This window comes from Zea mays, chromosome 5 (assembly GCF_902167145.1).
Source record: "Zea mays cultivar B73 chromosome 5, Zm-B73-REFERENCE-NAM-5.0, whole genome shotgun sequence".
Lineage (NCBI taxonomy): Eukaryota > Viridiplantae > Streptophyta > Magnoliopsida > Poales > Poaceae > Zea > Zea mays.
Genome location: NC_050100.1, coordinates 177,527,215 through 177,590,101, shown reverse-complemented (window position 1 = coordinate 177,590,101; position 62,887 = coordinate 177,527,215). Strand labels below are relative to the sequence as shown.

At 48.1% G+C, this 62,887-nt stretch overlaps 5 protein-coding genes across 12 annotated transcripts; 2 read left to right on the top strand and 3 right to left on the bottom strand.

The window, feature by feature from the left end:
* Positions 1-19,823: 19,823 nt before the first annotated feature.
* On the bottom strand, positions 19,824-24,397 carry LOC103627306 (TPX2 (targeting protein for Xklp2) protein family). Of its 3 annotated transcripts, none has more exons than XM_008647603.2 (10): positions 24,153-24,397; positions 23,319-23,467; positions 22,419-23,081; positions 21,269-21,760; positions 21,123-21,181; positions 20,971-21,048; positions 20,815-20,887; positions 20,509-20,607; positions 20,262-20,347; positions 19,824-20,105 (listed from the first exon to the last, which is right to left on the bottom strand). In XM_008647603.2, the coding sequence occupies exons 2-10, from the start codon at positions 23,391-23,393 to the stop codon at positions 20,081-20,083; spliced, it is 1,650 nt and encodes a 549-aa protein (XP_008645825.1). In that variant the 5' UTR covers positions 23,394-23,467; positions 24,153-24,397; the 3' UTR covers positions 19,824-20,080. The 3 variants fall into 3 exon arrangements, 2 of the variants coding, with proteins under 2 accessions (XP_008645825.1, XP_008645826.1); XM_008647604.3 differs by lacking the exon at positions 24,153-24,397 and adding an exon at positions 23,751-23,927 and having other exon boundaries at positions 19,826-20,105; XR_553535.4 differs by having other exon boundaries at positions 19,829-20,105; positions 20,205-20,347; positions 24,153-24,366.
* Positions 24,398-27,670: 3,273 nt separating this feature from the next.
* LOC103627305 (dehydration-responsive element-binding protein 1F) lies at positions 27,671-28,921 on the bottom strand. Its single transcript, XM_020538185.3, has one exon. It carries the CDS (start codon positions 28,377-28,379, stop codon positions 27,813-27,815), a length of 567 nt encoding a protein of 188 aa, XP_020393774.1. The 5' UTR covers positions 28,380-28,921; the 3' UTR covers positions 27,671-27,812.
* Positions 28,922-35,942: 7,021 nt separating this feature from the next.
* On the top strand, positions 35,943-39,594 carry LOC103627303 (probable serine/threonine-protein kinase At1g54610). Its single transcript, XM_008647602.2, has 6 exons — positions 35,943-37,492; positions 37,578-37,805; positions 37,910-38,010; positions 38,102-38,207; positions 38,316-38,735; positions 38,853-39,594. The coding sequence occupies exons 1-6, from the start codon at positions 36,389-36,391 to the stop codon at positions 39,009-39,011; spliced, it is 2,118 nt and encodes a 705-aa protein (XP_008645824.1). The 5' UTR covers positions 35,943-36,388; the 3' UTR covers positions 39,012-39,594.
* Positions 39,595-47,596: 8,002 nt separating this feature from the next.
* LOC100383795 (uncharacterized) lies at positions 47,597-48,851 on the bottom strand. Its single transcript, NM_001367252.1, has 3 exons — positions 48,360-48,851; positions 48,156-48,260; positions 47,597-48,051 (listed from the first exon to the last, which is right to left on the bottom strand). Exons 1-3 carry the CDS (start codon positions 48,402-48,404, stop codon positions 47,953-47,955), a joined length of 249 nt encoding a protein of 82 aa, NP_001354181.1. The 5' UTR covers positions 48,405-48,851; the 3' UTR covers positions 47,597-47,952.
* Positions 48,852-50,919: 2,068 nt separating this feature from the next.
* LOC103627302 (monooxygenase 1) lies at positions 50,920-53,053 on the top strand. Of its 6 annotated transcripts, none has more exons than XM_008647601.3 (5): positions 50,920-51,182; positions 51,287-51,433; positions 51,652-51,702; positions 51,808-51,978; positions 52,082-53,053. In XM_008647601.3, exons 2-5 carry the CDS (start codon positions 51,368-51,370, stop codon positions 52,865-52,867), a joined length of 1,074 nt encoding a protein of 357 aa, XP_008645823.1. In that variant the 5' UTR covers positions 50,920-51,182; positions 51,287-51,367; the 3' UTR covers positions 52,868-53,053. The 6 variants fall into 6 exon arrangements, with proteins under 6 accessions (XP_008645823.1, XP_008645820.1, XP_008645819.1 ...); XM_008647598.4 differs by having other exon boundaries at positions 51,804-51,978; positions 52,082-53,004; XM_008647597.4 differs by having other exon boundaries at positions 50,928-51,182; positions 51,633-51,702.
* The last annotated feature ends 9,834 nt before the right edge of the window (positions 53,054-62,887 follow it).

Here is a 62,887-nt window from a genome sequence, read left to right as displayed (position 1 = left end):
GGGTGTTCTTTTTGCAGGATAAGTCTGAAACCCAAGGGACCCTAAAGCGCTTCCTAAGCAGAGCACAAAATGAGTTTGAGCTCAAAGTGAAGAAGATAAGAAGCGACAACGGGTCCGAGTTCAAGAACCTTCAAGTAGAGGAGTTCCTTGAGGAGGAAGGGATCAAGCACGAGTTCTCCGCTCCCTACACACCACAACAAAATGGTGTGGTAGAGAGGAAGAACAGGACACTCATTGATATGGCGAGGACGATGCTAGGAGAATTCAAGACCCCCGAGTGCTTTTGGTCGGAAGCCGTGAACACGGCTTGCCACGCCATCAACAGGGTCTACCTTCATCGCCTCCTCAAGAAGACTTCGTATGAGCTACTAACCGGTAACAAACCCAATGTATCTTACTTTCGTGTATTTGGGAGCAGGTGCTACATTCTAGTGAAGAAGGGTAGAAATTCTAAATTTGCTCCCAAAGCTGTAGAAGGGTTTTTGTTAGGTTATGACTCAAATACAAAGGCGTATAGAGTCTTCAACAAATCATCGGGTTTGGTTGAAGTCTCTAGCGATGTTGTATTTGATGAGACTAATGGCTCTCCAAGAGAGCAAGTTGTTGATTGTGATGATGTAGATGAAGAAGATGTTCCAACGGCCGCTATACGAACCATGGCGATTGGAGAAGTGCGGCCACAGGAACAAGATGAACGAGATCAACCTTCCTCCTCAACAACGGTGCATCCCCCAACTCAAGACAATGAACAGGTTCATCAAAAGGAGGCGTGTGATCAAGGGGGAGCAGAAAACGATCACGTGATGGAGGAAGAAGCGCAACCGGCACCTCCAACCCAAGTTCGAGCGGTGATTCAAAGGGATCATCCCGTCGACCAAATTTTGGGTGACATTAGCAAGGGAGTAACTACTCGATCTCGATTAGTTAATTTTTGTGAGCATTACTCCTTTGTCTCTTCTATTGAGCCTTTCAGGGTAGAGGAGGCCTTGCTAGATCCGGATTGGGTGTTGGCCATGCAAGAGGAGCTCAACAACTTCAAGAGGAATGAAGTTTGGACGCTGGTGCCTCGTCCTAAGCAAAATGTTGTGGGAACCAAGTGGGTGTTCCGCAACAAACAAGACGAGCACGGAGTGGTGACAAGGAACAAGGCTCGACTTGTGGCAAAAGGTTATGCCCAAGTCGCAGGTTTGGACTTTGAGGAGACTTTTGCTCCTGTGGCTAGGCTAGAGTCCATTCGTATCTTGCTAGCATATGCCGCTCACCATTCTTTCAGGTTGTTCCAAATGGATGTGAAGAGCGCTTTCCTCAACGGGCCAATAAAGGAGGAGGTGTACGTGGAGCAACCCCCTGACTTCGAGGATGAACGGTACCCCGACCACGTGTGTAAGCTCTCTAAGGCGCTCTATGGACTTAAGCAAGCCCCAAGAGCATGGTATGAATGCCTTAGAGATTTCTTAATTGCTAATGCTTTCAAGGTTGGGAAAGCCGATCCAACTCTTTTCACTAAGACATGTGATGGTGATTTGTTTGTGTGCCAAATTTATGTCGATGACATAATATTTGGTTCTACTAATAAAAAGTCTTGTGAAGAGTTTAGCAGGGTGATGACGCAAAAATTCGAGATGTCAATGATGGGTGAGTTGAACTACTTCCTTGGGTTCCAAGTGAAGCAACTCAAGGACGGCACCTTCATCTCCCAAACGAAGTACACGCAAGACTTGCTAAAGCGGTTCGGGATGAAGGACGCCAAGCCCGCAAAGACTCCGATGGGAACCGACGGACACACCGACCTCAACAAAGGAGGTAAGTCTGTTGATCAAAAAGCATACCGGTCAATGATAGGGTCATTACTTTACTTATGTGCTAGTAGACCGGATATTATGCTTAGCGTATGCATGTGTGCTAGATTTCAATCCGATCCTAAGGAGTGTCACTTAGTGGCAGTGAAGCGAATCCTTAGATATTTAGTTGCTACGCCTTGCTTCGGGATCTGGTATCCAAAGGGGTCTACCTTTGACTTAATTGGATATTCAGACTCCGACTATGCTGGATGTAAGGTCGATAGGAAAAGTACATCGGGGACGTGCCAATTCTTAGGATGGTCCCTGGTGTCATGGAATTCTAAGAAACAAACCTCCGTTGCCCTATCCACCGCTGAGGCCGAGTATGTTGCCGCAGGACAGTGTTGCGCGCAACTACTTTGGATAAGGCAAACCCTCAGGGACTTTGGCTACAATCTGAGCAAAGTCCCACTCCTATGTGATAATGAGAGTGCTATCCGCATGGCGGAAAATCCTGTTGAACACAGCCGCACAAAGCACATAGACATCCGGCATCACTTTCTGTGAGACCACCAGCAAAAGGGAGACATCGAAGTGTTTCATGTTAGCACCGAGAACCAGCTAGCCGATATCTTTACCAAGCCTCTAGATGAGAAGACCTTTTGCAGGCTGCGTAGTGAGCTAAATGTTTTAGATTCGCGGAACTTGGATTGAATTGTAGCATACATGTGTTTATGCCTTTAATCATGTTCACTCTGCATTTTGTTGCTTTTTGTGGTGCTCAAGTTGTACAAACATTCCCTGGACCTCACAAGTCCTTGTGTAAGTGATGCACATATTTAGGGGGAGTTGTGTTACAACTTGACCCTTTGAGACTAACCATATGCTTGAGTTTGCTCTGATTTAGTCTTGAAGGAGAATTGAAAGGGAAAAGGTGGACTTGGACCATGAAAGACTTCCACTGCACTCCGATGAGAGGGTAACTTATTCCAAGTTCATCTCATTAACTCTTATTGCCATTTGCTCTTAATTGAAGATTTTGGTGAGGCAATGGGGTTATCGGGCCAAGATTGATCCCGTTTTGGGGCTTGATGCCAAAGGGGGAGAAAATAAAGGCAAAAGCAATAAATGGATCAGCTACCACTTGAGAAATATTGAAAATAGTATAATAGAGCTTTTTTTTGTTCTTGCATTGTCTCTTTTGTCAAAAGTTGGCCTCTTGTGGGGAGAAGTGTTGATTATGGGAAATAGGGGGAGTTTTTTTTGAAATCTTTGATCAATCTCTTTTGGAATGACTCTCTTTATGCTTCAACATGTGTGTTTGACTTAGAGATAGAGATTTGAGTTTGATTTGCAAAAACAAACCAAGTGGTGGCAAAGGATGATCCATATATGCCAAAATTGAATCAAAATAAATTTGAGTTTTATTTGAAGTGATATTGCACTTGTTCTAGTTGCTTTATGTTGTGTTGGCATAAATCACCAAAAAGGGGGAGATTGAAAGGAAAATGTGCCCTTGGGCCATTTCTAAGTATTTTGGTGATTGAGTGCCAACACAAGTGCTTAAATGCGAATTTATGCTCATGGATGGACAAAGTGCAAATCAAGAGTAAAGGTATGTTTCTAAGCCTTAGTACATTGGTTTTGTGTACTAATATACTTGTCTAAGTGTTAGAAACAGAAAGAAGAAGAAAAGAAAAGAGGTGAAAAAAGGCTTGGCTGTGTACAGCCAAGACTCAGCTCAGTCTGGCACACCGGACTGTCCGGTGGTGCACCGGACATTGTCCGGTGCGCCAGGCTGACTCGGCGTGAAGTGGCCGCTCTCGGGAATTCACCGACGGCGTACGGCTATAATTCACCGGACTGTCCGGTGTGCACCGGACTGTCCGGTGAGCCAACGGTTGGCTGAGCCAACGGTCGGCCGCGCGATCTGCGCGGGACACGTGGCCGAGCCAACGGCTAGAAGGGGGCACCGGACTGTCCGGTGTGCACCGGACATGTCCGGTGCGCCAACGGCTCTCTGGTGGCCAACGGTCGGCTGCGCCGCTTAAGGAAAGAAATCGGGCACCGGACAGTGTCCGGTGTGCACCGGACTGTCCGGTGCACCAGTCGACAGAAGGCAAGATCAGCCTTCCAGATTTGCTCTCAACGGCTCCTAGCTGCCTTGGGGTTATAAAAGGGACCCCTAGGCGCATGGAGGAGAACATCAAGCATTCCTACAACATTCCTACGCACCAAGACATCGATTCCGCGCATTTAGTTCATTGTGATAGCATCTAGAGCTCTTGTTGAGTTGTGAACTCATTGAGTTGTGTTGCGAGCTCTTGTTGCGACCTGTGTGCGTGCTGTTGCTCTGATTTTTGAGTCTTGTGTGCGTTGCTAGTTTCTCCCTTACTCCGTATTTCTTTGTGAATCTCAAGTGTAAGGGCGAGAGGCTCCAAGTTGTGGAGATTCCTCGCAAACGGGATTGAGAAAAAGCAAGCAAAACACCGTGGTATTCAAGTGGGTCTTTGGACCGCTTGAGAGGGGTTGATTGCAACCCTCGTCCGTTGGGACGCCACAACGTGGAGTAGGCAAGCGTTGGTCTTGGCCGAACCACGAGATAACCACTGTGCCATCTCTGTGATTGATTTCTTGTGGTTATTGTGTTTTGACTCCTCTCTAGCCACTTGGCAATTATTGTGCTAACGATTAACCAAGCTTTTGTGGCTTAAGTTTTCAAGTTTCACAGGATCACCTATTCACCCCCCCTCTAGGTGCTCTCATCTCGCCCTCGGGAAACACCTACGCTACGTGCTACGCCTCCATTTCCCGGCGTCCAACAATGTGGCTGAGTACGAGGCTCTGGTCAACGGGTTGCGGATCGCCATCGAGCTAGGGGTCAGACGCCTCGACGCCTGCGGTGACTCGCAACTCGTCATCGACCAAGTCATGAAGAACTCCCACTGCCGCGACCCGAAGATGGAGGCCTACTGCGATGAGGTTCGGCGCCTGGAAGACAAGTTCTACGGGCTCGAGCTTAACCACATCGCTCGGCGCTACAACGAGACTGCGGACGAGCTGGCAAAAATAGCCTCGGGGCGAACGACGGTTCCCCCGGACGTCTTCTCCCAGGATCTGCATCAACCCTCTGTCAAGATCAACGACACGCCCGAGCCCGAGGCACCCTCGGTCCAGCCCGAGGTACCCTCGGCTCAGCCCGAGGCGACCTCGGATCAGCCCGAGGCACCCTCGGCCCCCGAGGGCGAGGCACTGCACGTCGAGGAGGAGCAGAACGGGGCCACGCCTGATCGAAATTGGCAGACCCCGTACCTACAATATCTCCGCCAAGGAGAGCTACCCCTCGACCAAGCCGAGGCTCGGCGGGTAGCGCGACGCGCCAAGTCGTTCGTCTTGCTGGGCGATGAGGAGGAGCTCTACCACCGCAGCCCCTCGGGCATCCTCCAGCGATGCATCTCCATCGCCGAAGGTCAAGAACTCCTGCAAGAAATACACTCGGGGGCTTGCGGCCATCATGCGGTGCCTCGAGCCCTTGTCGGGAATGCTTTCCGGCAAGGCTTCTACTGGCCAACGGCGGTGGCTGACGCCACTAGAATTGTCCGCACCTGCGAAGGGTGCCAATTCTATGCGAAGCAGACCCGCCTGCCCGCTCAGGCTCTGCAGACGATACCCATCACCTGGCCCTTTGCTGTATGGGGTCTGGACCTCGTCGGTCCCTTGCAGAAGGCGCCCGGGGGCTACACGCACCTGCTGGTCGCCATCGACAAATTCTCCAAGTGGATCGAGGTCCGACCCCTGAACAGCATCAGGTCCGAGCAGGCGGTGGCGTTCTTCACCAACATCATCCATCGCTTCGGGGTCCCAAACTCCATCATCACCGACAACGGTACCCAGTTCACCGGCAGAAAATTCTTGGATTTTTGCGAGGATCACCACATCCGGGTGGACTGGGCCGCCGTGGCTCATCCCATGTCGAATGGGCAAGTAGAGCGTGCCAACGGCATGATTCTACAAGGGCTCAAGCCCCGGATTTACAACGACCTCAACAAGTTCGGCAAGCGATGGATGAAGGAACTCCCCTCGGTGGTCTGGAGCCTGAGGACAACGCCGAGCCGAGCCACGAGTTTCACGCCGTTCTTCCTGGTCTACGGGGCCGAGGCCATCTTGCCCATGGACCTGGAATACGGCTCCCCGAGGACGAGGGCCTACAACGATCAAAGCAACCAAGCTAGCCGAGAAGAATCGCTGGACCAACTGGAAGAGGCTCGGGACAAGGCCTTACTACACTCGGCGCGGTACCAGCAGTCCCTGCGACGCTACCACGCCCGAGGGGTCCGGCCCCGAGACCTCCAGGTGGGCGACCTGGTGCTTCGGCTGCGGCAAGACGCCCGAGGGAGGCACAAGCTCACGCCCCCCTGGGAGGGGCCATTCGTCATCGCCAAAGTTCTGAAGCCCGTAACGTACAAGCTGGCCAACAATCAAGGCGAGGTCTACGGCAACGCTTGGAACATCCAACAGCTACGTCGCTTCTACCCTTAAGATGTTTTCAAGTTATTCACATACCTCGCACCCACGCAAAGTTTAGTCATCAAGGAAGGGTCGGCCTCGCCTCGGCAAAGCCCGACCCTCCCTCGGGGGCTAAAAGGGGGGGGACCCCCTCTGCGTCGAAATTTTCCTCGAAAAAAGATCTCTTTTAGCAGAATATCTTTCGTGCTTTTTGACTACTTCGAAAAGCGGATCCTGAAAACGACGGAGTACACGTAAGCAGCCAAGGCTGACCGAGCCGAGGGACTCCTACGCCTCCGGGATACGGATACCTCACTCATCACCTTCTGCGATAAGTAACTCGCGTTCGGATAAAGTGATTCCGCGGACCGAACAAGTCTTTACGTTCGGAAGCTCTTCTGCCGAAGTGGTCCTTCAAGCCTTCTCGACTGAATCGGTGACAGGGCCTCATGGACGGGTGAAAGTACGCGTAAGCGGCAAGGCCGACCGAGCCGAGGGACTCCCACGCCTCCGGGATACGGATACCTCACTCATCACCTTCTGCGAGAAGCAACTCTCGCTCGCACAAACATCCCTGTTACCGACAAAAAGTCCAGATGCTCGAAATAAGAGGAAAGGAGACACAGCTTTACAACGCAGCGAGGGTGTGTTTTCTGGCCTCAGCGGCCGCAGAAGGCACACGCTACAAGACAATCTGATCCTGCAGGCTCGGGTCTTCACGCTGGAAGGGGGCTAGCACCCTCGGCATCGACGACACCTTCAGCGAGATCCGACCCAGCCTCGGACGGTGACGCGGTCCAGGGACTTCTCCGGGAATCCGGCCCGAGCAGGCGGCTCGGCCGGTTACCCCAGGGGCCTCGGCTAACCATCTTCCAAGGGCGCCAGCCCGGTCCGAGGCCTCGGCTGGTCAACTCCGGCGTCTGTCCCGCTGACGGACAACCCGACTAGGCTCCGGCCAACCAGGTTTTCATTTTCGAGCCAACTCCGCCTCTGTTCGTGCTGATATTGCTACCCCTGGCCTCGGCTCACCGAAGAGCGGCCAAGGGGTCTCTTTAACTAAGCTAGAGGAGCCTCAGACAACAAGGCCGATCGAGCCGAGTGACTCCTACGCCTCCGGGATACGGATACCTCACTCGTCACCTTGACACAGGGCGACTCATGCTTGGTGAAGCGATTCAGATAATCAACAGGCGAGTCTTAGTGCTCGAAAATGAGGAAAAAACACGGCTCCGTGCCAAAATTACATACATGTTCAGGCCTCGACAGCCACAATGAACAAAAACACTGGCATTCAAGGTGCCATTACAAACGGAACTTCGGTTCCCCCTCCGCAGGTACGAACAACCCCACTCCATGGGGGAAGGCCTGCGGAGCAACGGAAGACCGACGAACGGCGCGTCGCCACCTGCTCCAGCAGCGGCGACGACGACGACTTCTGCTCCGGGGGGCCGAACAGCGGCAGCACTGACCTCAGGGCGGATGCTGCTGCCAGGAGGCCCCCGCCCATGCCAAAACTCGTGAGGCAAGGACGGGCAGAAGGCCGTAGAGTTGGAGGTCGGTCCGTGGCCAGCCCTGGCTATCGCGCCGGCGGAAGAACCTCTTCCAGCTGCCATGGCAGACGCCGGCGCCGCGAGCGGCTCCGAAGCCACTCGCGCCCGAAAGCCGGGCACGCTGCAGCTGCCAGCGCCACGGACGACAACCGCTCCTCCCCCCCATCACTGAGTGAAGGAGCGGGCCACCGCCCACCGCACACTCCCCTCCCCAGCCTTGGTGATGAAAATCCTTGAGGCTGAAGGAGGGGAGGGGCCGCAGCCCGGCTCGCTTTCCCCCACCATCAAGCCGGAGGTCACCATCTTGGGTGACCGCCGGTGGAGGGGTGCAGCCGGGCTGCATGATGAAAATCCTTGAAGCCGAACGATGGCTGAAAGGTACCAACTCCCACGGAGTTGCGTTCCTCCAACGATGAGGCGGAAAGACGGCGGGTACCCCCCATCCGGGGGCTTGGAAGATGGAAAGACACGACGCATAAGGGAGGAAGAAGACATGGTCGCCTTCCGAAAGGGGTCACCCTCCTTTTAAAGGCAACTCTCCCTACGTGCGCCCCCAAACGTCACGGGCTGAGTCTTCTCCAACACGCTCCAAGGCCCTCCCCTGCGTCGCGGGGGCTGGGTCCCGCATGTCATGCAAACCGGCTCAGAGCAGAAGAAGCTAAACCGCCGCGTGTGGCGCACACAACCGCCCAGCAGTTACAAGCGACCCCCACTTTTGCCCAGACCAACGGGCGGAAGGAGCGGGCAGCCATGCAGGCGGCATGCAACCGCGCCAGGTGGACGCGCTTCTCCGACTCCCAACACGCCAGCATGAAGGCCGAGGCCCACGCGTCATGCAACCGGCGCGCCAGATGCTGCGTGCAAGCAACTGCACCGCCACTTGCGCCACCACCGCGCCTCTTCGGTTGCGGAACCAATACTGCGACTCGAGGCGGCCCAGCGCACGACCCAGCAGCGCCAGCCTGGCGCGACGGTCAATGCAGCCGAAAGTGGGCCAGCAGTAATGACGGTGGCAGGCGGGCGGGAGCGGCGGTCACGTCGTCGGCCAGACTCACGTCCCATCCAGGGGCAGCAAGAGAACCCCCTCTCACAGCGTGAAGATAGGGCGCCCGTGATCCGTTCCTCGAACGGCTCGCGCACGCGCAACGGCCGCCCCGCCAACCACTCGCCCCGTCGCATTAACTCCGCGGCGGGACAGGCGGCGCTTCTGGCAGGAGAAGCGGGCGACGCTTCGCCTTCGCCGTAATAACCGCGCCAAAAAAGGTACGCCACGTCGTTCGATTTCGCATCCTTTTCCTTTTTTCCTCTTTCTCTATTTCTTGCAACAGGGACCGGGAAAGGGGGATACCCCGAAAAGGATCCTTCCCTGTGAAGGAACCGGGCTCCGAGCCCCCCCTACTGATCAGAGGTTCGAAGGCTGGCCCTCCGAGGGGTTCAACAGTCGCCTCAGATCGCGTGGGCCCTACACCCACTACTGGTCAGAGGTTCGAAGGCCGGCCCCCCGAAGGGCTCCACGGCCGCCTCAGGCTACTCGGGCTCCGCGCCCATTACTGATCAGGGGTTCGAAGGCTGGCCCCCGAAGGGTTCACAGTCGCCTCAGACGCCGAGCGAGGGATGACTAGGGGTACGTTCGATACATAACCGAGGCTCGGGCTGCGCTCCCGAGGTACCCTAGGACATTTCCGAGACCAGCGGGAGCGATCTTGTAACGGAGTCCCATCAGAGGGAGGCATCGAGCCCTCGGACCCCGTCGCCAGGGGACCGGGTCCGGCAGATCACCCGCAGGTACTTTTGGGCGTGCCTCTGGGCCCCTAGCCGACCCCCAACAAACGGGGCACGGACGTCCACTCGGATTACCCGCTTGCAGCTCACCGGAGACACCATGTTCGGTGCCCATCGAGGGTAACATGGCGCTCTCCCCCCTCCTCCTTGCGGAAAGGCGACGTAGGGGCGTATGTAAAAAAGCCGAGTCTGTCCCTGATCGCCCTCTCGCCCTGTGCGGAGGCTCGGGGGCTGCTCTCGCAAACCCGGCTCCGGCCGAACCGTTGACAGCGTCAACATACCAGCCCGAGAGCTTGGGCCCCGACCGTGCACCCGGGCTACGGCCAGTTCGCATGAGGGAACAACCAGACCAGCCAAAGCATTACGCAAGGCATTAAGACCTCGGGGGAGTGAAACCACTCCTCCGAGGCCTCGGGGGCTACACCCGGCGGGTGCGCTCGCGCGCACCCACCGAAACAAAATGCAACCGAGAAAGGCTGGTCCCCTTGCAAAAAAGTGCGACGAAAGCCTCCAAGCGAGTGCTAACACTCCCTTCGAGGCTCGGGGGCTACTGTCGGGGACCATAATTAGGGGTACCCTCAAGACGCCTAATTCTCAGCTGGTAACCCCCATCAGCATAAAGCTGCAGAGGCCTGATGGGTGCGATTAAGTCAGGGATCAGTCCATACGAGCGACTCGATCACGCCTCGCCCGAGCCTAGCCTCGGACAAGGGCAGCCGACCCCGAGGGATTTCCGTCTCGCCCGAGGCCCCCCTTTAACGGCGGGCACATCTCCGGCTCGCCCGAGGCCTTGCCTTCGCTAAGAAGCAACCCTGACTAAATCGCCGCACCAACCGACCGAGTCGCAGGAGAATTTAACGCAAAGGTGGCCTGACACCTTTATCCTGACGCGCGCCCCCCGGCAGAGCCGAAGTGACTGTCGTCACTTCGCCGCTCCACTGACCGGTCTGACAGAAGGACAGCGCCGCCTGCGCCACTCCGACTGCAGTGCCACTTGACAGAGTGAGACTGACAGGCAGTCAGGCCTTGCCAAAGGCGCCATAGGAAACTCCGCTTCGCCCGACCCAGGGCTCGGACTCGGGCTAAGCCCCGGAAGACGGCGAACTCCGCTCCGCCCGACCCAGGGCTCGGACTCGGGCTAAGCCCCGGAAGACGGCGAACTCCGCTCCGCCCGACCTAGGGCTCGGACTCGGGCTAGGCCCCGGAAGACGGCGAACTCCGCTCCGCCCGACCCAGGGCTCGGACTCGGGCTAAGCCCCGAAAGACGGCGAACTCCGCTCCGCCCGACCCAGGGCTCGGACTCGAGCTAAGCCCCGGAAGACGGTGAACTCCGCTCCGCTCGACCCAGGGCTCGGACTCGGGCTAGGCCCCGGAAGACGGCGAACTCCGCTCCGCCCGACCCAGGGCTCGGACTCGGGCTAAGCCCCGGAAGACGGCGAACTCCGCTCCGCCCGACCCAGGGCTCGGACTCGGGCTAGGCCCCGGAAGACGGCGAACTCCGCTCCGCCCGACCCAGGGCTCGGACTCGGGCTAAGCCCCAGAAGACGACGAACTCCGCTTCGCCCGACCCCAGGGCTCGGACTCCGCCCTGGCCTCTGCCGAACAACCTCCGCCTCGCCCAACCCAGGGGCTCGGGCTCGGCCTCGGCCATGGAAGACAGACTCGACCTCGGCTTCGGAGGAACCTCCACGTCGCCCGACCTAGGGCACAGGCCCGCCACGTCAACAGGAAGCGCCATCATCACCCTACCCCGAGCCGACTCGGGCCGCAGAGAACAAGACCGGTGTCCCATCTGGCTAGCTCCGCCAGATAGGCAATGATGGCGCCCCGCTAGCCCTGTGACGACGACGGCTCTCAGCTCCCTTACGGAAGCAGGGGGACGTCAGCAAGGACTCAACCGCTCCGACAGCTGTCCCTCCTCCAGGCTCCGTTGCTCCTCCGACAGCCACGACATCACACCAGCAGGGTGCCAAGATCTCTCCGGCTGCCACATTGGCATGTACTTAGGGCGCTAGCTCTCCCCCCGCTAGCTCTCCCCCATTGTACACCTGGATCCTCTCCTTGCGCCTATAAAAGGAAGGACCAGGGCCTTCTTAGAGAAGGTTGGCCGCGCGGGGACGAGGACGGGACAGGCGCTCCCTTGGGGCCGCTCGCTTCCCTCACCCGCGTGGACGCTTGTAACCCCCTACTGCAAGCGCACCCGACCTGGGCGCGGGACAAACACGAAGGCCGCGGGATTTCCACCTCTCTCACGCCCGTCTCCGGCCACCTCGCTCTCCCCCCTTCGCGCTCGCCCACGCGCTCGACCCATCTGGGCTGGGGCACGCGGCACACTCACTCGTCGGCTTAGGGACCCCCCGGTCTCGAAACGCCGACAATTACACACCACAACAGCAGTATATTTTGCCTTCTACATATTTAAACCATAATGCACCATATAATCACAGACCGATCAACACTATCGATCGGTCGCGGCAAGAAGGTCGGTATACTAATACCCGACCAAATGAGCCCCACAGCCCAGGATCCGGTGGTCTACCACCGGGTGCAATGGAAAAAATTAGGGAAGAGATGACTGAACTATTTCGAGATAAGTTCGGAGTTAATGTAGCCAGAGTAGGGCAATCATACCAAAAGCCATATAATCACCGGTTTGACACTGTCCCATATCCACAAGGGGCAAGGATACCGGAATTTTCTAAGTTTTCTGGTGAGAATGGGAGAAGCACATATGAACACATAGGCCAGTTCCTAGCACACCTAGGCGAATTGGCTGATGGAGAAGCATTTCGTGTTCGGTTATTTTCTTTATCGCTTACTGGTACTGCTTTTGCATGGTACGCCGCCCTGCCTCCTAATTCCATTAATTCCTGGAATGAGTTAGAAAATAAATTTCATGAACATTTCTTTGCCGGGGAATATGAATTAGGATTAGCTGACTTAGCTTCGGTCCGACAAGGACGCGAAGAATCGGTTAATGATTATATCCGGAGGTTCCGGGACACTAGAAACCGATGCTTTCGGATCCATGTTGCAGACAAAGAGCTAGCAGGGCTAGCTTTTAATGGGTTGCTATCCTACTTAAGAGACAAATTAGATGGAATCCAGTTCTTTTCGATAGCCCAGCTACATCAGCGGGCTTTAGCCTGTGAAAGCCGATTTAAAGAGACATCAAAATCGGCCGCCCGTACTATACATCTAATAGAGCGTGATAGTTCAGATGATGAATCCGCAGATGTATATACCGCTGAGTTTATTTGGCCAACAAAGGCCTAATCTTCAGCATGTTCTTCCTTACAGCCGGTTCAAAAGAATCGGCAAGAAGAGATTAAGTTTACCTTTAATGTTGCCAAATGCGATAAGATATTTGATGAGCTACTTAAAAATGGCAACATTAAATTAACTCATAATATCCCTCCTATAGATGAATTAAAGAGGCGTGCTTATTGTAAGTGGCATAATTCTTTCTCTCATGCCACCAATGACTGTAATGTTTTTCGTCGACAGGTACAATCGGCCATAAATGAGGGTCGGTTGGCTTTTCAGGAAATGCAAGTGGACACACAACCATTTCCTGTTAATACAATAGATGTCGCATGCGAAAAGATCTTAGTTCGGCCCGAAATGGCCGATAAAAGCAAAAGCAAAGACATCATCATTGACGATCCTCGCACGTCAAATATATCGCAAAAGGAGATTGCTCGAAAGGCTCCGGACGATAAGGCTAAAAAGTCCGGAGGCACCGGGGGGCAGGCACAATTAATGAGCCAAGCACGACAACCTGGCCTGAGCATCACAGACGGTATGACACCTACATGCGGACGGTCCGATGCTCAGACAGACGGTTCGGCTAACTATGCCGGACAATCCGCCTATGGCCAAAGGCGTCAGCCTCCACACAAAGCCTTAAAAGGGAAAAAGACGCAACGGCAAAGCACATATGGTCGGTTGATCAAAACTGACTCTACTTTTGATCAGTTGCTCTCCAAGAATACTAGCAAGAAGACCGTTCTACGTGATCGGTCAACGAAGAAACCTCGGTCACCTGCTAAAAAAAACGGGTAAACAAAACGGCTCGAAAGGCGACACAACAAGCATCGCCTATTCATCCTATGAGACCAAGGTACTTTCCACCCGTTTACTCATCGTCGGTATATTATCTTGTTCACACATGGAATGGTACGATGATGAATCCATGGTATATGTATAGTCCCTTTGTCTATCCAGGCTGGGGGGGGCACCTCCATTCTATTCCTTTTGATCCATTGATCAAACAGTCATGGCCGAGAAAGATAAAATCCGAAACGGCCTTTATATTGGTGCTTTATTGAATGATCTCCATATTGAAAAGTCGATGACTTACATCAGGTTTAGTTCATATGCTTTTGGTTCGTCAACCTTCACCAAAAGGCAGGGGGCATATGTTGGAGACCAAAAAGAGCAGTGCGGACAGTCCGGCCCTGAGGCCGGACGGTCCGCGGTCCGGACTGTCCGCGGTCCGGACTGTCCGCGTGTGCGCAGAATCAATTAGGGTTCCTAGTTTCTCGCGGTATTTGTTACCTAAAACTGCAGGATTAACTTGGAAATCAGTTTGAAGCGGATCCAGACCTCCCCCTTTATATAGATGAAGGGCTACGGCCGATTGAACCCCCAACAATCGAACCAATACCACTTCTATCTCGCATTTATTTCCAGCACAATTAGGAGTAGTTCTAGTCTAGTTCTAGTTTAGCCCTAGTTTAGTATTCCAATCCCCAAATTCTCTGCCTCTCCTCGACTCTACGTCGATTAGAGGAGTCTAGGTCGGTCTGCCCGAGCCTAGACAACTCCTAGGATCTCTCCTCCCCGACGGGGTCCCTCCCCGGAGCGAGATCCAGGCGCCGCCGGCGATCTTCCGCCGCCCCTGTGCACGCGCGGACCGTCCGGCCCTAGGGCGCGGACCGTCCGGCCGTCAGGCAGGGGATTCTAGCTCCTGCACCAGGTCACGGACCGTCCGGCCCTGTGCCGTGGACCGTCCGCGTCTGACCAGGGAGCACCGCCGCCTCGCGCCAGGTCGCGGACCGTCCGGCTCTGTGCCGCGGACCGTCCGCGCCTGACCAGAGAGCACCGCCGCTGGTTCTTTTGAGTGATTGACGCCTCCAAAAAGGTGTCAACAACGTCGATTTGGCGCCAAACACTAGTATGAATCTCGAAGTGGTGCTCTCTACAGGAGCGCAGACGGTCCACAATCTCGTTGCAGGAGCTGCTCCTCTCTGCGTTATTCCAGAAGGTTCGCACAAACCTTAATCTCGCCTCTCAGAAGGGACCCCATCGGAAGGAGAAATCCTAGCGTTGCCTTAAGATCACCAGACCAACCAAGATGCATCTAGATGACGTAGAGCCGAAGAGAGGTGACGATTAAGGTTGGAGAAGGCTAAACTAAAGAGGTGTTTGGTTTCTAAGGACTAATTTTTAGTTCTTTTATTTTATTTCATTGTAGTCTCTAAATTGCTAAATACGAAAAATAAAACTCTATTTCAATTTCCATATCTGGCAATTTAGGTACTAAAATGGAATAAAATGGAGGGAGTAAAAATTAGTCCCTAGAAACCAAACACCCCCTTAAGGCTAAATTACTCCTACTCTTAATGCATGAAAAGAATAAGGCAAATAAGATAAATTGGTTTCATACATTTGATTGTGGTTGTGTTACGGTCGTACCCCTTCATTTATATAAGGGGAAGTCTAGACCCATTCATAGTTGGTTCTCAAACAAATCTCGTAGAGTTTGCTAACAAATTCCACAAGAAATTAGGATCCCTAACTGAATTTGTTCCCGCGCGGACCATACGCACCGCCACGCCGAACCGTCCAAGCTATAAGGCAAGACCGCCCGACCATATTTGGTGTTCAATATATGCCCCTGCCTTCTGATGGAGCTTGACGAACCAGCAACACATGTACTATCAGTACCTTTCGAGAAACAATAGAACTCACAAGTCATTTTGTTCCCAAAAATAAGAACTCAACTCGATGCAAGTCACTAGTCACCGGCTCCTTCACTCAATAGGATAATCATTCAATAAGATTTCAATGCATAAATGTCGTTTAAGATTGCATCTTTCTCGGCCATGACTACTTGATGAACGGTAGACACAAAATTGTGGTGCCCCTAGCCCGAATAGACAAAGGGATTATTTGTGCATATAAATATAGGTTTACCGCTTCACTATCCCATGTTTGAACAAGACAATATATATCGGTGATGAGTAAGCTGTTGAAAAGTACCATGTCATCACTAGAGATGGATGAACATGCAACACTTGTTACGTCGCCTTTTGGACCATTTTCATAGACCGTGATACTTTTGTGGGTGGTTGGGATTGCTTTGTTGGCCGATCATGTGAATCGACCTCCTTACTAGCATATTTAGAGAGTAATCGATCAAAAGTAGGAGCAACTTTAACTAGTCAACCAGATGATTTAAATGTATTTTGCTTCCACGTACCAACTTCTGGTTGTCGAGGCTCGAAGATGCGTAGATGTTGTGGTCTCTAGTTGGTGTCGGATCGTCCGGTTGAGTCAATTGGACCATCTGCGTGGACACCAAACCATTCGCATGCAGGTGTTGAACCGTCTGTGATATGCAGGACATGGAGCTTCAATCGGCTAGCCGATCGTTCTTGTCCCCTAGTACCTTTGATCCTAGTGGTGATCTTCAAGGTCTCCCCCATTGGGGTGTCTTTTGTGCAACAATATCCATAGAAGCGACCCGTCTGACCTCATCGAGGACGCGATGGTCACAGATGACGACACTTTTGCCTTTGCCTTTATCGGCCACATTTGGTCGAACTAACCTTCTTTGTCCTAGATCTATTATATTGACAGGAAATGACAGCTTGTTACTTTGTATCTCTTGGAAGCTTAACCGACCTTCATTTATAGTCGATTGTATTCGTCCACGGAAAATATTGCAATCATTAGTGGCATGGAAAAAGGAATTATGCCACTTGAGGAGGAATAGTATGAGTTACCATAATGTTGCCACTTTTTAATAGTTCATCAAATATTTTGTCACATTGGACGACACTAAAAGTAAATTTAACTTCGTCTTACTGGTTCTTTTGAATCAACTGTAAAGAAGAACATGACAAAGGTTCGACCTTCGTTGGCCAAATAAGTTCAACAGTATATACTTCCGCGGATTCATCATCTAAACTGCTTTGGTCGCGTTCCACTATATGCACATTATGCGAAGTTAATTTTGATATCTCTTTACTTTGGCTTTCACAAGACAAAGCTCGCTGGTGTAGTTGTGTTATTGAAAAGAACTTGGTGCCATCTAATTTTTCTTTTAAGTAAGATTGCAACCCATTAAAATCCAGCCTTGCTAGTTGTTTGTATGCAACATAGATTTGGAAGCATTAATTGTTAGTGTCTCAAAATCTTTGGATATAGTCATTAACCGATTCTTCGTGTCCTTGTCGGAGTCAAGCTAAATCAACTAAATTCAATTCATACTCCCCGAAAAATAAATGCTAATGGAGTTTACTCTCTAAATTGTTCTAGGAATTAATGGAATTATAATACAGTGGTATACCATGCAAAAGCAGTACCAGTAAGGGATAAGGAAAACAAACGAACACGGAAAGCCTCTATCAGCCAATTCGCCTATCTACGCTAAGAAGTAGCCTAGGTGTTCATGTATGCTTTTACCACACTCACCTGAAAATTTGGAGAAATCTGGTATCCTAGTCCCATGTGGGTACGAGATAGAGTCAAACCGGTGATCATATGGCTTTTGGTATTGATTGCACTAATCCGGTTACACTTACTCTGAGTTTTTCTTGGAACAATTCAACCATTTCCTCCCTAATGTTTTTTCTCTATAATGCCAGATGGTAACTCACCGGCCCTTCGGATACGGGGCTCAGTTGGCTGGGCATTGTTATACCAACCTTCTGCCCATGATCGATCGAAAACAATTAATATTCGGTCTATGATCATATGACGCTCTGCGAATTTGATATGTACGGGAGAATTGTGTTGTTGTTGCACTTACTTTGAGTTTCGAACTGTCTTTTAGGGAGTGTCGGATGGTCCGCATTATGACCGGACTATCCGAGATTAGGATCAGACAATTCGGTTATATCCAGCGTCGTCGATCTGTAAAGCAGAGACGACGACGATGGTGGTATTTGCCATGTATGTAAATTTATCGGCATACCATATAATGGCTAGGGCTGAGAATCCCTATTTGTTGTCGATGTATTAGGTACAATAATCTTGTTATTAGTTTCGTGCGACGGAAAACTAGGACCAATAGATTTCTCAAATGTGTGTGTTAATCCCTAAGTGATTTTTCCAACCTCAAATTTGCGGTTTCATTTGATCCTGTTGTTGATCTACAATTATTTAATGGATTGGATGTCGTCGGATTTACTTACATTGGAGGCTTGAAGTGAAGGTTGGAGAGATACGATCTCGATCTCTCCAAGCTTGATAATCTTCTGGTGGCGATCCACCGTGAAGTGTGCTAATAACTTCTCCTTCGCCTCCTCTAGGACCTTGGTGAGTTGGTGGCGTGAATCCTCTTCCACTTTTACTCATGAGATCCCTATATTGTTGTTGCTCATCGATCGATAGGTTCTCAACAGTCGGTATAAGAATTTTTGTCTTGGGAGATATGTGTGATTCTTAGAACGACCATTTGCTAGTCGATTATAATAGATTTAGAATGCACTTGTCCCAAGCAAAGTGGACAAAAAGTGTGTTGGCGCCGATTTCGGGCCAAACACTAGTATGAACCTCGAGGCGGTGCTCTCTGCGAGAGCGTGGACGGTCCGTTATCTTGCACCTGACAATCCGCAATCTCGCTACAAGAGCTACTGCTCTCTGCATGCTTCCATGATGTCTGTGATGGCGCAGAGTCTTCTTCTTCGCAGAAACCTGAATCTTGCCTCTCGGGAGAGATCCTGTCGGGAGAAGAGATCATAGAGTTGTCTTGGGATCTGAAGACCACCCAAGACATCTCTAGAAGGCGTAGAGCCGAAGAGAGGTGAAGATTGAGGGTGATGAAGGCTAAACTAAGACTATATTACTCCTACTCCTAATGCATAGAAGAACAAAACAAATAAGATAAATTGGTTTGATAGATTCGATTGTGGTTGTGTCAATCGGCTATACCCCTTCATTTATATACGGGGAGGTCTAGACCAGATCCTAGTTAGTTCCCAAACAAATACCACAAGAAATTAGGATCCTAACTAAATCTGTTCCCACATGGACCGTCTGTGCCACCACGCCGGACCGTTTGGGGTGCAGATCGTTCGTGCTATAAGGTTGAACCGTCTGGACATATTTGGTGCTCAATAGCTGGTTATCAAATCACTAACTAATTATTAGCTAATTTTAGCTGGTAGTCAATAACTAATAGTTAGCTAGACTATTAGCTAAAGCTGTTTTGGATGTATACTGCTAAAAACAGCTAATAGTTGAACTATTAGCCCTATTTGGATTTCTCGAACTAATTTTAGCAGCTAACTATCAACTCTAGTACATTTAAACATATTAACTCTAGTACATTCAAACATGATCTTAGACTATAATTAAATGAACTAAGCAAACGATTGTACGAGACAATATTTAGTTATTAATAGAGATAGGCGTAACGAGATGTCATCTCTCTCAACAGGTTGTCTCTAAAAAATATTTATAGAAACGACACCTAAGATATCTGTTTTTAAAAATCATCGATATCTGTCTTTTTAAAAATCAAATTATTTTTCCGTATAAACCTAGATGAATACAAAGTTTACATAAAGTTGTGTCACTCGACGGGGTGTACAACTTTATAGCTGAAAATTTTGTGAAAACAAACTATTTGGGACCCTAAAATATTATTAATATATTTTAAAATTTAAAAGTACCAAATAAACTCACATGTTCTCAATATGATCTATAACTTTTTAGTTAAAATGTTTTCTTATTTAAAGTCATTTAGTACTCCAAATATATGTTTTGAATTTATAATTAAATATCTCAAATGTTAAGATGGTTTAGTACCAAAGTTGAAGATATTGACCTGAGCTATATATTTGTTGTTGTTGTTGTTGTTAAAGTTATTTAGAACCTCAAATGGTTCCGGTGTATCCCCTTCGCAAAGCAGCAACAAACGCGACGGCCAGAAATGTCACGGGCCGTAACGACAGCACAGCAGCGGCACGATACTGCCTTGCACATCCAGATATTCTCTTGCGACTGTTGTTGGATTACAACAACAAGGGGAACAAACAGCCAGCCACTGTATGCTACAGCTACAAGACAAGGCAAGTCTTGGTGCTGTATGCTTTTGATGGCCGGCACTCAATTTCGTGTTGCAAAACTAACCAGAGGTACACGTTTGAGGCTCCAGGTGATCGATGCTTCTCAAGACTATTTAATAATCACCGTGGTGGATTCGTGGCTTCTCTCGCCTGGCAATCATCTCCACCGTGGCCTCTCTTGCCTGCAAAAGGTTGGCTGATCAGAACCATTTTTCAGGAACTACCAGTGTTGAGTGCTGACAAAAAACAAGCTAGCGCAGGCGTTCATGAAGATGTCTCACAGCTTAAAGCTAATGCTGGATGTGCTGAGCAATTAATTCGTCAGTGGCTTCACCTACCGTGGCTTGTTCTTAGTCAGTGATGGGCCACCTTTCAGATTGCTCCTCGTGCATTCAGCCATGTTTACCTTGCGCGACGGGATCGCCTGTAGAGAGACACACACGATGCATCCAACCAATTTTAGTTCATGTTGGCATCCAAAAGCAAGGAAAAGGAAACTTTTGGAGCACTGAAGATGGATCAAGGGTAAGCATGCCGGCATCTAGTAAACATTAGTGTTTGAGATCATTGACGGAAACATCCAACCTTTCTGTTTTCTTCATTGCAGTTTGCGGAGCGCTTTGTCGATAAATTTCTTCCTCCAACAAGATTGCTTGATGATTTTGACTTCTGCACAGCTTCAGCCTACAACAAAGTACAATTCGATCAGCTAGTAAATAGGACAAAGAAACAAAACAAAAACGCTATGAACTGGCAGCATCCCCCGACAAACAAAATATATGAACTCGATCTCAAGAAGGATTAAACCAATCTGCTAATCAGTTTCAGTGCCACTAATGTTTGCAAGAAGATGTTGTGGACCACCACCTGTGTTCTCTCAAGGGTTTTTACCTTGGACACCGCATTCATCACTTTTGATATCTTAGGCGCCTTTGCAGCACGAGGGAGATTCTCGGAGCTGCTTCTGCACAGGACCACAGTAGCTTAAGATGATTCAGTGAATACCTACTGCTAACAGATAATTCAGCAAATCGGGAACGGTTATACCTTGCACTTGGAGGTGCAGATCTGCGCACATACTCTCTCTTTGGGTATTTTTCACCCAATGCGACCGGTGTGTGCTTCCTGATCATCAGCTCTATCAGTAACAATTCTATAATGATTCCAGTCAATGTGTAGTAACAGAGAGAATTAAAGACCTTTTATTGTGTGACACATTGTTTACACTGGTAGGTCCTGCTGCTCTTTTCGGTGTAACCTGCAAAACGATATTGGCATCAAGCAACTGAAGCTCTATTTCTCAATGGGAAGTTGATGTAGTTTTGTTGGCGGGGCAAAAAATTACCTGAGCAGTCCTGGAAGTCTTTGCACCAACTTGAGACGAACTGGGTGCCACCAAAATCTTGGCAGACAACTTCCCAGTTGCACTACTGTTGCAAGAAGCAACAAGAGAAGCACTTGATCCTTTATTAACGAAAATACCACGGGGCATGGCATCTAAACGCTGCACACCTTTAAGAAATTTATGGGAAGCTTGAGCAGCTAATTTAGAAGGTGCCAAGGCTTTACTAGTGTTCTGAGACACACTGGATCTAGAAGATATTGCTAGTCTATCTTGATATGCAGATCTAGCTGAGGTCATAGCTCTCTCAGGAGGTTGGTAAGAGGATGATCTACTAGAGGCCGTAGTTCTGTCAGCATCCATCCGATCAGATAAAGCACGCAATTTCATCTCAACTCTCTTGTGGAATGGATCCTCCAAGTCTCGAGAGGGTCCGTTTTCTGAATTCCTTCTTAAATCTACCCTTGGGATGCTGATAACAGAAGTTGCCAGGTCCTGAGATAATGTAATAAACAGAGATGTATCAGATAAATAAACTCCAAAACTTGAGTTTCCATGACATCTTATATGAATCAACACGGAGGGGTAAGTCTACAGCATGAAACTTTTCTTTAGTATTATTCAGAAAGTTGTCAAGTTTGTTCACATTTACATATTGAACAGAGATATATTCTGGTAATTACACCCTCCCTGACTACATTAAGGATGGAACTTCAGAACTTGGTCAAAGCCACGATCTCTGCACAAATGATGTATTTGGAGTAAATAACATACATGCATGTGCTTTATCACTTTTATGATCCCTGCTACCAGGTTGTTATTTTATCCATGTAGCTATGTACTAAATCAATATACAAATCTTGCAGTCTAGGTGAGATAAGCACTATTAATGTATTTGAAGCAAATAAATGAGCACATAGGTGTATAATGTTCGATAACATTAGTTATTTGTCAGTGAATCTACGTTCTACAAAATAAATAATTATCTTAATCCTGAAGTATCTAGCCATGCAGCAACACCTTTATTATTGTGCAATTGTCATGAATTTTCTAAAACAGAATACTAATATCCTGAATTCCAGATTCGTCATGCCACTATAGTGGAAACCAAAACAAAAAAATATTTTCACAACATTTGATATCGAGACATTACCTTTGATACCTTTTTTGACCTATTAATAATAGGTACATTTTTGCTTGCCTCACTCTTCTCAGGATCAGCTTTGAGGTATTCTGATTGTAGACTGACTATTGGTAAGACAATCCTTGATCCAGCAATATTGCTTTGATCATTATCATTTGATGCCACACGTCTTGGTGCAAGAACTTTTCTCTCAATAGTTTCACAACTGAATCCATGCTTTTGACCAGAGCTAGAACTCTCCTCCTGAATGTTTGGCAAGCTTGCTGTCTGAGAAAATAAAGGATTAAATGTCAAGTACCCGTGCTCATGAGCATCCTGGCATTTGCTCTCAACATCAGTGGAAGGCTCAAAACTAGAACTTGGAGCAGTGGCTACTGGATCTTCAGACATAGCTGCTGGCAATTCATCTGCCTGGCTGCTATCGTTCTCCTCCACTGCGGCTCCAGCCTGGTGCAATACCCCCTGAGCCTTGAGATGTCTTGCCCTCTTGTAATATTCTTCAAAGAAAGCCTTCTTTTGTGCAACCAAACCAGGGGCTGTGAGCTTGCTTAGTTCCTCTTGGCGTCTGTTATGTTCAAACACTGACCTTCTTTCCCATGACAATGATTCTGCAGCAAATCTACCGAATGACACCGAGCCATGGTTGAGCACCATTTCCTGAACTGATGAATCCTGAAAACCAGACAAAAAGAAAAAGTGAGAATTCAGGATATTTCATCATTCAAAAGAGCCGACTGACAGAGAACAAAACACGGAGCCGTTATCTAGACTCTAAGAAAACACTAGGAACGTACAAAGTCTGAATCTAAGCAGCATCAGCCTGACATATCAACAACACAGGTCCAGGATTTCAGTTGATTTTTTTTAGAAATTACAGGGGAATGGTTGATAAGGAAAGCAGAACGTAACCTGTGCATTGTGGTCGTTGTAAGGCAAATCCGAGTATGACCAGCCGTTGAACCGAAGCCCAACATCAGCAGCCATGGTTGGTTCTTGCTGTTCTTACCAGTTACCACCCCTACCTAGCCAACCACAGCAGGGCAGGAATGCACAGATACCTGCAGCACCAAATTTACCATAACATAAGCGCCGCATCGGGGACTACGGTGTCAGGATGAGTGGAACAAACACCACAAGATCGAAACAAGAAATGGGATGTCGGAAACCCAAATCCGCAAAATTTGCTTCTGAACCATAAATCCCTTGAAGCCCAAAGCCCCCAAAACCATTCCAGAGCACACTGAGACAAAATTACACTTCGTGTCACGTGCAGGGCAGCTAGCGAGAGCATGAGACGGCAAATCAATACCCAGCAAACGCATGCAGCAACAGAACCCCGACCTAGAAAGATACGGCTGGCAAGAACTGGGGTGTACGCGGCAACCCTTCCTGTTTCCTCGAGGAACATCCAAGCCACCAAAGCGCCGCGCATGAACGGGCGCGCGCGCCAGCAAGGAAACCCGGCTGCGCGTGCCGGCGTGCGCCGCAGTAGCAGTACACTGGTACCCTACCCCCAGGGAAGCGGAAGCCGGGAGAACACTACCAAGTACCAACCAGGGCCACCACGGCGGCGCTCACCAACCAAAGGCCCGCGCGGGTCTCAGTCCCAACCGCAGCAACCAGCGGGAAGCAATCAAGAGTCTGGATCGTACCGGTACGGCGGTACCGAGAGCGCAATCGAAACCCACCGGCCGATCGGAAGGGACGCGGGCCGGACCAGGAGAGCGATGGTTGAGGGCTCACCTACTGCACGGTGCACGCCGGGGAAGGGGGACGGAGCGTAATGGAGGTGAGTCTCCCCCCTCGCCCTGGAATTAATCCGCGCTCTTTACTGCGGTGGCGCGTTGGCGAGGAGAAGGCGGAGGCAGGTCTACACTACTAACGGGCGGCTCGGAGCCTCGAGAGGAAGCAGTAGGACGGGAGGTGACGCACGCTAGTTAAATGCTGTCGCGGTGTGCCGGGAATGGACAGGGTGGACTACTGCTACTAGTCAGGACTCCTCCAACGTTCGAATTAAAGGCGGCGCGCGGTCGCCGAGTCGCCGGCGTCGCGTTTCGACGCTCTCGTGGGCCTTCTGGGCTTCGGGTTCCGGGATTAAAAATTAGCTGGGCTCTTGCCCTCTCGAGGATGTGGCCTCGGGCTGTGCGCACTGGTACCCCCAGGGCAGGCCTCGTTGGTCTAGGCTGGGAGGCATGGAGCTTGTCGCGTGTGTTTTGTTTCCTTGCGTGTTGCGTCGACTAAGCGTAGCGTAGGATTGCGTTTTCGAAATTATAAAGGACACGTGAAAACTTTATAGGCTGCACTGGGTAGGCCCGTGTCCAAACACCCTGCTCGGTGCTCGATCCAGCCACCTATCAGAACCAAAATTTGTCTCTCCGATCTCAAATTCTGTCGAATTTGAATTAACTACTTAAGTATAGTCAGAAACTAGTCTTTTAAAGATCCGACATGGTTTCTCCTTAATTGTTTCTTTAGAAGAACAGGAGCACTCAAATTACAGTTTCTCCTTTAAGATCGGTTTGGCTTAAATTTCTGAATCAGATTTACTGCAAAAAAAATCTACAATCTTAACCAAATGGGTACAATACCGAAATAGATTCATAAAAATATAAATTTCTTTAGTTCAATTTAAAATAAACTAGATTCTTCAGAATCCTACTATATTTTATCTTTCTCACAACTTTTACATCTCGTAGCTAGAGAATCCATGCAGCCACCAAGTGAAGTCCTTGGACCACAGGATTAATTGCCCCACGCATTTTTTTTATGCAACTTTGGGCCACTTGTCAGGGTTCCTCACTGACCATGTATGTGCCTCCCTTCGACTATAAAAGGGAAGGCACACACGCTACTTAGAGGGGCTATCTCAAGTCAAAATGGGCCCAAGACAAAGAGGCAACCTCTATGGGAGAACACCTGGAGGGGGACATCCTCACTCAAGCTCCTGGGGGAGACATCTTCATTCGGATCCAAGCTTTCTCAAGCCCTCAACAATACACTCACATTGCTTATTGTGAAGTAGAGCATTACCTCCGACAGTCTAAACCACTATAAATCCTTATATGTTCTTGTGTTTATCTATCACATTAGGCAAACCCTAGGTTGCACCTGTTCTTAGAGTTAGGCGGATGCATTCTGCCGCCCCCGTTGGAGTTTACTCTCCGACAGGAGTGTTTGAATACACTAGAGATAATAGTTTCCTGGCTAAACAATTGCTAGTGGAATTAGCTAGCTAACAAATAGCTAGCTAACTAGTAGCTAATTTGCTAAAAATAGATAATAGTTGAACTATTAGATAGACTGTTTAAATGTCTTCAACTAATTTTAGCAGTTAACTATTAGCTCTAGTGCATTCAAACACCCCATTAAGACATTTTTACTTTATTGCATGAATATATGCACTATTTTTGTGGCATGACTGATTTATCTTATAGCATAAGTCTACTGGACCCTAATAAATTGCAAAATTACAAATGCAAATTTTTAGGTCAAATCATTTGTGGACATGCTTAATATATGAACTAAAACTACCTCTAACAAAATTTTGGTGACACTTGACAAGGAGGACGGGATGGTTCTCACATTTGTTTCACCTAATAAAAAGTTTGGTGTTTCATTAATACTAGCTAGTACGGTGTCCATGCATTTCGACAGAACACAAATTATTCGTTAGGATGTTAGTGCACAATGATTGGAAGAAGACGAACAACACATAATTTATAATCAACCTCAATATCGTCTCACAAATTCTTTGTTGAGAAGAGATAAAAATCACATGTATCTTATGTTTGGATATCATATGTGTAGATGTTAAAAATGAATATGTATGGTGTTCGTACGAATGAGCTATTTCCGCAGTTGATCCTCGTCAGCAAGGCATGGTCATGGCCTGTTATCATCATGAGATACAAAGGGATCGGAAATCAATGTCTAGGGCTGGGCATTCGGTTTTTTTGAAACTTTGGTTCGGTTTTTCGGTATGAAAAAACTTCGGTTTTCTAGACATCAGAAACCGATCGGTTTTCTTGAAAATGAAAAACCGAGAAGTTCGGTTACAGTTTTTTACTTCAATTTTTCGGTAAAAACCGAATACCAAACTTATACTCAAGACAACACATAAGAAAAGTTTATATGATAGATTACACATAATTTTAAAAAGTCAAAATTATATATGTACAAATATTTAGAGATACATCATACATCACATATAAATAAGTGAATAACAATTTAATTGTTTGACACATTAGTTCACATAATCGATTAGCCAAATTTTAGAATTGATAAAGTTAGGTAATTCGGTTTTTTGGTATTTCAGTTTGATATACGGTGAAAACCGATTACGATACCGAAAACCGAACTTTTGAGATACAAAAACCGAAACCGAACCGAACTACCAAAAAAACCGAAATTTCGGTTCGGTTCGGTTCGGTACGGTTCGGTTCGGTTCGGTTTTCGGTTTCTGGTAAAAATGTGCCCACCCCTAACAATGTCATATATAAGTGGACCTTGAGGTATTAGACATGATTAATTATCGATCTTTATAAGTTGGCAGCACAAAGAGGAGTAATAAAATCTGAAATACATCAAAACAAATGGAAAATTTATGCTACATTGTACTGTACCACATATTTTATGTACGGAGGAACATGATTTGATGACTGATTGATCCTTAATTAATTAGCTTGTTTTGCCATGTCCGCCATCTCGCTCGTCTGAACCCTGAGAATTAATTTACTTATAACATTCTGATTCTGAAGCAGACAACATCCATAACAAATATTATTATATCGACCTCGACAGATCATAAAAAATAATAGCAGCAAAGGAAGCGCCACGTGGACACATCAGATCAATAAAAAAATAATGGTATAGCACTATAGGTCTATAGCACTATAGCAGAGTGAGAGCTGACTTTGGCTGGCCCGTATATAATTTCACATCTATATAGAATCTTATCCATATCCGTACCCACACGGATAATTTTATCCGTCGGCCGGGTAACATGTACCCGCAAAAAATGTCTCAAATTTTAATATTTCTATCACTTAAAATGTCAAATAAACACACAAATATAAGTTTAATTTAAAATATAGCAAACCATATGATTACAATAGTTAAATAACTAATAGTCGGAGAAAGATTTTTTTAGCTAAGATATGCTTTATTATTGATAATAATAGTATGATGCGGGTATATTTTATCCGTGGGTACACGGGTATCGATAGTACTCACACATACCTATACATATATCTGTACCCGCCTACCCAATCCAATGGGTAAAAATTCTTATCCACTAATATATCCATGGTCCATGGGTACGGAAACCATTATATACTCGTCTACATATCAGATAGAACCCATCGGATTTTGGGGTTGGGTATCCATTGTCATCTCGCATGCAGTCTATTTAGCATGCATCCCACAGTGACCCCTGGGGCCAATGCTGGGAGCCAGAGCACTCGGAACCGTCGCTGCCATCCGGCCCCACTTGGGTGGGTCCAGCAGCATGGCCTCGGCCATCTCGGTCCACAGCCTGGGCGACGCGAGGTCGTCGTCAAACTCGTCGCCCACGGCCAGGTCAAGGCGGCTGCTGGTGCCGGGGCCCCTGGCAGCGGCAGCAGCACCGACAAGCTCCGGTTCGCGGCGCACGCGCTCGGCCGCCTCAGCCGCGGCGGCGCGGATGTCGGCCGGGCCGGTGCTGGCCGGGCGGGGCAGCCACCCCGCGGAGCCCGGGAAGTTGAGCTGCGCGTCCCGCGGGCCGCGCAGGCACAGCGCGGCCACGTCGTGCGCCACGGCCGCGGCCTCGGCGGAGTCGAAGCTGCCGAGCCAGACGCGGACCTTGGTGCCCGGCTGCCGGATCTCCGACACCCACTTGCCCCACTTCCGCCGCCTCACGCCCCGGTACTGCGGGGAGCTCGCGGTAGCGGCCGGCTGCTGCTGCTGCTGCAGGTGGTGGTGGTGGTTCTCCATGTCCAGCTGGTCGTCGCTCGAGCACTCGATCTCAATGCGCGGTAATGAAGGTGCAAGTGCAGTGCGGATTCGCGGGTGATCACGGCGCTCTTATAAGAGACGCCAGCGCCACAGGGTAGTGACTAGTGAGCGATGGATCGAGTGGGCTGCTCCTCGTGCATGGAAATGCCAGGATAAGCTGCCGCCATGCGAAACTGTTTCGTGGCCATTACTGATCTGTCATGGTGGAATGCTGTGCTAGTAATTGACAGCTTGAGAGAACAGGACGCAGCTAGCTAGTAGCCAGTGGGGTGATCACTGACGATTCATTCATCATCACACGTGTACATTGATGCTCCAGTCATACAGCAAGTTATAGATACATTTTGGCCCCGGCTGATATATAAGATTCATAGATAGATAGGTAGATGTATTTTTCTTGATAGCCCGGCGGCAAAGATGAGACGACTATGGGGAATCTTGAGCATGCATCCATTGGGGAATTGACTGCAAATTAAGTTTAGCTACATGCCGCAGGTGTAACAGTACGTAGTGTTTGCATGATTGGCACTTGGGCACAGGCACCTGAGACGTCCAATGCAAGTGAGCCCCCGTACGAAATAAAGGCCCCTCTAGACCCACATCACCTGCGTCGTACAAATGCTCCCCTGAATCTAGCACAAGGAACCTTTTGCCATCATCGATTGCGTGAAAACGATTTCGCAACCGCAAGCGTTATTCTAGTGGTTCTAATAATGACGATGAGGTACAGACAGAGATCCAAAGCAGCTGACACTGTCATGACTTTGACCAGAATTTTTTTCACGCTTCTCTTGGACTTCGGCCGAGCACATATCTTTTGATATATTGACGGTGTTATATGTAAGATGACAATGTAAATAATGTTGTTTTGGTTCCATCAAGGATTTTTTTTTGTCACTGATGGTTTAACAGTAGGGTGTGGCCTTGTGGAAGGCAAAATAGCTGGGTAGAGGTGGTGGGCAGGTACCCAACAACTATAGGAACAAAAAAAATAAATTCTAAAAGGTTTATAAAACATTCAATTTTTAATTTGGTAGATTCTAATAATCATCAACGATAATATTTATTGGATATATTAACTACATCTACCATTATGAATAACACATAAACCTTAAGAATTTTGTCTTTTTTAAGAATAGTTGGACTACAAATGGTTAGAAACTTGTGAATTGAATCAACCTATACTAGAGGTGACAATGATTCCTGATCAGTTTCTCAACATATATAAGATCAACCCCAAAAACACTTCTCCAACTTGAAAAGCAAAGATCATACCAAAAACTCAACCAAAAGAGTAAGGGAGAGGGAATTCAACTCAAGAGCTCAATACCAATCAGACTTGCACAAGAGTTGAAAACACATAGGTCACGATGTGGGTATGACCACACTTCCTTAAAACCCCGATTACATAGATGCTACTCTTCACACATCTAGAAATCTCCTAACAAACGAAAACAAGGAAATGAACCATGCAAGCCAGAAATATAACTGGTTGCGCAGACCTTCCATAGTGTTTTCTCTCTCATAAACTACCCCTAAATACATAAAATTTATCCACTCAACTCGGGGAAAACTAGACCAACTCTTGATACATTGATCTGACGACCACACTCTCTTCACAAAGTTGCTTCGCCTTGGCGCACCCTATAGTAAGTGACCATAGAGGTTTCATGAGCGTTAGACTGGTCCGACAAAGGGCATTGGCCCATATACTTATGTAGTATACTCTAACGGCTATGTATCACCCAGTGATGTCACTATGACCATATTATATCATCGGGCCGAGGTCAATGGTTTGTCGACAATGAAATGTGCCCAAAGTTGCTATAATGGGCTAATGGCTAGTTGGTCAGTTGGAGGGTTATAAAAACACATCTATCTTGTCCATACTAGTTCTCTTACCCATTTCAATTAACGAAGAAACTCATTTGAGTATGAGGCTTTCCATGTGAGGAACTTGAGAGTTAATAATCGCTTGACTAGTAGCCTCATTAGTGCAATGAGAGCGGCTAGTGTGCACCCATTATTCTTATTAGTCTTGATTAGATCAAGTGAGAGTTTATGTTTGTTACTCTTGGCGATCTGTGTCACTTAGATAGTTTGGTGGTGATCTAGAGTTTGGTGTTCACCAAGAGAATTTATGGGTGACCCAACTCAAAGTTCCACACAGTTGTGAGTGGTTCACTATGCCGGACAGGCAAAGGACCAGTTTGAAGAGAGCACTTGGTCCTTGAATGAATGAAGAAGGGGGAGAGACACCCTTGAGGCCTTTGTTCGTTTAGATGGGGATCAGAGGGGATTAAGGGTGATTAAATTCTCATCTATTCAATTTTGAACTGGAGAGGATTTAATCCACTCTAATCTCATTCAATCCACCTATAATGGAACAAGCCCTGAGCTGGTGCTCCAGGATTTAATACGCTCTAATCTCGTTCAATCCACCTGTAACGGAACATGCCCTGAGAGGGTGCTCCAACAAGGACTAGGGGCGAGTGCTCTAGAAAATCATAGAGCTAGAGTTGTGAACCTTTAGAAGACACTTAGATAGGTCATTTTGATTATTATGTAGATTAAAAAATATTTTAAAGTGATTTAAATTTATATTATAAACTATAGCTCCACGCTGGAACTTGAAGCAGTCCTAAACAGTCAAACACCCCCTAAGTGTTGCATATGCTAAAAAAAGATATTATAATTATATATGCTACTAATAATGTGAAAATAAAAAAACAATTATGATGAGATGGGTCGGCACTACAGACCGAGAAGGCGGCCCAGTCACCGCATGGTTCTCGAATTTGACCGGTACAGGCCCACTTTGAGTCATACCGACATTGGACGCGTGCCGCCGCATGTTCGGGTCAGCGTGAGAAATCTATAGATTTGGATCGTATATGATTAAATATATAATTTAAACAAGATTTATTCGTACGATACAAAGGAGTCGTAGTAACACACAGACAACTAACTGTATATATATATATGTTATTTATCACCTTAGGTGATGATCATCCACCCACTTTTAAATGGCTTATAAAAATCACGAATGGCTTAACAATTAATAAAGATTTGTTAAATTATTCTACAGTGGGTGATCATCAACTGGGAGGACGAATAGCATTATGGATTTGTAAAGTGACCATACCATTTGGGCAATGGATTTGATTTGCGGTGGCGAGCATATACGTACGTGCTAGCGACGAGATGGAAGACGACAGATCGGCGGGCGATGATTATTTGATGGATGCACAATATTTTGACCAGATGGCTCCATGGAATGTATCACCGGGACCGGGAGGCGCGCGTGTCGGCCCTTGCACTTGCACCGTGTGTCCGTGTGTGCGGCGGCGCGCCGTCCGTCCGCCGGTCCGGGCAACCAGCAGCAAAGGCTGCAACCTGCAGAGAAGCAAAGAGGAGGTCGATCGATCTCGCTGTACCCTTGTGGCGGACGTCCAGTGCAACAGCAGGTCGACGCAAGGGTGAGAAGGGAGATCGATCGAGGAGGTCGACGCACAGACGCCTGCAAAGATCCGATTCCAATCATTGGGTCAGGATGGCGTTGATGTGATCGGCCAGTGATCCCCACAGGCTAGGTGTAGGTTGGGCCAGTGCAATCATTGATCCATGATATCCTAGTCGGCACGGACGTACTTGTGGGTCCAGGTGATGAGCTGCCTGATGCCGTACGTAGCTCTGAGACTGACAGATCCCAGTTGCATGCACAAGGACCGGCCGTACGTGTGGATATGAGCCCTGATCGAACACGGGCAACGACAACGGGAGATTCGATCTCGATCGAACGATAGGATGGAATGGATAGGTATATAGCTTCCATTGCTCAAGTGTCATGTTGCGTGATGGCAAGAGGCAGATCTTGTATGTTGCCGACACCTGATGCCGCTATTCTGTGGAGTACATTGGTCCTAGCGTAGTAAGGTACTACAATATATAGTTGAACCCAAATGTACACTTATATTTCTTTTTTTCTAACTAGACAAATTCTGATCTTGTCAAGTCTAAGTTTTAGTTTACCAAGATTTTGGTTGCATATATAAGAATTACTCCCTCCGTTCCGATTTATAATCTGTTTGATTTTTTTTACCGCTCCTCGTTGAGACTTCGGAACAATGGTGAAAAACTAATTATCTCAAGAAACTTGTGCTGGTTAATTAATTGCTTTCCGGTTGAAATGGGATTTGTCCCGATCTAGCATTCCCTAGCCAGCTACAGAGCTACTTGGCTACTCTCCCGTCCAAAATTAATAAATGTACCTCATTTTTTGAGAAATATTTTTTTAATTTAACTTAAAATATATAAACCGGTATTAATACTTATATTTTAAATAATTTATTATAAAAATATAGTACATGCTTAATCTAATAATATTAATTATACATTATATATTAGTATATTTTTATATATTATAAATAGTGTATTTTTATAAAAAAAATAATTGTTTTTTTAAATTGACCCATCGAAAAATAAGATATATATATGTATTTTGTGACGGAAAAAACAAATATCGTTCCAACTAATAACAAAAGGATGCACAGAGGCCATATGTAGCTAGCTGTTTCTTTTCTTCTCTCACAGACAATAATATCACACGCTCAACATCATACTGTCGTTAACAGTGTCTCCTTCGGCTTATCTTTTTTGACACGTGTGACGCGACGTCAATCGCCACCAACAACGATGTGTCTTCTCGGTTGATTCACTGGCCAGTTATAAGGACAACATTGTGCCACACACGAATTCTATCGGTAAACAATCCGGAAGTTTCACCATGCATGCACGTTGTATTTTGGCAATTAGAAATATACCCATAGATAATCATAAAGATGGGCATTAAAAGGCAAATTAAAAGAAGGGATCGATCACGATCACCTGACTTCATTGCCATCATCTTGAAAGGTATCCAGATCCGATCCAAGCTTCATGAACTTCATCTTGAACATGAAAGAAGAGCCGCATAGCTTCAAGATCCTCTAAACCAATGCTCACACAGAGACCAGACCACTACCACCGCCGACACATGTAAGAAACAAGACATAGCAGCACTTTGTTGCAATCACCAGGAAGTGTCGAAGATGACATAGCAGAAGCACTCTGATCCTACCATTTACAAGGGACATACTGTTGAGTCTGTTGATCATATGAATACCAAATTCTAGAGTTGCAGTCAAAGTAAAGACCTGCAACAAACAAGATTACATGTTAAAACATAAATGGAAAAACGATCCATAACCATAATATTACCAACAAAATTAGTCATGGTGTTAAGTTTTAATGAGATTTTGATGCAGTAGACTCAGACTTACCAGTAGTTCCATCATAATAGAATCCAACTGCGGAATCATAGTAGTAACAAGATTTTTCATCCCAAACAAATCCCAACTGTGTTGTGCCGCCATCGTTTTGAGATTCAGAGTTGTTGTTCTGTTTGTCATTGTGATTGTACTCTTTTGTTTAGGCCTTCAAACTTTAGCCGGTGAAACATGTATAACCACATTATTTTTTCACAGAAAATGCTTTTGCTAACTTTCTTGATAAGCAACGAGTCCTATTGATGTTCTACCATATCTCATCGACATTGTAAATTGATAAGGCCACACCAGGTCCCTTAAAATCATAAACATCCAACTCCATAGGGTCAGGTCCATTAGGCACTATTTTTTCAGTACCAACAAAGAACATCTTAGGAAATTACAGGACAAAAAATAGTTGTCAACTGGAGCCCACCAAATACCATCTTGAGCTTTCCTGGGCCACTAATAATCATATCAGTAGCTCGCACTGGTCAGCAAAAGCATGCATTCCTATGAAAGCAGGTTTCTTCTAACCTAAAGAACGAAATCTCATTAAGTTGGCAACTTTGCCATCTTTGCATTGAACACACCATGTTGTACAATCCAAGAACACCTGAGCATTCAGAAGCACATCTACAATCAATATGTCGCCCAACAAGAAAAGAGAAACGGATCGCCGAAACAACATTTTCCATGATACTTCGATGGCGCTAACCTTTGCACATAACTTTGCAAGTAGCACGTCGCCTCCTGAGGAGGCCTGGATGGAGGTGACCTCTAGACGGAGTTCCTGGTGTAGCGCCTACATGACCCAGAGGAGGAGCCCTTCCCTGTGCGGGGCTGCGGGCACAAGAGCTCCAGCAGCGAACTTCTCCAACTTCAAGACACCCTTGGTAATATTCAGTTGCTTGATCACAATGATATTTGGAGATGCAGTGCCTCCTCCTCTCGGTTTTCCTCTCAGACGGTTTATGCACACCTGACTGGCTCCCGTCAAACGCTCCCTCTATTTGTTTGGTTATAGAAATCTAAATGCCAGCCCAAGCACAAAGTCTTCTTCTGGCTGCTGCTTAAAAATCGATTGAATACTCACTCCATTCTCAGGTGTCGCGCAATGCCATTAGACTTCTTCACCTGCGATAACTGTATCCTCCAGATTGAAGAAACATCTATCCATCTCTTCTTCAGGTGCAACTTTGCTAAGAGATGTTGGCTTCTTTTAGGCCTCCTTCCGCCATGTGCTACGGATCTTCTGCATACTCTATTGAGAATTAGAAGACGTTTGCAAGTCCCCTGGAGGCTTGAAGCTATTATCATCATGACGTGGTGCATTTGGAGGTGCAGAAATAATTGGATCTTCAATGAAGTTCCCCCTTCGGTTCCTAAGTGTAAGGCTATGTTTAGAAGTAAAATTGCTCTGTTATGCCATCGCGTCAAGCCTGCTCTTAAAGAAGACATTACATCTTGGCTACTTAATTTAGGGCTATAACTTGTTCCCTTCGGCTCTCTCTTTCTTCCATTTCTTTGTAATCTCCCTTCTCCTCCTTAAACTCATTTCTAAACTCATTTTTATTGTTTTAATAATATTACTGTAGGACCTTCCCACCGTACCTTCACTTAAAAAAAACTCTCGATGATAGACACCTGCATCTCTGTGTCGCCCGCCGCCGTCGGAGGGTCCCCGAGACTGCTGTTGCAACAACAGTAGCCGCCGGAGGATCCCCGGAGCTTGACGCCGGAGGAAGACCATGTAATGCCGACAAAGTTGCTGAAGATGGGTCATCCTCCCGCACGGTGAGCACGGCTTTTGGGGCGGCAGCACACGCGTAGCGCCGCCGCTGGCGCATGGCAGCCTCCAGCTTGAGCCGCTCCAGTGGCCTCTAGTGGCTCCCTGTCCTTTCGCCGCAACGCGACCTTGCTGACCAGCACCCGCTCTTCGGCCCCTCCGCGGCTCCGCCGTCCTTTCCGTGTGTCCGCGACGGGGGCGGAGCCATGTCGGCCCGTGCAACCGGGACACGGGGCAGGCATGCGCCCAGGCGGACGAGAGCTGACGCTGGAGGAACGACAGAGGAGAGGGAGAGGCGGACGTGAGCAACATGATGAATTAGCTCGTATAAATTTTCCGGTCCAGAGGCGAGCCACGCGTCGGAATGCAAGTGGGTTCCACCTCCGTCGGATGCGGACGTGCGAGGTCAGGAACCTGATTCACATCCCCTATTCCCCTGGCGCTGGCGCTGGCGGCCTGCGGCCTGGCCTAAGCCTAATTGGGGCGCACGTCCCCCGTCTGTCGTGCGCGCCACTACCCCACCTGGCCACCTCAGCTCCACGCCTCCACCACACCAGCTCCCCTTCGTTTATTCGTAACGGCTCGTCGTCCCCGAGCCTCCCTTTTGTCTCCCGCGGTCCCGCCCCATTCGCTCTCTGTCGCTCCCGCGCGCGCGCAGCTGTCCGGCTCCGGCCCCGGCGCCGGATACGCGCGCGTGCCCGTGTTCAGTTGAGGCGGTTGCAACCGCGTGTCGCCGCAACCGCCATGCCTCCACCGCCAGCTCATCCCTCTTCGCGCCAGGACCAACGACGCCGCTTCCCCCGCTTCCTGGCCTCCTAGCTGACCTTCCTTCCCTGCATCCTCATCCTCCTGCGAAGGTTCTAACTTAGCGCGGAGGCCGCCGGCTCCGGGCGATGGGCGGCCTCTGCTCCAAGGAGGGCGTCGTGGAGGCGCCGCCCCCCGCGCCCCGCCACCCCGTGTCGCAGCTGCAGAAGGCGTCGAGTCAGTCCCTGAAGCAGCTCATCACGCTCACCGCCAAGGAGGAGGAGAACGCCGTCGCCGCCCGGACGGAATCCAACGCCAAGGTCAACGGCGGTATCGGCATCGGCGCGCCCGCGCCGGCCAAAGGGTCCGTGGAGAAGACCGCGCCTCCCGTCGTGGTCATCACGTCCCTCAGCAAGTCCTACAGCACCGCCGGGGCGCCCACGCACCACCGGTGCGTCACGGTGGACGTCGGCGGGAGCAACACCCCGGCGGCCGCGGACTGCGGCGAGCAGGTGATCTCCAGCGTGCCGCAGGGGTTCTCCGGCGAGCACGTCATCGCCGGGTGGCCCTCCTGGCTCACGTCCGTGGCCGGGGAGATCGTCGAGGGCTGGCTGCCCCGGCGCGCCGACACGTTCGAGCGGCTGGACAAGATCGGGCAGGGCACGTACAGCAACGTGTACAAGGCGCGGGACCTGCAGAGCGGCAAGATCGTGGCGCTGAAGCGGGTGCGCTTCGTCAACATGGACCCGGACAGCGTGCGGTTCATGGCGCGGGAGATCCACATCCTCCGGCGGCTGGACCACCCCAACGTGATCAGGCTGGAGGGCATCGTCACCTCGCGCCTCTCGCACAGCCTCTACCTCGTCTTCGAGTACATGGAGCACGACCTCGCCGGCCTCGCCGCGCTGTCCGGCCAGCGCTTCACGGAGCCGCAGGTCAAGTGCCTCATGCGCCAGATCCTCGAGGGCCTGAGCCACTGCCACGCGCGGAGCGTCCTGCACCGGGATATCAAGGGCTCCAACCTCCTCATCGACGACAACGGCCTGCTCCGGATCGCCGACTTCGGGCTCGCCACCTTCTTCGACCCTGGCAAGCGGCAGCCCATGACCAGCCGCGTCGTCACGCTCTGGTACCGCCCGCCGGAGCTCCTGCTCGGCGCAACCGAGTACGGCGTCGCCGTAGACCTGTGGAGCACCGGCTGCATCCTTGCCGAGCTGCTCGCGGGCAAGCCCATCATGCCCGGCCAGACCGAGGTTCGTCCAATCGTCGTGGGCGTGCGCTTCTTCTGATTTCCTTCTCAACCTGCCTGACCCCGACATGACATGCCCACATGCACAGATCGAGCAGCTGCACAAGATCTTCAAGCTTTGTGGCTCGCCGTCCGAGGACTACTGGGCCAAGGCGAAGCTACCGGACGTGACGCTCTTCAAGCCGCAGCGGCCGTACCGGCGCAAGATCGCCGAGACGTTCAAGGACTTCCCGCCCTCGGCCCTGGCGCTCCTGGACACGCTGCTCGCCATCGAGCCGTCGGCACGGGGCACGGTGGCCTCTGCTCTGGACAGCGAGGTAATTAAGCAGCTCTCATCAGTTCTTTTTATCGGAACAAACACGCCAAAGGAAACTGTGAGTACTGATGAAACACTGCTGCATTGCATCTCTGTCGTCACCAGTTCTTCAGGACCAAGCCGCTGGCGTGTGATCCGGCGAGCCTGCCCAAGTACCCGCCGTGCAAGGAGTACGACGCCAAGCTCCGAGGCCAGGAGGTCAGCAGGTACGAACCTTGGAGCAGCAGCAAGCTGATGGCAATGGCTATAGCTGCTTCCAGTGATTCCATTACCTCGTTGCATGCGCATCTTCTGTAGGCAAAACGCAGCGGGCCTCGGAGGCAAGGGCTCTGTATCCGTCAAACCGGGGAGAGACGACGCCAAGGGCGCCGCGCCAGCTCAGGACGCCATTGCCGACTACCAGGTATGTGACTGCTCGCCCACGCTCATCGTCAGCGATTGATTGCAGTTGCAGCTCAAACTCACTCTTGTCTGAACTCCGCAATCGCTTCTCTCTCGTGCCTCGTTCCAGCGGAGGCACAGGCAGGCGCGCGCCAACCAGAAGAGCACCAGCCACCACTACAGCTCGCAGGAGGACAGCGTGCCGGGCTTCCGCATCGAGCCGCCGCCACCGGGCATGGCCGTGGCCGCGGCCGCGCGCGGGCCGGCGACGCTGCAGGCCGGCGGGTTCGGGTCGACGTGGTACAGGAGCGACCCTCGGGCGGTCCCCCGCGCGTCCAGCTCCGTCAGGGCGGCCGCGTCGCACCTCACCTCGCAGCGGTCCTACGCGCAGTCCAGGGGCACCGACCTGCACCCGAGCTCGTCGGCCGCCAGCGCCAGCAACGCCAACCCCAGGTACAATCGGCTCGACGTCGCGGAGCCGGCCAGCGGCGTGGGCCGCCCCGGCTCCTCCTCCCACCAGAAGGACTTCGGCATGAGGGACGCGTCCGCCGTGAGTGCCAGCCAGAGCCACTCGATCTTGCAAATCTTGATCACAGTTAAACAGTTCGGTTCACGCAGCGCTAATCGCATTTGGAAACATTTTTTTTTCCTTCCCTCTTTTTGCCAGGGTTTCGGAGGGAGGAACAAGAGGATGCATTACTCGGGGCCGCTGGTGCCGCCCGGCGGCAACATGGATGACATGCTCAAGGAGCACGAGAGGCAGATCCAGCAGGCCGTGCGCAAGGCGCGGGTCGAGAAGGAGAAGACCAACAGGCACCATTACTAAACGATGAGGGAAAAAAAACAATTGGCATCAAGTAAGCGAATGAATCCCATGGTCTCAGACCACCAGAGCATTCGTTACCTCTCCATGGAAATGGAATGGAACAGGGGCCGCGAGACCATCGGTGACCGCAGCCTTGCGCTCGGGGCAGCTACGCTACGGCTCGGGCTCGGGCTTTTCTTGGTCCATCGGAGAGGCAGCATGACACTGATAGGGAGGATACTGTAAAGACACCCCAAAAGGAAATGTGTTCGACTTTAACAGCGTAGTTATCATAGCTCCAGGCTTACAAGGTTTGCAAGATTCAGAACAAACTCTGCATGCGCCAAACGTGTAGTGTAGCAGAATAGTTGCAAAATGCTGGTCAAACAGTGCGCGTAGACGTCGGTGGCCGCCAGCAGAGTTCAGAACACAAGTCTATATGTTCAGTGAGGACTGGAACCCATCACAAAATCTTCCAAAATCACAACAAAATAAGAACCACTAATGTTTTACCAAACCCATTAGCGGCATCTGAGAAGTGCAAGAGTCCGCTGCCTTCCTTGAATTTGACAGACAATTCAATTAAACTAAACAAGTCGTGCAAGGGACTAGTGTTTCACCATCTGCAAGTTATCTAATTCTATGCATGAAACCAATTGAATAATATGAACATGATTGCATCACATTTGAAACTTACGTTGCCTCAGTATAAGCATGGATAACCACCATTCAACTGCTATAATGATATTATCAAATGGCCCTACAAGGTGCTATTCATGAGTTGCAGCCTACATTTCCAAACAAAAAGCATACTAAATGCTTGCTTAACCAAAGAGAGCTATACAGTCTACACTATGCATAGGAAAGACAAGGTAGCCGGAGGATGAAGAAAAAGAAAAAAGGGCGACGCCATGCTCCCGCCTTCCTTCTTCCGCTGACGGCCCGTACTGAGGATGGTGTGGCTGCTGGGCCGTCTTCTCCGCGCCCCGGGCGCGCGGTCGCGTTGGAGGGAGGCCCATTGCTACAGGTGCACGTCGAGGCTTGCAAGGGACGGCGTCCTTCAGGTTCACAGGTAGGTTTGCCTCTTGACTTCCTTGGGTCGCACTCCTTTCCCCATCTCGCTTCGCGTCTTTCTCGCCTCTGGTCGCTTCCGTGTTCGTCGCGAGAAAGTTTCTGTGGAGGGTGGGTATCCTCTCCGCTTCGCCCGCCTTCGCTTGGTGAGGAGTGGCCTCTTCCGGGTCGCTCTGGTGTGTCGGTTCTGATGGATTCGAAAAATCGAAACCCTAACTGGGATCGATGGGGTCCGAAGGAGACGCCGCAGGGATCTCAGTCGTGGGGAAAGAATCGGAACCTTAGCTGGCGTTTGAAGACTGGATCTGGTAAATCTGAGGTCAAAGATGATATTCCCGTCTCCGCTCCCGGTGATTCCGGTCTGCCAGGTATTCTCAAAACCCCCCCGCCCCCCATTCTAAAATCTGAGAATGATTTGGTGCGTAGGGTTTTTTGCCAGAAATGTGGTTTGGACGGTCACCATGCTAGGGAGTGCTTTAAATCTTTGTGGTGCGAAATCTGTCGCAAAGAAACCCACAATACTGCTCGGTGTGTTCTTCCCAAACAGAATAAGCCAAGTATGCCGATTGTTGGGATGGCGGTTGATGGGCTAGGGTTTTATTCCTCTCATTTCGCCAAACCCTTATCCAACAAACTGAAACGCAGTTTTATCGGCTTGGTTAAAATCGTTGAGGGTTTGATCACCGCCGAAGATTTGGAGAAGGATTTCGGCTTTCACTTTCCTTGGGGCCGTGCTTGGAAAGCTACTAAGTGCCATTCTGGTTTTCTCATGCAATTCCCCTCTCAAGAGAGACTGGATGAAATGATTAATTTCCCTGAATTGAAAATGAAATTGTCTGGAGCCAAAATCTCTGTCTCTTCCTGGAGTTCTCAGGCTAAGCCTAAATCTAAACTGCATTCGGTGTGGATTGTGGCTGAGAATGTGCCAGAAGAGCTACAAAATTATCAGGCCATTTGTGAATTGGGATCCACTATTGGAGCAGTGGAAGAAGTGGATATTAACTCTTTAAACTCTAAAGAGATTGTGAGGTTTAAAGTTCATGTGAAGAGTGTTGCTATGATCCCTCCTATCATTGAAGTTGGTGTCAAACCCTTTTTGTATGACATCTACTTCAAAATTGACAACATTACTGATGAAGGTTGGAATGATGATTCTGTTAACCTGGGTAAGAGGGCTTCGGTTGATAGACAAGGGTTTGGTGAGATTTCTCTTGGCAAATATGCTAAAAAGGCCAAGAGTGGTGATGAGGACTCTGGCAAAGATATCAAGGGAAAATCTCCCTTAAAAATATCCTCTAGTCAAGTCAATGTTGCTGGTTCCCTTTCTGAACAATCCGAAAGCATGAAAATGGGAAAAGGTTCTGAAGATCCTAAAGGCTACCTTGATAGTCAGGGAAATGAAGATGAAGAATTCAATGATAGTGAGGATGATTTGTTGGATTCTCAGGAGTTGGATGAATTCATTAAGGATGATGATTTTATTCCTTCCACTGCCCAAGATAAAAAAAAATTACATATGAGTATTGTTGAGGATGCTAGCAAGATTGCTGGTGGTAAAAAAAGTGGTCCTATGGAAATTGAAACTTCTGAAGGTGTGAGAAGGAGTAGCAGACTGGAATCTTCTGAGGAAGTAAAAATTACGGATAAGGCTGCTGCAAGAGCTATGGCGAAAGATGCTTTCATCAATAAAGGTATGTCCTATAATCCTTTCTCGGTCTTGAATACTGATAATGATGTTCTCTTTGATGTGGCTAACAGATTAGGTGTTGAATTAGGTTCTTCATTTGATGATGCTGTTGAAAATTTAAACCTGATTAAATCTTTAGAATTGTCTAGGAAAAACTTAGTGGTTCAATCTGTTAAAATTAATGTTGATAATTCTAATGCTGATTGTATTGTTTCTGATGATGATAATAGCATACATAAAGATAATCTTGAAGATAATTTTTCTGAACTCGAAGATGTTATGATTCTTAGAAAAGGTCGTAAAATTCAACACAGGAAAAAAACTGTGAGAAAAAAAAAACAATAGTAGTTTGACTGGCAAATCTCCCAATAATAGGAAAAAACCTATTAAGAGGAAAGGCCAACTAGTTGGTCAGCCCCCCATTTGTTCAGAATGATTGGTGTGATTTGGAATTGTCAGGGGCTTGGTAAAAGTGTAAAAAGTGAGTTCCTTCGTGATATTATCATGAAAGAGAAGGTTAACTTCATTGGTCTCCAAGAAACCAATAAGAAAGATTTTGAGGAGTCTTGGCTGAATTTTATTAGTGGTAATAGAAATTTTATTTGGGTTTGGTCTCCTCCTAATGGTAGGTCAGGTGGTTTGTTGGTTGGTTTTGATTCGGAAATGTTTGATGTTAGAGAAAAAGAGTTGGGGGAATTCATGATTAGGTTATTGGTGATTCATAAAAATTCAGGTTTTATTTGGAATTTCATTAATGTCTATGGTGCTGCTCAAAATGATCATAAACAGAAGTTCTTGAGTGAATTATCTGCTTTTTGTTCTAATTGTTCTCACCCTTTATTGATTGGCGGTGACTTTAATATTCTTAGAAAGGAATCGGATAAGAACAAACCTGGGGGTACTAACAAGTGGAGCTCTCTTTTTAATTCTATTATTGAGGTTCATGATTTGATTGAGTTGGATCTTAGTGGTCGTCATTTTACATGGTCGAATAATCGCAATCCTCCTACTTTTGAGAAGTTAGACAGGTTTCTTGTTAGTCCTGATTGGGATCTGCAGTATAATAATTTGAATGTTACTGGTCTTAGTAGATCCTTTTCTGATCATGTCCCTTTATGCCTCAAAACTGATTACATTTCTCCGGTTAGAAGAGAGTTTCGGTATGAGCTTTGTTGGAAGTTAAGACCTGATTTTAAGTCTTTAGTGATGAACAATTGGTCTTTACCTGTTAGAAGTAAAATTGGTATTGACATTTGGAAAGAAAAAATCAAAAGATTGAAAAAAAAGTTGAAAGGTTGGAATATCAATGTTGAAGGTAGATATTTGAAATTAAAAAAAGAGTTGATTGAGAAAATTGATATTTTGGATAAAAAATGTGAAATTATGGGTATCTCAGATGCTGAGAGAATTGAAAAACTTGATATGGAATGGAATCTGAAAAAATCATGGAAGAAGAGATTTGTAAAAAAAACAAACTGCTAGAGAGAAATTCATCAATGAGGGTGATGAAAACACCAAGTTCTTTCATCTTTTGGCTAAAGGCCGGAGGAGGAGGGTTAGAATTCCTTTCTTAAATCAGGATGGTGTCCCTGTGAGTGATGCCGATGGTATTAATAAAATTGCTACTTCTTATTATAAAGATCTTTTTGGTCATTCGGTGATATCTAATATCAATATGGCTCAGTGTAACATGGAACAATTATCTGATGATGATAGATCTTTCCTGACGGCTCCTTTCTCAGTGGAAGAGATTAAGAAAGTTATCTTTGAGTTGAAGCATAACAGTGCTCCTGGTCCCGATGGCTTCCCTGCTGAATTTTTTCAAACTTTCTGGGAGATTATTCATTTGGATATTATCCAATTATTCAATGATTTTTACAATGACAGTCTCAAAATTGAGAGACTGAATTTTGGGGTAGTAACATTATTACCAAAAGTAGACAAAGCGGCTGACATGAAAAACTTCAGACCTATTTGCTTGTTGAATGTGTGCTACAAGATCATTTCCAAAGTTCTGAACAACAGACTGGCAAGTTGTTTCACAAAAGTGATAAGTGATTCTCAATATGGCTTCATTAAGCATAGATATATTATGGATGGGGTCATTTCGCTCAATGAAATTCTTCATGAAGTTAAAAGGAAAAAACAAAGTGGAGTTGTCCTAAAAATTGATTTTGAAAAAGCTTATGACAAAGTGAATTGGCACTTTCTTTATAATATGATGGAGAAAAAAGGTTTTGGTAGCAGATGGTGTGATTGGGTCATGAAGATTGTGAGAGGTGGTAAAGTTGCCATCAAGACTAATGATACTCTGGGCCCTTATTTCACTACTCATAAAGGAGTAAGGCAAGGGGATCCGTTTTCTCCCCTTTTGTTCAATTTGGTTGCTGATGGATTAGCTTGTATGATTAAAAAAGCTCAGGATGAAGGTCTTATTGAAGGGTTGATCCCTCACATCATTCGAAATGGTTGCTGTTGTTTACAGTATGCTGATGATACCATTTTTCTTATTCAAGATTGCTTAGAAGGCGCCAGAAATCTTAAATTCATTTTATGTTTGTTTGAAAGCATGTCAGGTTTAAAAATTAACTTTCACAAAAGTGAAATATTATGTTTTGGAGATGCTAAAGAGATTGATTTTTTGTATGCTGATATTTTTACATGTCCTATAGGTAATCTACCTATGAAATATCTTGGTGTGCCAATAGATAAGAAAAAGATTAAGAAAAACCTTTGGTGCCCCATGATTGAAAAGTTGGAAAAAAGATTAGCTGGATGGCAGGGTAGATTCTTGAGTCTTGGTGGTAGACTTACTTTACTTAATAGTTGTCTTTCTAATGTTCCTTTATATATGCTGTCAATCTATCCTGCCCCTAAGTCTGTTATTAGGAAAATTGATTTGTTAAGAAGGAGACTTTTATGGCAGGGGGGTAAACAGTCCAAGAAATTTCATCTGGCGGATTGGGTGTCAGTGTGTTCTCCCAAAATTCAAGGTGGTCTTGGAGTGTTGAACCTTGAGGTTATGAATGATGCTCTTCTTTCTAAATGGCTTTGGAATATCGAGAATTCGAATGGTTTATGGCAAAAGATTATTGCTAGTAAATATATTAAGGGAAAACCCCTTATTGTTGTTAAACAAAAACAAAATGACTCTCCTTTCTGGAAAAAGCTTCTGAGTTTAAGGGACATCTTTTACAAATATTGTAAAACTGATGTGGGTAATGGTTTGAAAACTAGTTTCTGGAAAAGCACTTGGTTGGGTGACCAACCGTTGGCTAGTCAGTTTCAAGTCTTGTTTGACTTGACTTATAACAAAGATGTCTCTGTTAACGAAGTTTTCACTTCAAATTTCGAATCCCTGTCTTTCAGAAGAAGGATTGTGGGTAATCTGAAGTTATTATATGATGATCTGATTGATTATTGTAAGCAGATTAGTCTTTCTGATCATGATGATAGAATTGTGTGGTCTCTGGGGAATAAAAACTTCTCTGTTAATTCTTTATACAGAAAGAAAATGGAAAATCAATCTTTGATTCCATATAAATTTTTGTGGAAATCTAAACTGCCTCATAAAATTAAGATTTTCTTCTGGTTAGTGGTAAGAAATAAGATTCTTACTAAAGATAATTTGAGAAAAAGATGCTGGATTGGCTCCTTAAACTGCTGTTTTTGTGGGGTAGATGAATCTATTGATCACTTGTTTTTCTACTGCCCCATTGCTCAATACATGTGGAGAGTTATTCAAGTGGCCCTGAATTTGAGATCTATTCCAAAAAATATCAAAGATTTGTATGATAACTGGTTTTGTAAACCAAAAGACATGATGGCTCAGCTGTTGTTATTTGGTTGTGGTGCTTTATTCTGGGCTATTTGGCGCACTAGGAATGATTGGTGTTTTGGAAATAGTCATTTACTTGACCCATCTAACATCATTTTTCTTTGCTGCTTCTGGTTGGATTCTTGGGCGATTCGTCAGAAAAAGAAGGTGCAAAGAATGGTGGTGCTAGGAAGCAGGTTAATCCGAAAGACGGCAAGTGAAGCTTTCGGGAGGGCCTTGGGGTGGTGTCCTCTTGACAGGCGGATTTCTGGTTGACATAAAAGATGCTGAAGCCGTGAAATCTTGTTGGGATAGTTGTTTGTCTTTTGTTGGCCTTTCTGGTCAGGTCTTTTGTGGCTTCTGCCTGTCTTGATGGGTTGTATATAAGAAAGTCTTATGTAGCTCTTCGTAGGCCAAAACTTCCTCTGTTATCGTAGTCTCTTCACTGATCTTGCGTTAGTGTTTAGAGTCTAGATAACTCTCTGGCCGTGGCTGTTCTGTTTGGAAGTCCTACCGCGTAGGTGCGGTTGTTTCATACATTCCTATTTCTTAATGAAATAGGGGGCTTCGCCCCTTCGTCAAAAAAAAAAGTCTACACTATGCATCTGTTTGATCAAACCTCTTCGATCTTCTTGCTGCTCTTGTCGGCAATGTCTGGTATAAGCCATATAAAACAATAGAAATCACACAGGACCCATAAACGAGTAATCAGTGTACCCAACAACGGGGTCAGGAGTGTAGAACGTGGACATGTGAATCCAATTTCTATAAACTGAGCCATAAACTGATATGTTTGGAACCACCTCAGTTTTCATAAATTGGGTGTTTCCAAACAGACCCTAAATTATCTTCTTTCAAATCAAGGTTAGTTCTCATGAATGTAAAAAAAAGCAAGCATGTTTCAGCACATTCAAAACCACGTCAAACTTCTCGATTTAGTATTCAGGATTTAGTATTCAGGATTAATCGAAGAAATCCACATCACGACTAACCTGCATCATGAACAACAATAATAGAGCATCTCCGTGGCCTGGCACTGCAGTAGCAAGTAATATACTGGGAACGAGTTGTGGATGCCAAACCTTTTATTTCTACCTCAAAATCTAAATCTTCAGTCAGATAATAACAAGGATCAACAGCACCTCAGACATGGCAATCTGGCCAACTCATGAATGTAAAATACTCTGCTGGAAAAGGCATCAATCCGGTCTATATTAGAGACAGAAACGATCATAGGAATCAACTTTTTGGAGGCTGGGTTCCCAGCATTTTTTCATTACTTGGTCTTTTGCAAGAGCAAGCATCTCCAAGGGATTGACAACAGCAACATGAAAATATGTGTCAAAGAATTGAGGCAACCATAACAAAAAGGTATTCCAATATATCAACTAATTGATTCAGACTCTGAAAGCATCGGAATTATGCATAATATTTATTAGCTGTTATATCATGGCTATAACTTTGGCATGGGAATAGCACCAAGCCACCAACTACATACTATAGTAAGAGCCTAAGAGGTTGACAAGATGGATAAACGAGAGAAACAGGTCGTAAGTACAAAAAAAAATCACCCAGGATGCAACGAATCAAAACTTTATCACTGACCACCTTAACTACCTCAGATGCTTTTGTGTGATGACTCAATTTCCCAGTTACACCGGTCAAATTGATCTGTTAATCTACATCTACTCATCTGGTGTGAGTAAAGCAGAACTTTTAAAGGGGTTTGCTGTCAAATCAGGGGAAAAACCCACATGTCATACACACAAAAAATGTACCTATATGCCACTCAGTGGCACACAAAAAATGAGTATAAAATGTGATGCCATACCAGGAATTTTTCCCTGATAATTTACAAAGCGGGTGCTAAGTAGCCTGCACAATTTTATTCAGATCTCAGTGACCTGAAAAAAGAAATACCTTCTATTCTTCATTCAACAGGAACAATTCTCTCACATTATAAATTGGTAATGGAAAGCGGACGATTCCTACAATAGCTAAAACACATCTAGGTGTGTTACACTAAGCAGGTCTACAGAACAATTTATTTGGATTTATAAATTCAAATGTTATACCCATTACATCAACATAGAATAAATAGCATAAATAAAAGGAACTCGCCAATAAACTGCTTATACTAGGCAACAAGAGTGGGTTGTCCAAATTTGATACAGAGGACTCCTGCACGCATGCATGAACAAATTGGAAACATATTCGGTAGTCATGGAAGAAACTTTAAGCTGTTAAAGTTTAGCTGCTACTAGGAAAAGAGTATAATATTTTTTAGAAACATTATATTCAAAAACACTCGACAGATCCTTCACAAAATCAAGGGCAGGTCATCACAGATTAAGAGCCTCTACGGCCTTGTCCTCCGTTCCAAGTTATCATTCCTCGCTTTTCTCTGCAATTTCCCTTTTGTAAGCCTTCAACTGTTCTTTAAATCTCTTGCTCTCTTCAAAGTTTGCCTTTCTCTTCAAAGCTTTCTGGTTTTAAGTACAGTAACATGACATTTAGAAGAAGGAGGTTTATTTACCATGTTGTGGTTTAGAGGATAACAAAATAGAAACAAGGGATGATAACCACTCACCTCCTGTCGGAAGCAGCGATCTAGCTTGATTTTAAGGTCTGTGCACTCTCCGAAGAACTTCTTGACAGGGTGATCCAGATGGCACTTCTGGAATTCTTCAATAATCTGGACAAGTACATCATAATTGTAAGTTTTACTAAAGTAGTGCAACAACATATATATGAAGAAGGCCAGGACAAAATAAAAAAAATAATAGCAAGTTACCTCGGCACACATAGGATGCCTATGTAAAGTCAGATGTGGATGCATCTCCAAAGAGATATATGAGAACCCCAAACTGATTAATTGCCTAGGTTCTAAAAAGCGTCACTAAGCGCACGCTTCAGCCCTAAGCGGACGGGTAACACTTCGTTTGGGGCATAAGCGCTACCAAATCGGCGCAGCCGCCTAGGTGGAGCAGCAGCAGCTGGATCCCGCTGCCCGCCGGTCGCACGCGGCGCGCAGTGCAGCCGCCGGGGTCGAGCGCCGTCTACGGTCCACCGGAGGCGGCAGGGGAGCGGGAAGCGCGCACGCAGGGTCGCCGGCCGTTGGGCGGAGGACCGGAGGCGAGGGCGCAAGGCGATTGGCGAGATTCGGGAGGGGGAGCCGCTGACGCCGCCGCCGAGTCTGGGACTGCCCCACCGTCGCTGAGAGCCCGAGCCTGAGCGCTGCCGCCGTCGCCTGCGTGCCGAGCGCGTGTCGTGGGAGGGAGGAGCGGAAGACGGAGAGCCGCCGCTGCGAGGAAGATGAAGAAACGGCGGCTGCTGTCGGTTAGGGTAAAGAGACGTCTGGGTTGTGCCCATCTTTTATTTTTCTTTCTAAATATTTTGACAAATCGACTCATAATTTAACAGTACGTACGTGCTCGTAGGTTGACACAAGATGAAGTAGCATGAGAGGTGTCTAGGCTATAAATATATTTTTGTGGGTGCTGGATGCAGGAGTGACGTTAAGTTTTTAATAAATTAGTATAGAAGTATAGCTAAACAATAAGAGTGTGTTTGGTTTAACTTTTGGCTTTATCTTTACCCTTTAAAAGTTAAAAGCCAAACCAAATGACTGGATCCAGGAATTAGCTTTTTTTGAAAACCGACTTTCTCGCAATGCAAAATTGAAAACACCCCAGGACATGCTTTTGGTAGCTTTTGAATGAATTTGTGAAAATATATATCGAATAACTTTTAACAGCTTTTAATGGTTCCACCAAACGGTTTTTTAGTTTTTTAACAACTCACAGCACACAACAGTTTTTTCCACATCCACACCCCAACTAAACGGACCTTAAGGTATGTGTGGTCTGCTGGTTACCTCCAAATGTTTGGAGCAAGCAGTTGTGGTTCGAGTGTTCGCTTTGCACTATTTTTAGCGCGGTATTGTAGCATGGAAGATGAAGTCGTGTTAGCATTAGCTGTCCATATTAGGTTTTTAATAATTAATATTAGTATATATATATATAGATATTAGGTGAAGACACGAGGCCATATGCCTTAGAATTGTGTCTTCCGAGCTAAAGTGAAATAACTATGTCGGTATACGGTTCGAGCAACCCAGTTTTGGACGATTGTGTATGGGCCACTGAGTTGAGTTTATTATTTATAGAGTTTGAGTACTCAATTGACACAACATACTAAATTTGAAGACCACTGATACAAAGCACAACGCCGCCTTGGGTGGTCCTAGAGATGGCAATGGGTACCTGCTACCCGAAACCCGGTGGGTTTTTGCTCTATTAGGGTATGGGTTTAGGTCAATTTCTCTACCCATGGGTTTGTTAATGGGTTCAAATGGAAACCCAACGGGTACGTGGGCATGGGTTTGTTCTTCCACTACCCATACCCGCAAACCCATGGGTTTTTAAAACCCGCCTTAAAATCAACATTACTTATAAATATGTCTCATAATATTATTAATTGAATAAGTTCTAATTGAAATAAACTTCATGTAACAATTTGTAGGCTAAAATTAGTTATCACTTGTTCCTTTTATGCTAGCTTATTAATGTATTGATTGTCATTTACATGATGAATTATTTTTTATGTTGATGTTAGTGGGTATGGGAAACCCGTTGGGTACCCGAAACCCGCATGGGTATGGGTTTGGGCAAAATTTTATACCCGTCACGGGTATGGGTTTTTTAGCGGGCGTGTTTTTTCTTCGTGGGTACGGGTTTGGGCAAGTAATACCCAGCGGGTTTTTACCCATTGCCATCTCTAGGTGGTCCAGAGACAAGGCAGCTCACCGCAGCAGTAGTCGGACGTTCACGGGTAGACAATTAGCACGATTATAGATGTCTAAACGGACCGGACATGCCGGGCGGTTCGAAACCCGACACGGGTTTAGCCCGGTACGACACGTAGTCGGACCCGTGCCGGCCTGGTCATCGGGCCTAGACCGAAGGCGTGGCACGACGGGCTAGGCCCGGCACGACTCGATTTTATTTTTTTTCTATTTTTCATATAAATACATATATTATACTTGAATATAGAGTCTAAAACACAAGAAACATGTGTTTTTGTTGGTTATATAAGTGTAAATAAATGTTTAGAGGTAATAAATATGGTTTAAATCCTAAAAATACATAGTTTTATGATATTTTTATTATTTAAACGTCATATATTGTTATGTCCCGTTAGACCCGTTGGGCCGTGAGCCGGCTCGACACGATTATTAACCTAGCGGGCTATGTTTAGACCTCACTTGGGTTTCGTGGGCCGGCACGGCACGGCCCGCTAGCTAATCGTGCTGGACCTAACTGTGCTCGCACCGCACTATAAGCACGACCCGCGGCTTTGCTTGTGCACATGCAACATTTCTTTTGACTTTTGAGCTGGCGCGGGACGCACAGCACACTGACACACACACACGGTGGTTGGCCTTGGCCCCACCCCTTCACCAACAAGGATTCCAAGTCAGAAGCGCCAACAGCAAGATGTACGCGGCGTCCTCTCATCCGGGCACCAGCTCCAGTAGCAGCATGGAGGAATCCCATGGCATCGTCATCGTAGGCGGCGGCATCTGCGGCCTCGCCACCGCTCTTGCACTCCACCGGTAGGTAACATCCATGCCATGGCTGTGGCTGGCCGCTTTAGTTCCCATGCATTCGAGTTTCGGTTTCTGAAGTTATGTGCTGCTGCTGGTTAATTCGCGTCCAGGAAAGGAATCGCGAGCCTTGTGCTGGAGAAGTCGGAGGCTCTGAGAGTAGATGGCGGCTCCATCGGCGTCCATGTCAACGGATGGCGCGTTCTGGAGCAGCTCGGGGTCGCCGCAGAGCTCCGGGAGACTGCCAACCTTGTCACCGCGTATGTTTCTAGCTTCCCGAATTTTCACCTGCTTGGAAATCGATATGTTCTGAATACTAGCATAGAATGCCAAGTCCTTGATTCTGACGATGACTCTCCTCAATGCTCCATGCATGTTGGGATTGGTTAGCTTCATACGTTTGAGAATGCCCTTGATTTCATACCAAATGCCACCAGATCAGATTCAGAACCAGCGTAGCTTGCCCAATTGTTTCCAGGTTCCACGACGTGTGGCAGGACGAAAAGAAGAGCACCCTGACACCCGTCAGGTACTAACCACTAATTAACCAGTGACTGTCCCAGCAATATATATAAGGCCGAAGCGACTGTCATTGATTTTGATCTCTCTGTCACTTGGGCCTTGGGCTAGGAAGGAGCTCCGGTGGCTGAAGAGGAAGGACCTGCTGGAGACGATGGCCAAGGACATACCCGCAGGAGCGATCCGTCTGGGCTGCCACGTCACGGCCATCCACCCGTCGGATCCCGGCGTGGTCCTTACTACTACACCGGCCGGCGGCGGCGGCGGCGGCGTCATCAGAGCCAAGGTAGCGTCGAATCGATCTTAGTCTCATATCCTTACATTCTACAGACAGACAAGATCCATTTTTAATCCATCCCTTAATCTGTGTTCGTTCTTTTGTCTTGCAGGTGCTGATTGGCTGTGACGGCTCCAACTCGGTGGTGGCGAAGTACCTAGGCATGTCCCCGTCCAAACCGACTCCTCCGCGCACGTATCTGCGTGGGTTCACGACGTACCGGCACGGGCACCCCTTCGGAGACCGTTTCCTGCGCCTGAGGGGCAGGCGCTTCTTCGTCGGGCGCTCGCCCATGACCGACACCCGAGTCAGCTTCTTCGTGGCCTGCCACGTCCCTTCTGCTGCCACCAGCAGCAGCAGCAGGGTGGTCGACGCGCGCGACACGAGGCATGCCGTGCTGCAGAAGCTGCGAGACCAGCGGTGCCCCGCCGAGGTCGTCGAGATGGTGCGGGACGCCGACCCCGACTCGCTGAATGTGGTCACCAGGGTGTGGTACCGCCCGCCGTGGCAGGTCGCGCTCGCCGCCTTCCGGAAGGGCGCCGTGACGGTGGCCGGCGACGCCATGCACGCCATGGGGTCGTACATCGGCCAGGGCGGCTCGGCGGCGCTGGAGGACGCCCTCGTGCTCGCCCGGTCGCTGGCGCGAGCGCGGGCCGCCGCCGCCGGGGGCCGTGATGACGGCGACGACGAGCCGTTTCTTCTCGGTGCGGCGACGGCGATCCGGGAGTACGTCAGGGAGAGGAGGCTGAGGGTGGCGAGGCTGTCGTTGGAGGCCTTCGTCATGGGGGAGCTGCTGCGAGCCAAGTCGATGGCCACGAAGCTCGCCTGCATGGCCATCCTGGCTCTCCTCGGCACCAAGGCACTCGGCCACACCAACTACGACTGCGGCCGCCTGTAACAGACTAACAGTGCTTTGCTTATTGCGTCTTTTAGCATCTATGCACTGGTGTCTCTAGATATCTTTATTAAACATGTAAGAATCATCTCAACGAATGTTGGATAAATATTTTAATTGATGTTATCTTTTTTTTTCAATTGGTGTTATGACATATATCTATCATATGACATATATCATCGTTTCTTACTCTCTTTCTCTATAACCATAAAATCAACCTAGCATGGGTATTTCCACAACATTTATATGATGAAATAAGTGAGTGACCGTACGTTGTAACGGAGACATATAATACAATGATAACTTATATATAAAATGTGTTTTACTGTTATAAGAAAATATTTCATAATTCATTTGTGATTCAGGCCATACATAAATTTTGTTATTTTAATCTAGTTGTTTCATCACTGCATTGCAACCATCAGTATCATGCATACTCCAATATATGTCATGATTTGCATGGTCTCGTCGTTGGAGAGTACGTCCCACACCTACCGGAAAAAGTTCTCTCGTACATCGTCAGTCATCAAGCAGACACCACCATACGCGCTTGCTTAAACAAAAAGGCAAGTGTGTGTGTTTACGAAGAGAATTAAAGGCAAGCCGACACAAAAGCTACCCCGACGGCGGCGAGGATGACAAACTGGTTATTGTTGTCGGTCCTCCTCCGTGTCACTTCCGGCGCCGAGATGACGCCACAGTCCTTCATATAGTAGTCATCGAACGCGTGCGACATAGCTAGTCTTGACGACTCTTGGCTGGACTGCCAGACGAAGTGCACCACAGGCTCATTAGCGAGATAGTACACCTGGCCATTACACCATAGTATGCGCTACTCCTCTACATACATCATGTTTGAGGACACTCACACAACGTCAGCAACTATCGTCGTCCCAGCGCACAAGAATTCATGGCCGATCAGTAACGACTTACGTGGCAGGTTGGGCTTCAGGTGGACGATGAGCTAGACGACGTGATGGCACCGTCGTCGGATGCGGTGCCCAGAACAACACGGGAGTCGCCGATGTTGGCGACGACCATGAGGTCTCCCTGCTTGACGAAGGACAGCGCGGTGCAGCCGCTCTGGATCACGTCCAAGCGGCGGCTGCGCCGGAGCTTGTCGTTGTAGGATCTAGGACACCGGCTAGAGGGGGTGAATAGACTGTTTTGACTAAAATAAAAGACACTAGAGAAATTTAATCAAAACAACAAGAGATATAAATTTCCTAGCTTTGATAGATTAAAAAAAATATGATGAGCAAATTATGTCAACACTACAAAAAGATAGACAATACACAAATTACTAACTATTTGCAAGTAATGAGTAAAAAGTGAGAGAATGACACCGAAATTTATCCCGTGATATCGGTGATTTGCCGATCACCCCAATCCACGTTGAGGTGGAATTCAAGCTCTCACTTACTCCTTTTTATCAAGACACAACTTGATCTTTGAGCCAAGTGGACAAAAACTCACGCAATACCTCGATTCCACTAGCATCGTCTTTGCCGCTCCGGCTAGGTGGACGCGAACCCCTCACAATCAACACTGTGGCTCCTCCACAATCTTCACAGAGAGCTCGCCGGAGATAACACCCGAGCTGTCTAGGAGGCGACATTCTCCAAGAGTAACAAGTCGAGCGATGACGCTTGCCCGATGTACCACCTAGTGCCTCAAAAGATCACAAAGGATGCAAATGCACTATAACCTCTCAATCACTCACTAAAATGCAATCTCAAGCAACATGTGTGAGAGTTTGAGTTAGAGGATCACAAATGAGCTCAATGTGTGCTAGGAGTGGCCAAGGAGGTCCTCACACATGAGCACACATGAGTTATAGACAATATTAATACAAAATTGTAGGAACTGGAATGGACCAATTTGGACTTAATATGAATTTTCTAGAGATTAAACAAGTTCTAAGATTAAATCTTTGTTTGGATCGCGCACACAAAAATAGAAAAATGCTGTCACACCCGGTTTTTAGAAGGCAAACCGAATGCGAACCATGTACGTGTCAGGATCAGTTATTCACGTACACAGCAGTTACATAACATGGACATCATCACACAGTGCTCAAATAGTATTAAGAAGGGAAATAGTCGATTACATCATACGTCTGAGACGTCCATATAGTCCTTACAATAAATCAAAGTGCGGAAAAGAAACGTAGATAAACGCGGCCTTCACAGGCAGCCGACTGGGGGTTGCCGCTAACCCACGCCTAGAACTCGTCGTAGTCTTGGAACTCCTGGAAGTCTCCTTCCATGGCTTCATCTTCTCCTGAGCAGTGGTTGCAATGCTGACAACCTGGGGATGGGGGGGTTTGGTGTGTAGAGCAAGGGTGAGTACACATCAACATACCCAGCAAGTATCCTGTTTGGCTGTAGTGGACTAGCTTTATGTGGGGATAAGTCAAGCAGTTGCTTTTAGTTGGTCAGATTATTATTTACTAATAGAAAGCCAGATTTTAGCATTAACCCAAGTTATTAGCCCGGCGTACCCTTTCCAAACGGAAAGAATACCAATTACCAGCACCATAGTCATAACCGGAACCATCAATCTCATAGCCACCTGTACCATAATGTCTCTAATCAAGTACCACTAATCACTGGAGCTCCCTTGGCCGCTCATAACCGCGAGCACGGCTGATATATCAGTTTTCAAACACTCTGCAGAGGTTATGCACTTTACCCACAAGTCATGATTCCCATTCTGCCCGGAGATCATGACTCTCCATTGATCACTACCAAGGTGACCCAGCAGGGCATCACTACGTAGCCTTTACAAAGATTCCCCGGGGCTGTAGCCACCCGTTAGGTTTCCTAAATGCACCGCACTCCTCCCCAAGGGGCGAACCCAAACTTGGCAGAGCGAGCCGCATACACCGAGCCCCATTGACGGCACGACGGCTAAGTGATCTACACCCCGGATCCTCTAATTATTCAGCTAAGGGCATCCCATTCCACCCTCATGGTTGCACTGTTTTCCCGGGCGGTCATCCATAGAACAGGTCCTTACGGAGAGGCACTCGAGAAACCGCTCGAGCCCCCTTAAAGGCCACAAGTATAACATCATAATAAGAAGAGGGAAAACAGCGTATCATAGATAAACTCATCATGTTCATTGATTAGAGTTTGAGCAATAGCATAAAGCTAAACAATAATAATCCAACCCGAATAGGTAAACAAGGACATGGATAACAAAAGCTAGTCAATCCTTAAGTATAAACGTGTAAAGCGGGAGGTGAATTAAAGAATGAATAGGACAGAGATAGGTCAAGGGACACTTGCCTCCACCAACCGACTGCTGCTCCGGGGCTTCTCCTGCGAGTTCCTCGGGCTCTTCAACCGGATCGTTCTCTATGCGATTGCAAGCATACATACATTCATCCATTCAAATTAGGAAACAAACAGTACACCATACAAGGGAGCAAATAAAGTAAATATGCATAGAATATCACATACGATAATGAATTTACCTTGGTTAGAAAGAGGCGGGGGAAAGGTCTCGCGAGGGTTAAAGCTTAAGCCTGAGACGCACTACGGGTAGGCGAATAACTAGACGTTACGTGTTCTAGTTCCAATTGGTTCTAACAAAAGAATTAGCTACATGCACTAATGTAAACGTGACCACTTTTAGTAGATTAACGTTGAATGAGATAGGTGATTAGTTATACCAATTAACTAACGTAACCAATTTCCAAATTGAGACTCCTATCTTATTAATATAAACATATGATTAGCGCGCATAGGACACGGGAGGGGTAAACGGGGCGTCTGGGGGTAGACGGGGACACGACGGGTCGTGCCAAGGCACTGCACACTACGCGAGCACACGCGCGAGGCCGCACGCACATGCCACGAACTAGCCGTGCGCACGTCGGGGCCGAGCGCTAGCCGAGCTCAAGGCCGCGCGCCATAGGCACGCTGGGCCGAGCTCGAGGCCACGCCGGGGCCGTCACGACGCGAGCAAGGCACGGCGAGGCGAGCGGGCAAGCACGCCGGGGCGAAGACACGACTGACCACCACGCCGGGGCGGGGACGGCGCGGCCGAGTCGGGCATGGGGCGGGCGGCCGAAGGGCGGGGCTCGCCGGGGACGGCCGAGCCGGGACCGGGCGCGGCGGGGGCGACGAGCAGGGGGCGGGCTTGCTAGGCGCAGCCGGGGGCAGCCGGGGCGAGGCCGGGGCGCGGCCGGGCAAGGCGGGGCCGTGGCGGGGCGCAGCCGGGGCGGCGAGCTCGAGGCGAGGGCGGGGCGGCCGGGGCGCGGGTGGGCTCGCCGGAGGGCGGCGCGGGGAGGGCGGACGCCATGGGCGGGCGAGCTCGAGGCGGCGAGGCCGGGGCGAGGCCGTGCGCGACCGGGCGCGGGACGGGGGCGGGGGCTCGCCGGAGCAGCCAGAGGCGGGGCCGGCGTGGGGAGGGGCGAGGCGGCCGCGGCCGGGCTCGGCCGGGGCGCGGGCGGCCGAAGGGCGGCGCGCCGGGGCCGGGCGGGGAACGCCGCGCCGGGGAGCGGCGCCGGCGGGCGGGGGAGGAGGGGAAGGGAGGAGAGGGGGGCTCACCGGAGGGGGCGGCGCGGCGGTGGCGGCTAGGCTTAGGGGAGAGAGAGAGTTGGGGGAGGGGGAGGGGATGACGGGCGGGGACCGCGGGGAGGGAATTTTGGAAAAAGAAAAAAGGGGGGAAGGGGCGGTTGGGCCGACTGGGCCCAAAGGGGGGGAAAGGGGGGGTGGGCGCGGGGTGGGCCGGCCGGAACGGCCCACGGCGGGGGGGAGGGGGCGGCTGGGCCGCCGCGGGGCCCACGCGGGAAGGGGGAAGGGGGGGGGGCGACTGGGCCGCCAACTGGGCCGACGCGAAGGGGAAGGGGGCGGCTGGGCCAAAAGAGAGAAAGGGGGGAGAGTAAAAGAAAATGCCTTTTCTTTTTCTAATTTCCACAATTTCTTATATGCCTAATTCTCCACTTCACTCAACCACAAACAAAAGAGTGCTTAATCCGGCATGATGCAACAAACAAAATTAGCTCTAGGTTTTGGTTGCACAAGATGTCGAGCTAATTCTTGCTATAACTTTTGAAAATATCAAGGCTTGGCGAGAAGAAAAGGGAAAAAGGAAAGAGTAACGCCTGAATTTGGTGAGAGAAAAGAAGAAAAAAAATTCTACCCCCAAATTCAGGGCGTTACAAACCTATCCCCCTTAAAAGAATCTCGCCCTCGAGATTTAGGGTTGGCTAGCAAAGAGCTCTGGGTATTTAGCCAACAGATCATCTTCACGCTCCCAGGTTGCTTCTTCCTCTGAATGGTGATTCCATCTGACCTTGCACATTCTGATGGTCTTCCTTCGGGTGACTCTGTCTGCAACCTCAAGGATTTGCACTGGCTTCTCAGGTCAAGTCCTCCTGGACTTCAAGACCTTCCACTGACAACTGCTCTTCTGGCACACACAAGCACTTCTTCAACTGAGACACATGAAAAACATCATGCACTGCGGATAGATTCTCTGGCAGACTGAGCTGATAGGCCACTTCTCCACGCCTTGAGAGAATTTGGTACGGACCAATGTAGCGGGGTGCTAGCTTGCCTTTGACTCCAAACCTTCTCACTCCTCTGATCGGTGACACTTTCAGATAGACAAAGTCTCCGACTTCGAAACTCAGCTCTCTTCTTCTTGTGTCTGCATAGCTTCGATGCCTTGATTGCGCTATCTTCAGATTCTCTCGGACCATCCTGATGTTCTCTTCAGCTTCAAGCAAAATGTCTGGCCCAAACACCTGCTTTTCTCCAGGCTGATCCCATTGCAACGGAGTTCTACAACTCCTTCCATAAAGCGCCTGAAATGGTGACATCTTCAAACTGGCCTGGTAGCTGTTGTTATAGGAAAACTCTGCATAAGGCAATCTCTTATCCCATCCGGACTGATCTTGCAACGCGTTGGCTCTCAACATGTCTTCAAGAATTTGATTGGTTCTTTCGGTCTGGCCATCTGTCTGCGGATGATAAGCTGAACTGAAATTCAGATGTGTGCCCAAGGCTTCATGCAACTGCTGCCAAAAATGAGAGGTGAACTGCGTTCCTCTGTCTGACACTATCTTCTTTGGCACACCATGAAGACAAACGATCCGAGACATATACAACTCTGCCAATACTGCACTGCTATAGTTGGTCTTGACAGGTATGAAGTGGGCTGACTTGGTCAAACGATCCACTACTACCCAAATGGAATCGTAGCCGGCTCGAGTGCGAGGCAATCCGACTATGAAATCCATACCGATTTCGTCCCATTTCCACTGAGGGATCTGCAACGGTTGCAACAATCCAGCTGGTCTCTGGTGCTCTGCCTTAATTCTTCGGCAACTATCGCACATAGCCACATGCTCTGCGATTTCCCTCTTCATTCCGTACCACCAGAATTTCTTCTTCAGATCCTGATACATCTTCTCACTACCAGGGTGAATCAAATAAGCTGTCTCATGAGCTTCCTTGAGAATCAACTCCCGAATGGACTGGACATTGGGAACACACAAGCGATCTTTGAACCATATCACACCTTCTGCATCTTCTCGAAAATCTTTGCCTTTGCCTTCTAGAATCAGTCGCCGGATCTCACTGATCTTCTCATCATTCTTCTACGCTTCTTTGATTTCGCGCTCCAAGGTAGGTTCCAATTCAACTGTGACTCCTCGCGAATTGTTCAGAAATCCGAGACTCAACATGTCAAACTCCTTAGCCAACTCATAAGGCATCGGATGAGCGACCATCAGATTGACTTGACTCTTTCTGCTCAAAGCATCTGCCACCACATTTGCTTTGCCTGGATGGTAATGAATCTCCAACTTATAGTCTTTGATCAACTCTAACCATCTTCGTTGCCTCATATTCAACTCTGACTGAGTGAATATGTACTTCAGACTCTTGTGGTCTGTGTAAACATCGCATTTCTGTCCATACAGATAGTGCCTCCATGTCTTCAGTGCATGAACCACTGCTGCCAACTCTAGATCATGGATTGGGTAATTCTTCTCATGAACCTTCAGCTGTCGGGACGAGTAAGCCACAACTCTTCCCTCTTGCATCAACACACATCCCAAACCTGTGTAACAAGCATCGCAATACACCGAGAAGGGCTTGTGCACATCAGGCAAGACTAGGACAGGCGCTGTTGTCAACTTCTCTTTCAGCGCTTCAAAGGCCTCTTGACATTTCTGGGTCCACTTGAACTCAACCTTGTTGCCTAGCAACGCTGTCATTGGTTTCGCAATCTTCGAAAACCCTTCAATGAATCGCTGATAATATTCAGCCATTCCAATGAAACTCTTGATTCCTCGAGCATCTGTTGGCGCTTTCCAGTTCAGAATGTCTGTCACTTTCTTCGGATCCACAACCAATCCTTCCTTGTTGATTATGTGACCCAAGAACAGGACTTCACTGATCCAGAACTCACACTTGCTCAACTTTGCATACAACTGATGCTCTCGCAATCTTTGCAATACCATCTTCAAATGATCTGCATGCTCTTCTTCGCTTTGAGAATAAATCAGAATGTCATCAATGAATACCACCACAAACTTGTCAAGGTAATCCATGAATACACTGTTCATCAAGTTCATGAAGAACGCTGGTGCATTGGTCAAACCAAAAGACATCACCGTGAACTCATACAAACCATACTTGGTAATGAATGCCGTCTTCGGAATGTCCGAAGGTCGGATCCTGAGCTGATGATAACCTGACCTCAGATCAATCTTGGAGAACACACTGACTCCTCTCAACTGGTCGAACAGATCTTCTATTCTGAGCAAAGGGTACTTGTTCTTGATCGTGACTTCATTCAAAGCTCGGTAATCGATACACATCCTTTTGGTGCCATCTTTCTTCTCCACAAACAAGACAGGAGCGGCCCAAGGCGAGGTGCTTGGCCGGATGTAACCTTTCTCTTACAGCTCATCAATCTGCTCCTTAAGTTCAACCAACTCTGGTCCGGATATTCTGTAAGCTCTCTTAAAGATAGGGGCGGTTCCAGGAAGAAGCTCTATGGCAAACTCAACTTTCCGCTCTGGTGGCATACCCGGTAAGTCCTTGGGAAACACATCTGGGAATTCGGACACAACCTTGATACTCTCAATTGGGTCTACTTCACTGCTATCGACAGCTATCTGATAACAACTTCCTTTCTTTGGCTCAGGCGGGACTAACTCGGTCACCACTTCCTCTCCTAGTGGGGACACCAACTTGATTGTCCTCTTATCACAACTGATAACTGCCTGATACTTATCTAGCCAATTCATCCCTAGGATGACATCTATTCCCTGAGTACCCATTACTATGAGGTTGGCGGGAAACGCTATCCCCCTTATTTCCACGCTTATATTCAAACAAATGCTATCGGCTCGGATTCTACCACCGGCTGAGTCAATTTGAATGGGGGTTGACATGGAAGTTATTGGAAGATTATGTGCTTCTACCCATGATGCAGTAATGAAAGAATGCGTTGCTCCAGTATCAAATAACACTTCTGCAATATGGGAGTCGACTGGGAACATACCTACTATCATACCGGGGGTCTCCTGAACTGCTTCAGCCTCCAAGTGATTCAGTCTCCCGTGATTATAACGCGGCTGAGAGCGGTTGTCTGCTCCAGGCTGAGACACATTCTGCTTTGCTGGGGCATTGGGGCCTGACTGCTGCTGGGCTGCCTTCTTTGGACATTGCATCACCCAGTGGCCTTGCTCTCCACAGTGGAAACATGCTCTGTTTCCAACCTGAGCTGGTGCTGCCTGACTGTTCTGCTGGGCTGCTGGGGCAGGAAGACGAGGTGCCTGCTGATTCTGCCTCTGAAACTGACCTCCTGACTGATTGCTCTGACGGTTCTGGTACTGATGCTGAGTATACTGCCTTTGGAACTGCTGATGCTGCTGAGGTGGACGCTGGTTCTGCCTAAACTGCTGAGATTGATTGCTTGAGAAACGAGGACGATTGCTGCTTCCAGGCTGGGGTCCACTGATCTTGCGCTTACGATCCTCCATCTCCTTACGCTTCCTCTCCGTCATGATTGCTCTGTCAATCAGGTGCTGAAATGTCGGGAAGGTATGATTCATCAGTTGGTACTGCAGAGGGTCAACCAAGCCTCTCAGGAAACGGTACTGTCGCTTGGCGTCGGTGTTGACATCTTCAGGAGCATAGCGAGACAATTGCAGAAACCTGTCCCGGTACTCACTGACAGACAATGGCCCTTGCTTGAGAGCCAGGAACTCCTCCTTCTTCACTGTCATCAGACCTGCAGGAACATGGTACTGACGAAAACTTCCTCTGAACTCTTCCCAGGTGATGGCGTCGGGGTGGGCATGGGTGGCGAGGTAAGACTCCCACCATGACTGAGCTGCTCCTCTCAACAGACGGGGACCATACATGACTTTCTCCCTATCATCGCACTGAGCGGTATGCAACTCCCGCTCCACAGTGCGCAGCCAGTCTTCAGCATCCATGGGGTCAGAAGAATGAGCGAACGTTGGTGGATGACCTCTCATGAATTCAGCACGCTTATCTCTGGGCATCTGAGGCATCTGAGGCTGAGGTGGGGCCTGCTGCTGTTGCTGCTGCTGCTGCTGCTGAATGGCAGCCAGAGTCTGACCGATGGCTTGAACTGCCTGAGTCTGCATCAAAAACATCTGCTCGATGGACATCGGGGGCGGGGGTGGCAGGTGCTGTTGCTGGGGTACCTCTTCCTGTTGAGCGGCTCGCTCCTGCTGAGCACGCCTTCCTCCTCTGCGCCTGTTCTCTGACATCTGCAGAATGCAACCACACATCAGAACTGATCTGGCAAATCTTGCAGCATAAGAAAAGAGTATAGAATTCTTCAACAGCACTGAATAGATGAGCATCTTCACTGATCTCCAACACAGACCACACAGCTTCTCAGATAAAGAGGAAAGTGGAATAAAAGGTTTCCCAACTAGATAACTAACTCCATTAACATAATAGGTAGACCAAAATGCAGGGGATACCCACATTCTGGTGACAGTCATTACAAAGATCC

Excerpts from the sequence above, each read along its gene's own strand:
- LOC103627306 (XM_008647603.2), bottom strand. The coding sequence starts at position 23,393 with ATGGCTGCTGATGTTGGGCTTCGGTTCAACGGCTGGTCATACTCGGAT. Across the intron at positions 21,182-21,268 it reads AGACTTCCAGGACTGCTCAG|GTTACACCGAAAAGAGCAGC; the intron begins GTAATTTTTTGC and ends ATCGTTTTGCAG. Across the intron at positions 20,348-20,508 it reads GCAATGAAGAAAACAGAAAG|GCGATCCCGTCGCGCAAGGT; the intron begins GTTGGATGTTTC and ends GTCTCTCTACAG.
- LOC103627305 (XM_020538185.3), bottom strand. The coding sequence starts at position 28,379 with ATGGAGAACCACCACCACCACCTGCAGCAGCAGCAGCAGCCGGCCGCT.
- LOC103627303 (XM_008647602.2), top strand. The coding sequence starts at position 36,389 with ATGGGCGGCCTCTGCTCCAAGGAGGGCGTCGTGGAGGCGCCGCCCCCC. Across the intron at positions 37,493-37,577 it reads TCATGCCCGGCCAGACCGAG|ATCGAGCAGCTGCACAAGAT; the intron begins GTTCGTCCAATC and ends CCACATGCACAG. Across the intron at positions 38,736-38,852 it reads GCATGAGGGACGCGTCCGCC|GGTTTCGGAGGGAGGAACAA; the intron begins GTGAGTGCCAGC and ends TCTTTTTGCCAG.
- LOC100383795 (NM_001367252.1), bottom strand. The coding sequence starts at position 48,404 with ATGCATCCACATCTGACTTTACATAGGCATCCTATGTGTGCCGAG. Across the intron at positions 48,261-48,359 it reads GGCATCCTATGTGTGCCGAG|ATTATTGAAGAATTCCAGAA; the intron begins GTAACTTGCTAT and ends GTACTTGTCCAG. Across the intron at positions 48,052-48,155 it reads ATCGCTGCTTCCGACAGGAG|AAAGCTTTGAAGAGAAAGGC; the intron begins GTGAGTGGTTAT and ends ACTTAAAACCAG.
- LOC103627302 (XM_008647596.4), top strand. The coding sequence starts at position 51,064 with ATGTACGCGGCGTCCTCTCATCCGGGCACCAGCTCCAGTAGCAGCATG. Across the intron at positions 51,183-51,286 it reads ACCGCTCTTGCACTCCACCG|GAAAGGAATCGCGAGCCTTG; the intron begins GTAGGTAACATC and ends ATTCGCGTCCAG. Across the intron at positions 51,434-51,563 it reads ACTGCCAACCTTGTCACCGC|CTTCATACGTTTGAGAATGC; the intron begins GTATGTTTCTAG and ends GGGATTGGTTAG.